The sequence below is a fragment of the Dasypus novemcinctus genome, chromosome 6 (assembly GCF_030445035.2).
Source record: "Dasypus novemcinctus isolate mDasNov1 chromosome 6, mDasNov1.1.hap2, whole genome shotgun sequence".
Classification (NCBI taxonomy): domain Eukaryota; kingdom Metazoa; phylum Chordata; class Mammalia; order Cingulata; family Dasypodidae; genus Dasypus; species Dasypus novemcinctus.
In genome coordinates this window covers 39169241-39241329 of record NC_080678.1, presented here as the reverse complement: position 1 = coordinate 39241329, position 72089 = coordinate 39169241, and the positions used below count along the sequence as shown (strand labels likewise).

General features: G+C 41.0%; 1 long non-coding RNA gene across 2 annotated transcripts; it reads left to right on the top strand.

Annotated features, from left to right (window-relative positions):
* The first annotated feature begins 12591 nt into the window (after positions 1–12591).
* LOC105747666 (uncharacterized) lies at positions 12592–55988 on the top strand. 2 transcript variants are annotated; one of them, XR_011649015.1, is made up of 4 exons: positions 12592–12711; positions 13351–13545; positions 14532–16639; positions 49923–55988. It is a non-coding gene; the product is annotated as an uncharacterized lncRNA (long non-coding RNA). The 2 variants fall into 2 exon arrangements; XR_011649014.1 differs by lacking the exon at positions 49923–55988 and having other exon boundaries at positions 12632–12711; positions 14532–23548.
* The last annotated feature ends 16101 nt before the right edge of the window (positions 55989–72089 follow it).

Sequence of the window (72089 nt, the reverse complement as noted above, 5' to 3'; positions counted from 1 at the left end):
GTTGTCTGCTCTCTATCCATTCTCTGTGTGTTCTTCTGTATCTGCTTGTATTCTCATTAGTTGGCTCAGGGAACCAATCCTGGGACCTTCCAGAGTGGGAGAGAGGTGATTAATCTCTTGCACCACCTCAATTACCTGTTCTGCTTTGTCTTTTTATTTTCTCTCCTCTGTGTCTCTTCTTCCATCAGCTGGCACTCCTGCATGGGGCAGCTTTCCCATGCTGGGCAGCATTCCCACACACAGGGGTATTCCAGCACGGGGTGACCTTCAGCATGGGCTGGCACTCCACATGGGCCAGCTGACCACATGGGCCAGCTTACCCTCACCAGGAGGTCCTGGGCATCAAACCCTGGAACTCTTATATTGTAGACAGAAGCCCAATTGGTTGAGTCACATCCACTTCCCTCCACTATTTCTTTAGTCATATTTTCTAATTCTTTGGAGTGATTTAGGAAAGTTGTATAATTATCACTAATTAATTGTTTTAAATCCTGTATTTTTTCAGGGTATTTAGTTTGTTCTTTTGGCTGACCCATCTCTTCCTCTTTCCTAGTATGGCTTGTCATTTTTTGCTTACATCTAAGCATCTGAATCTATTGGTGAATTTACTCTGAGTGCCAATATTCTCTTGCCATTTTTTTCTTTTCTTTTCCCCACAACTCTTCTTTGATATTTGGATCAAGTTATTCTCAGTTTTTAAAACTGTCCAGTTAACTTATAAAAATCAGACCAGGCATTTTCAGGATTTGGAATTGTCCTGGGTGGTGCTTCAGGGACAGATGCTGAACATTGTGTGTCCTTCCATGGCCCACTGGGTGGACTAGGGGAGAGTGTAGACTACAATGTAGACCACTGTCCATGTGGTGCAGCAATGTTCCAAAATATATTCACCAGGTGCAGTGAATATGCCATGATGATGGAAGAGGTTGTTGATGTGGGATGAGTGGGGTGAGGGGGGTGGGGTATATGGGGACCTCATATTTGTGAATGTAACATTTAAAAGAAAATAAAGAAGAAGAAAATTCAGGCCAGGGACTCACTGCTGTGGTGCAGATTTTTTCCTGGGGTTCGATACAGAGAATGCAAATGGTTTTTGTCCATGCAAATTCCAGGCTTGCCAGCGGGTGGCACTTGTCAGCATACCTTTCCATAGAGGTGTTCCAGTCTATGCTTTTCTGTGTTCCTTGTTAAATCTCCAGAACAGAGGTTCATATTGGGTTCTGCGGTTGAATTCTCTGAAGAAAAACACCCCAACCTCCTCTCACTTTCTCCTTGAACCAGCGCACAGGGAGGAAGATATCTCTTCCTCTTTCAGTCAGCTGCAGTGAGCCAGGTGTTTTACCCAGTTTAGTATCTTGGGGGTGGGGGAGGGGGCTTCTCGCAGCCACCACAGGAAATGGTTACTCATATTTGTCATTTTGGCTTCTTTGTCTCTCTGTCCCTCACCCTCCTGGGAGTTGTGTAGCACTGTCCTGGTCTGCTGACCCCCAAAGCCAGTTCCTCAGACAGCTTTTGGCTCTTTTCTCCATTGTTTTTGTGAGAGCGTTCAGAATGGCCTGTTAGTCCATTGGCAACTTCCCATAATCCTCCCTGTAAGTTTTTTTACCACTCCTTTCCATTTTTCTTTTTTTAAATAAGTAACTGCATTCCATTGAACACAACTTTGAATGTTTTTGCATTTTTATAGACAGGAATGATTTTTTTTTTAAGATTTATTATTTATTTATTTCTCTCCCCTTCCCCACCCCAGTTGTCTGCTCTCTGTGTCCATTCACTGTGTGTTCTTCTGTGTCTGCTTGTATTCTTGTCAGTGGCACCTGGAATCTGTGTCTCCTTTTGCTGCGTCATCTTACTGCACCAGCTATCTGTGTGTGCGGTGCCATTTCTGGGCAGGCTGCACTTTTTTCGTGCTGGGTGGCTCCTTACGGGGTGTACTCCTTGCGCGTGGGTCTCCCCTATGCCGGGGACACCCTTGTGTGGCACGGCACTCCTTGTGCACATCAGCACTGCACATGGGCCAGCTCATCACATGGGTCAGGAGGCCCTGGGTTTGAACCTTGGATCTCCCATGTGGTAGGTGGATGCTCTATCCATTGGGCCAAATCTGCTTCCCCCCATTCCTTTCTTGATGGGCATTTTGATTATTTACAACTTTTTGCTCTTAACATAATGTTGTTATGGCTATATTGAACAACTATCTTAGTGAGTTATATAAATATTTCTGTAAGATTGACTCTTAAAAGAGGTACTGCTGGAAAAAAGGATATGTACATGTCATGGTTTTGTCAACAAAGACTGTTTGGCCTCCCAAAAGGCTACACCAGGTGACACTCCCACCAGGAATATATGTGTTGTTTGTGCTGTGTTTATAGAGTTAAAAGCTCACCTCTCACTCATCTCTAGGACATTGGAGGAACCAAGCTAAAATGGGCTTCCTTGGAGTCACTGATGTTGATAGCATAGACACCTTAGTTTTGCATGATTCTCATGAATAAAGATAAAAAATCTAAGGTGTCTGCAGTTACTGAAGTTACTGCATTGCCTGAGAGGAAGCCTTCTTTAACAGGATTTTTCCCTGAAGCTGATTTGCTTTAGTGTTTAGTGATAGTAAGAATACTTCTTTATTTATAAGTTGTTTTGTTTTTTTAAATCTATTTAGATAACCAGAGAAGATAAAGAGTTGCATAGAAGGATCCACTGTATCATTCAAAAAGACTGCCAGAAATCCCAATCATAAGTTATGTTATCCCAATCATAAGTTATGTTATCCCAATAACTAGTGATAATATATATGTGACACCTGGTGCACTGGATGGAGATGTCTCCTCTCAGTAGAGCACTCAATGGAGACTCAGGAGACCTGGGATTACCCCAGGGGTAAATTGGTAGGTGATTGCCCTCCTTGAGCCTCATATTCCTCCTCTCTAACATGAGTGTTAGGCATGCACAATTATTTTGACCTTGGCTGCATGTAAGCTTCAACCTTGGAGAGTTTAAAAAAGACCCTACCCCAGGGAATTCTGATTCAGCAGAGGATGTAGTAGGGGATAGACAGGGAGCTCCCCAGGTGGTTCTGGTACACTCATTTAGGACTTTTTTGGTCCTTCCAGTCACCTCTCTGGTTTCTGTTTCTTGTTCCACTCTTGCTCCTTGTCTTAGAACCTGAAGGTGACATTTATTATTATTTATTTTTATTAGTCCCTCCTGATGGTTCTGTTGTCTGTGTGTTCATTGTTTGCTTGCCTTCTCCAGGAGGCACTGGGAACCAAACTGGGACCTCCTACATGGGAGGTTATTACCCAGCAGCCTGAGCCACATCTGCTCCCCATGGGCTGTGGCATTTGCTGGCTTGTGGTATCTGCTCGTTTAGGCAACTAGCTGGTTAGCAGTGGGTGTGGCTTCTAGCTTGTTTGCAGCAGGTGTGGTGTTTAGGTCATCACAGAGGATATGGCATCTGCTCGTTTTCTTGAGTTGCACTGGGACCCAAACCTGGAATGTCCCTGTGGTATGCAGGCGCTGAACTGGTTGAGTCACCTCCACTTCCCTCCATTTGTTTTTGTATTCTCTATTTCATATCTCTGTATGCTCACCTTTATTATTTCTTTCATTCTACTAATTTCTGGTTTAGTTTGCTCATCTTTTTCTAGTTCTTCAAGATGTAAAATTATGTCATTAATTTGAAATCTTTCTGATTTTTTAACTTATAGTTATAAATATCTCTCTGAGACTGCCTTTGCTACCTCCCTTAAGTTCTGACATGTAGTGTTTTCTTTTTCATTCTTTGGTAAGAATTTTTTATTTCCCTTATGATTTCTTCTTTGATCCATTGGTTGTTTAACCATGTCTTGTTTAATGGCCACATATTTGTGAATTTTCCATTTCTTCTTGTTATGATTTCTAACTTCATTCATTGTGTCGAAGAAGATATTTTCTATGATTTTGATCTTTTTAAATTTATTGAGACTTGCTTTGTGACTAAACATTGTTTTATTCTGGAGAAAGATCCATGTGTACTTGAGAAGATTATGTATTCTGTTGTTGTTTGGTGAAGTGCTCTCTGAGTCTGTTAGATCCAGTTGGCTTATTCTGTTTTTCAAGTCCTCTATTTCCTGATTGTCTCTCTAGATATACTATCCATTTTTGAAAGTGATGCATTCAAGTGTTCTACTATTAATGTGGAGCTTCTATTTCTCCCTCCATTGCTGTCAATGTTTGTTTCACATATTCTGGGCTGCCTTTGGTTGCTGCATCTTTGTATATAATTATTTTATTTTCTTGAAGATGTAACTCTCTTATCAATGTATAATGTTCTTCACTGTCCCTTGTAACAGTTTTTGACTTAAACTGAGCTACATTTGCTCTCCCTTCATAGAGATTTAATGTGTGAACATGTGGGAGAGTATATTTTTAATGTTTAATGACAAATCTCTCTCCACATTTGTTTCCTTCTGACTGAATTCATCATTTTCCTGTTACAACAAGCCTACTGCTTTACTCAGATTTTCGTTCCCCTTTACCCTGTCAAACCAAGCAAGAGCATGAGTGTCCGGGTACATACCTTTCTGTGCACATACCAGGTCTTTGTCTGGAGGGTATCAGCACATCCTGAACACTCAAGGGCAAATGTAATAGTTGGCAAAAGGGGTGCTGATGCAAAATACCAGAAATTGGTTGGTTTTTATAAAGGGTATTTATTTGGGATAAAAACTTACAGTTACCAGGCCATAAAACCTCAAGCATTTGCTTGGGATGACAGGGTAAAGTTGGGAAAAAATCTGAGATATGTAGTAGGCTTGTTCTAAAAGCAAAATGAAGAATTCAGCCAGAAGAACAAAAATGTGGAGAAAGATTTGGCATTTTTTTTTGTTTTCACTTTTTAAAATTAAAGTTAATAGATCACAATGAGCGTTACACTAAAAAATATAAGAGGTTCCCAAATAACCCATTCCCTACCCCACCCCCCACCCCCATCATTTTTGTAAACTGTATTTTTTTGCGTTAAAAAACATAAGAGGTTCCTGTATACTCCCCACCCCTCCACCCCACTCCTCCCACACCAACAACCTCCCCCATCATTGTGGCACAATCATCACACTTGGAGAACATATTTTGGAGCACTGCTGCACCACATGGATAATAATTTACCCTGTAGTTCACACTCTCCCCAGATTTAGCATTAATTATAGTTATTTCACAAAGACCCATTTGCCATTTTCTGCTCTCTATCCATGGGTGGTATTTGCTCTTGACATGTTAAGCTCTAAGTGGCTCTCCTGGAGATCCCACTTGCCTGGAAGACTTGCTCTGCTCCATGTGGAAGTGGAACAGTTTTCATGCTCAACAGTTGGATGGAGCCTGAGATGTGAGGCTGAGAGCTAGTCCTGGCCAAGTGCTGCCTGTCATGACTTTTCTGACTTGACCCAAACCTCTGCCTGATTTCTCACGGGTATTTCAGCCAGAAGGCTGCCCTGGGCCTTTCTTGTCAGAAGGGTCTCTGTCAAATAGGATCTACTTGGAATGTGGAATGGCCTTCCAGCAGTTCTTGCTTGGTTTATATTTTCCACCCTATGGTTTTATAAGTTTGACCCAGTGTATACTGGCTGTATCCATCATTGCAAATCATACAGAACAATTCCAGTACCCTAAAAGTGCCCTGTGTTCCACCTCTTCTACCCTCCCTCTCCCCTCAGAACCTGTGATAACCACTAAGATTCCGTTTTTGAAGAAGGTTCATAGTTAGATGCATTAATATTGAGGGCTTGACATACTAGTCTGTTTTATTTTATTATGTGCTGCTTATAGACTTGAGAGATTCTTGCCCTGTATTTGAGAATGGAGCAGGACTGCCTAGTATAGGTGTTTAATATTCCCTTGTTTATTGTGTGGGTCTCCACCCACTGAGAAAACACCCTATGGCAAGATGAACGCATTCATATTCCATAGAAGCATACCCAAGGGTACCCTTTCCCACATATCCCCCCACCACCAACACCCTGCACCAGTGACCCTCCCCTGCCATATTTACCAAAAGAACATTCCCACAATTGTATTTTCGCCCACAGACCTACAAATCCCCAGAGTTCACCTGTTCCTTCCTCCACCCCCCCTTCAGTTCCATCGATAGTCTAACCCACCCCCCACCATTCTCACCCTCACATTCCAGCACCATCGACCCTAGTCACATCCATGTACCACCATCACCCCTATCCAGTGACAAACCACCCACTTCCACCTTATCATGGGTTTTGCCCATATTGAACAATGGCTCACCACACTACTCCCTTTTGGTCTCCTGATAACCTCTCTTTCAGACCCTAGCTCTGTGAGTCTGTTCAGCATGCTTAGGTTCTATCAATGAGGTCATGCAATGTTTGTCCTAGTGACTTGCCCTTCCTTCAACATAAGCTCTTCAAGATTCATCCATATTGTTGCATGTGTCGTAATTCATGTCTTCTAACAGCTGAATAATATTTCATTGTATGTTTTATTAGTCAGCCAAAGGGCTGCTGATGCAAAATGCCAGAAATCTGTTGGCTTTTATAAAGGGTATTTATTTGAAGTAGAAGCTTAGTTACCAGGCCATAAAACCTATGTTACTTTCCTCAACAAAGTCTGTTGACACGTGTTAGAGCAAGAGGGCTTTTGATGTTCAGCCTTCCTCTTCCTCTTAAGGCTCTGTGGTCCCAGCTTCTTCTGATATCAGCTGCAGGCAGGGATAAGTCTTGTCTCTCTCCCAGGGTTCGAGTGTCTCCAGGCTCAGCTGCTCTGCTCTCTCCCATGTGGTTACCTCCCGGGCTCCAACTCAAAACTTCAAATAAATCTTCTGCCAAGTAGTTTTCTCCCTGAGTCCCTGCCCACCAAAGGGGTAGAGACTCAATGTCCTACTGATGTGGCCCAATCAAGGTCCTAATCATAATTTAATCATGCCCAGAAGAACAGATCAGTTTACAAACATAATCCAATATCTTTATTTGAAATTCTTAAACAGTATCAAACTGCTGCATATGTATAAACCTCAATTTGCTTATCCATTCATCTGATGGTGTACGCTTGATTTGCTTCTACCTTTTGGCAAATAGTGAATAATGCCACTGTGAACTCTGTTGTGCACTTATCTGTTCATCTCCTGCTTTCAGTTCTTCTGGGTTATACCCAGTAGTGGGATTGCTGGATCATATGGCAATTCTATAGTTAGCTTCCTGAATAAGTGCCAAATCATCCTTCACAATGGCTGCAACATTCTACATTCCCATTAGAGTGGATGAGGGTCCCCTTTCCTCCACATCCTCTCCAACAGTTGTAGTTCTGTTTTTTAATAGCCCCACTCTAGTAGTTATGGTATCCTCATGTCAGACTTCACGCAGACCAGGTACCATTCAGCTCTGGTTCAGTGACACTGATCCCAGTAGACAAAGGGAAATACTAGGGAGGTTTTAAAGCTTTTTCTAAGTGAAGACAGTTTTACTAATAGAAATGGTCTTAATGCTTCTTGCACCCTAATCAAAGTAGCCTAAGTACCATAACACGCCGATGCTTACAGTTTACATTGAATGTACTTCATACAGTCAGCTGAAGTATTAGGCAATACCACATTTTGATAATCCTGGCTAGAAATTGTTTTCTCAAGGAAGAGTTTCATTTTCATTCTAAAGACAAGACTTTGAATTCCCTCTTCTACTGTATAGCTGGGTAAATCAGGCATCTCAACCTCCGAATGCTAGGCCATGTTTTGATCCATGTTTGAATCAGCCAACCAAACACTGTTAGAGCACTTTCTAACCCCTAGAGCTTCAGCCTTGAGTCCAGAATTTCTGCTTAGTGAGCCCATATTAAGAAATTCAGCCTGATCCAACTTTATATTCCTTCCACCATGATCGCATACCTTAGTTTCCATTCCCACACATATTCCCCTGATTTCTATATATATATATAAGTTGGAAAACTCATGAAGTTCTTTTAAAGTATTGCATACTTGCTCATGTGTAATGCTTTGTATTTTGCCATTGGGGGCTTATTGTGACTTTAGTAAGAGGTCTGGAAGAGAAGACTGATGGTGGGGGTGGATAAGGAGAAGGAATAGAAATGCCTTGCAAGCTATTGACCTGAGGGCATTCCTTTGCTTTTTCATCTGGTGAGACAGGATTAATATCTTCAGACAGTGGTTGGAAGGCAGATTCCTCAGGGCAGGGGATAGGTTGGGCAGTGCATGCTGGAGTTTGGCTGATACCCACCTCAGGGCTAGGAGGAGGTCCAGACTCCCCGGAGCAGGCCAGAGGCTGGGCAGTGAGGCTTTGGTTTGGCTGGTAGCCACCACAGTGCTGGAAGGCGCTCTGGACTCCCTGGGGCAGGCTGGAGGTTGGGTGATACCAGGTTGCCATTGTGTGGTCTCTACTGGGCTGGCCATCGCAGGTTTATCTGGCAAAGTCTCAGCAGAATTTAGGGTTCCAATATTATCCCTTATGTCTCCATCCCAATCCTTAGGATTCCACTCCTTTCCAAACAGTGCCTTCTTTTTAACAGCAGATAATATATGAGGTTGAGATTTCAGTTTCTTTTGTAACTCTGCTACTCAGGAGTCTGAGTCTGGTTTTCAGAGATCTCAAACCTGTGGCTACAGGAAACAAGATTTTCTTTCAGAGCACACAGCTCCTTGCGTCTTATAAGCATCAAAATAGGGGAATCAAATGATGATATTTTGTTTATCTCCATTGCCAGTTCACTCCATGGACTGTTAGTGGCCTCTTGATTATTGGAAAGGGAGTCATTAGTACCCTTGAGTTCAATTAGAGTAGAAAACTTATTGCAAAATCCCCAGAACCGCTTCAGAAATCCCATGTTTAAGATTCTGTTCCTCAAGAACCACTCCCGGTACCAAGTTGTATTAGTCAGGATTCTCCATGGAAACAGAATCAACAGGAGATATCTGTAAATAGTATAAGATTTTATAAAATTCTCTCACGTGATTGTAGGGATGCACAAGTCCAAATTCCACAGGCAGGCTGCAAAGCAGGGACTCTGGTGAAAGTCCTTCATGAGTTCCCAGGAGATGTTAGCTGTCAGAAGCCAAGCTGGAAAATTCTCTCTGAATACTGAAAACACTTCCCCCTTTTTTTTAATTGTATTTTTTTGAAGATACATAGATCACAAAAAATGTTACATTCAAAAATATAAGAAGTTCCCATATACCCCCACCCCCTCCACCCCATTCTTCCCACATCAACAACCTCTTTCATCATTGTGGCACATTAATTACATTTGGTGAATACATTTTGGAGCACTGCTGCACCTCATGGATAATAGTTTATATTGTAGTTTACACTCTACATATATTCAGTGGGTTATGGCAGGATATATATTGTCCAGCATCTGTCCCCGCAGTAGCATTTGATTTAGACACTTTCACAGCCTCAGCACTGTAAGCTTTTCACCTAAAAAATTCCCATTATAAAAGCCAACTCATTTCTGGAATATTGCTCCCCACAGCTTTTAGTAAGCTAAAAGAAAGCACTTCTGAATGAAGCCTAAATCTTGGACTCTAGCTTCATCTCCTGCTGTTTCCAGCACAGCTGGCCTCTCCAGCCAGGATTCTATGTTCACTTGCCCATAAATATGCCTTGCTAGTCCTGCACCTCTGTCCAACTTCTACCCCTTTCCTTATAGGGGGTTTGTGAGTAAAATCCTAACCTGTCATGATCTACAGGCCATGATGTGATCTGCCTTCTGCCTGTGTCTTCAGTTGCAACCCAACCACTATCCCCCACTCTCTTTCTTTCCTTGATCAGGGGAAGTGCTTTCTCCCTCTGGACATTTGCTCTTACTGTGACTGCTGACTGGAATTCTCTTTTCTTTGCCCTTTGCTTGGTTGGCTCCTTGTCTCACCGTTCAAGTCTCAGCCTGAATGTCACTTTATGTCCTCAGATAAAAGTAGATCCTCCACCCCATAAATAATGATCATAATATCTTCTTTATTTCCTTCAAAGCACTGAGAACAAAATACACTTATTCATTTGTTTTTTATTGTCCTCCCCCAAGAGAATGGAGGCTCCATGTAACTTGGGCCTGATCTGTTTTGATTCTCTTTACTTCCAGAGTCTAGTGCAGTGTTTAACAAGTACTTTTAAAATATGTTCCAAATACTTTTAGAATGATGTAGTTTTCAGAGGGCTTTGCTAAAATCTTAACTTTCCAGAAAAGATTGGCTACTTTATTAACATTGCCTGCATAACCAAGTTATTTCACTCTGACCAGCCACAAGAAAGGGTACCTAGCACTAGGTGTTGACTGCTGGGCTTTGTGGTGCTGCTGAACTCCAGTTGAATGGTCCTCTGGTGTTCATGGAGACTTCCAAAACCTCTTGGCAGAGGCTTGGGATACCTGGAGTCTATCTGATTGAGACGGCAGGGGAGAGGGTCCTCCCAAACGCCTTTAAATGGCTCTGCAGTTTGGAAATTCTGCTCCTATACCTCCGCCTGGGTTGCAATTGCAGCAACCCTGGTCGTTTTGAGCTCAGATCAAAAAGGAGCCCCCGCAGACTCCAAGGAATTTTCCCTTGGTCGTAAAAGATGCCTGCTGAGGTAATGAGCTTTGGTTTAGGCCACATGAGTTTGGCCTCATCAAGGCTGGCAGTAAGCTTGGAGTCACCGGTGTGCTTACCTCCAGCACTTTATTCCTGACAGTGGAAAGTCATTACTTAAATCATCCAGGCTCTGAGTACACCCAAGCGCTGATTTTCTTGGGCTCCACCTTGGAGCAGATGCATGAAGTTGGGAAAACGTTGCTTCAGCCAGAAGCATCTGTCCTGTTGAATATGTTGTTTATCTTTTTTTTTTTTCTTTTTTTTTTTTGAGGTACCAGAGCTTGAACCCGGGACCTCATACATGGGAAGCCAATGCTCAGCCACTCCACTGACCCACATCTGCTCCACTAAGTAGGTTTCATTTCATTTGTTTGCCTGTTGTTGTTGGGTTTTTTTCTTTTCTATTCTTTTCTTTTTTTTTGGAGGCACCGGGAACTAAACCCGGAGTTCGTATATGAGAAGCTGGCACCCAACTGCTTGAGCCACATCTGCTCCAGGACTGATGTGTTTTCTTGCAGAGAGCTCCCTTCTATCAGAAAGGGTATCTTCTCTTAATCAAATCCTAAACTCCACTGCAGGTAGAATCTGGGTGATGCCATTCTTTTCCACATATTTTTTTTTCTTGTTTCTTTCAAAGTTAAACAAATTTGTTTGCTGGAGAACTTTTTTTTAAAAACAAATCAATTTTATTGATACATCTAAATAAATATTCAATTCGTCCAACATATGTTATTTGGTATAATCACATAGTTGTGTGTTTTCATTGCTTCAATCATTAGAGCATTTTCATTATTTCAATAATAATTATAAACAAAAAACAGATGAACAAACAAGAAAATTCCTCCCTTCTCAATCTCTCTATTCTTCCCCTACTCTATATAGCTGTATATCTGGCTAGTCTATCCAAAGTCTATAAATAATGACTTTTAGTATAATAACAATGTTGTACATTTATCACCTCAAAAATTTTAGAACAATTTCATTGCTTTATTTTTGGAGTGATGAAATTGTTCATTTAAAAAAATGAGATTTTTTTTTTTTTTTTTTTTTTTTGCTTCTTCATTGTCAGGGAATGTAATTAAATGCCCTTGTTCTAATTACACACATTTTCCATTCCAGCTGCTTGGAGTTCCTTCTCTGTTAAATGGCTTGGCAATGGTCTGTCTGGCTACAACCTTCCTCCCTCAGGAATGGTTAGCCTGGATGCCAGGTAGTTCTCCTAACAGTTTACAGAGTCCTGGTTAATAGGGAACATTTCTTGCCATCGTGAGTAATGGCAGAAACTTATTTATTTATGGGAGTGGTAAGTGGATATCTTTTCTTGCTTTAATTTAGGACTGCTGGGGACAAAGTACCATCAAGTTGACCACAATTTACCAGAATGCCAGATTTTCAATGTTCTTAGTATACAGTATTCCATGTTGTAGACCGAGAAAGAGGAAAGGGTACAAAATTTGTCATCTTGCAGGGCTAGTCTTTGGGAAAGACAAGTCCTCACATTCAGGCAATTGCTCAAATTTAGATACCATCTCCAAGTCAGACTACAGAAGCATAATATATATATATGTGTGTATCTATATTACTAGATATACATATATTACTATATATACATATATGTTTACATATATATTACTAGATCATTCATAAAGAGTAAATAAACATTTTAAATACGCCACAATGTAATCCTAGTTTTGGAATTACTGCTTTATTTGTTGAATATGTCAGGAACAACAAAACAAAAAGTACTGGGGACTTTTCCCAACCTCTGGCTGGGGTCCCATAACTGACAGGACGGGGTGGGGGTGGAGGCGGGGGAGTGCCATAGGGGTGGATGGGGCAGCGGGTACTTCAGGGCAGCTCCCAGACCTCAGCGACTAGGGCGCAGGCGCGCTGGCTCCACGCCCGTGGCGCCCGAGCCCAGGCAAACGGCAGCCATCCGGGCACCCCGGCGGCCAGAGAGTCGGTCGCCGCCTGGCGGGTAGGCGGGGCGGGGCGCCGGGTGGAGGAGGCGGAGCGACGGGAGGGCATGAGGAGCCTCGGCGGGGCCCAGGCCTCAGGAAGGCGGGGACAGCCGGATGAGCCCCGCCTGGGACCTGGTGTCAGATCAGGCCCGACTCGGAAGTCGAACGACAGCGGTGGCCAAGGCCCCTGCGCCGGGCGGCCTCTCCGCGGCTCCGGGCTGCCCGCCCGCGGCTCCCGCCCCGCGAAGGGCCTTGTCTCTGCGCTCTTGGGAGCTGCCGGCCGAGGCGCGGCGCTGCGCGACGGACAGCCTGCGAGTCCTTGTTTTGTTTCCTTTTTACTGGTTTTCTCGGTCTCATCCTGAAAACTAAAGTTTCAGGGGCAGGGCGACAACCGATCACCCCATTCTGTCCCCACACGTGTAAGGCCGGGAGGGCGCAGTCCTCGCTGGATTTCCCCTCTGCCCTCCTGCCCCCAGCCGCTCCCCGCCTTCACAGTGGTTGCAGGGTAGCCTGGGTGGACTTCCTGCAAAGACAGTGTTTAGCGCTTTGAAAGGTGGTACTTTTGGAGAAGGAAAATACTCCCACGGAGCAGGGGGAATTACACTGGGAGACTCACAAGGAAGTGACGGCTCCTCACGAGAAGAACGCCCCTTTCCTTTCTTCAGTCCCTTTGGTGGAGAATTTGACAGGGCAGTTGACTCCTGGGATCTGTCATTCTTCGACTCTGGGTGCAGGCCGGGGAAAGCCTCATGGCCCAGGTCAGTTTCGCCTAAGTTAAACGCCCTGCATCCTGTTTTCTGTGTCCGCATCCAGATCCTTGACCCAGTGATGCAGAGTTTTTCAGGGTTAGCTGGAAGCCACAGTCCAGCCTCCGGATGCAGCCTGGGACCAGCAAGTGTGAAGAGGAGACCCCTTCCCTTTTGTGGGGTTTGGATCCTTTGTTCCTAGTCTATGCAAAACTCTACATCAGGGATCTCCTAGACTGGAAGGAGTCCCGGGAGGTGCCAGGTATGTGGCTGGTTGCAGGATGGATGCTTGTGTTGCTTATGCACCCACTCCCCCCAAACTGCGGAAATCTGGGGTTTAAGGGCCTTTCAGGAGAGGCTTCCCTGCTGGAGGCTTTGAAAATGACTGAGCTTGGACCCTCCAGTACGTTAATATCTCTGTAAGCTAAAAACATTCAAAATCACTGTTTTTGTTTTGTTAATAGATGCTCCGGGGAGTAATATTTGTACTAAAGAAACTTTTACGTGCCTTTGGATTCTATCATTTAAAAATGCTTAATTATGTTTTTTGGACGGAGGGGCAGGGGCTCTACCATTGATGGGAAGATCACTGGGCCAGGCATCCCTGGGTCTGACTGGGTTTCCTAACTGCCACTTTACCTGGCCTAGGCATTGACATATCTATAAAGCTTAGGTTTCTTCTTTGTAAAAGTGGAGATTAACAATGTTCGATATTCTCCTGTGCTTTCTTGTGTTTTGAATTAATCAGATTCAATATAAGCTCCCTGAGAGGAAGCAGGTCATTTGCTTTGTTCACGGATGTAATCCCACTGCTTGGAATAGTTCCTGGCATGTGGTGGGCCCTCACGAAATACCAGTTAAAAGAACAAGGCATTATAAATGTAAACTTAAAAGAATTTTTTTATTAGACTAGTGCCTACTAAAGATAGGTTCTTCATACCTAAAAATATAACAAATAGAATTTGGAAATAGATTTAGATAATTCACATAGCTATGTGTGGATCTTCACATGGATACTGTGCTTTATGGGAAGTTTGATTAAACTCTCTTGCTATGAGTGAAGATTTCCATCAAGGACTTTTCTGAATTGCGAAATATAAGGCAGAAGCGTAAGTAATCTGCATTATCCAGGTTTTGTTTGTTTGTTTTAAATATTTATTTACTTTGTAAAAATTTTTAAAAATTTATCTCCCCCCCCTTCCCCACCATGGATCTCTTCTCTGCTCACTGTTTGCTCTCCTTCTCCAGGAGGCACCAGGAACCGAACACAGGACCTCCCACATGGGAGGCGAATGCCCAATGGCCTGAGCTACATCTCCCTGTGGGCTGCAGTGTCTGCTTGGCTTGTGGCATCTTCTCATTTAGGCCTCTGCTCCTTGTGATGGTGAAGTGCCTCGCTAATTGCGGCGGGTGTGGTGTGGTGTCTAGTTCATTGCAGCGAGTATGGCATCTGCTCACCTTCTTCAGGAGGCACTTGAACCCTAACCCAGGACCCCTCATGTGGAAGGCAAGCACCCAACTGGTTGAGCCATATTTGCTTCCCTGTATTATCCAGTTTTTATGAGGCAAGGTTTTATGTGTCTCCAGTTTCATATATAAATATATCACTATGACATTATTATGAAACCTTTTGTATAGATTATCACACATTTATTTCCTGATTATTCTTGGAAAAGGTCTGTATTTTCCTTGGTGGCCAACTTCCCCACGATTGTGTTTTCAAGCACAATCTATTACACTTTATAACTCATCTCCTCAGAAGGAAATTTTTTTTTAAAGATTTATTTATTTCTCTCCCCCCCCTGCCCTGCCCCAGTTTTCTGTTCTCTATGTCTATTTGCTGGATGTTCTTCTTTTGTCCACTTCTGGTGTTGTCAGTGACATGGGAATCTGTGTTTCTTTTTGTTGCGTCATCTTGTTGTGTCAGCTCTCCGTGTCTGTGGCACATATCTGGGCAGGCTGCACTTTCTTTCGCGCTGGGTGGCTCTCCTTATGGGGCGCATTCCTTGCACGTGGGGCTCCCCTACACAGGGTCACCCCTGCGTGGCAGGGCACTCCTTGAGCGCATTAGCGCTGCACATGGATCAGCTCCACACAGGTCAAGGAGGCCTGGGGTTTGAACCGCGGACCTCCCATGTGGTAGACGGACGCCCTAACCACTGGGCCAAGTCTGCTTCCCCAGAAGGAAATTAATTCACACTAAATGTCAGCCTAGTTTAAAGAGCTTCTGTGGGTGCTCAAGGAAGTATCAGGGCATGATAGCAGCCTGTTGTGAAAGCTTAACCCTTTCTGTGGTAAAATGTGGTAAAGGACCTTCTTTTCTTTTTTAAGGTTTATTTATATATTTCTCTCCCCTTCTTCCCCCACCCTGGTTGTCTGTTCTCTGTGTCTATTTGCTGCATCTTCTTTGTCCACTTCTGTTGCTGTCAGCTTCATGGGAATCTATGTTTCTTTTTGTTGCGTCATCTTGTTGTGTCAGCTCTCTGTGTGTGTGGCACCATATCTGGGCAGGCTGCACTTTCTTTTGCACTAGGCAGCTCTCCTTACGGGGCGCACTCCTTGTGCATGGGGCTCCCCTACGCGGGGGACACCCCTGCATGGCAGGGCACTCCTTGCGCGCATCAGCACTGCGCATGGGCCAGCTTCACATGGGTCAGGGAGGCCCAGGGTTTGAACCGTGGACCTCCCATGTGGTAGACAGATGCCCTAACCACTGGGCCAAGTCCACTGCCAGGACCTTCTTACCTATTCAAAACAAACCAAGAGAAATTGATACTTGTGATCTTTGCCATATCACTGGTGATAATGTTTCAGGTGTTTTTCTAAGTCAAATCTCATATTTAAAGAAGACATCAACCAGATATTCAGAGAATGCTTATTTTTTTAAAAGATTTATTTTATTTATTTTACCCCCTCTGTCACTGTGTGCACTTGTGTCTTTAGGAGGCACTGAGAACTGGACTGGGGACCTCTGACATGGGAGGGAGGTGCCTAATCGCTTGAACTACCTCTGTTCCCTGCTTTGTTGTGTTTTTTCTCCTTGTGTCTCTTGTTGTGTCATCTTGTGGTACCATCTTGCTTCGCCTACCTGCTGTCTTGCTTGTTTTCTTTAAGAGGCATCAGGAACCTCTGCCCCATGCTTTGTTGTGTCTATCATTATATTTTCCTTCTTCAGTCTCTTGTTGCATCATCTTGTTGTGTCAGCTTGCTGCATCTGCCCATCATGCAAGCTCACTGTCTTCTTTTGAAGGCACCTGGAACTGAACAATGGACCTCCCATGTAGTACGGAACTCAGTAGCCTGAGCCACATCTGCTTCCAGAGAATGCTTTTTAGACTATACTGTACAGATCTGAGGTGAGCAAAATGCCACTATTCTTGTTGTTCATTGTTGTTTTTTGTTTTGCTTTTTTCCTGACTTGTGTGTTCAATATAAAATCTATTAACATTTAAACATGAAGAACTATCTTAAACAAAAGTAATATTAGATATTATTTTTAATCAAAATATATTAGTTATGTATTTAAGGGTTCAAAAAAGTTGAAAGAGTTCATAATTATAATTAAAGGAATCTATATTTGAAAAATACTATCTTAGAAATTATATTGCTACCACACTTCAATGAGAGCATCGATTGTAGTGGGATGAAATGACAGCAGTTAAACTGAGAATAATCAAACTTAATTTTTTGTAAATATTTATTTATATATTTCCCGTGCTTCCCCTCCATCTGCCCTGCTGTTTTTGCTGCAGTGTTGTCTTCTCTTCTCATTTTCTCTCCACTAGGATTCCCAGGAGACCTCTGATGGGGAGAGATTCCCTGTCAATTGTGCCACCTCAGTCCGCGGTGTCCTGGCTTGCCATGCGTGCAGGCTTTCTCTTCTTCTTTTTTACCAGGAGGCCCAGGGATCGAACCCAGGTCCTCCCATATGATAGGCGGAAGCTCTATTACTTGAGTCACATCTCCTTCCCTAAAATTACTTTTAAAGAGAGAAATCCAGGCATATCTCTTATAGCTGTGGATTTTCAGAGGGCACAGGCTGTGGAAGTAAATTAAACCTTTGGACCTCTGCAGCTTGAATGTTGAACAGCAAGGGCAAAAGGGCCACCTGGGAAAAGCTGGGGCTTCAACTCTACTTTTACCAGTATTTCCCTGTTCTGACCATGTTCCTTTCTTCACTTGCTGAGCTTCCTCTCAGTCAATAGAGCCGCCAGCCCCCTTTCTTGAGCATTTTCCTCATGGACGATGATCATGTATGAGAGAAAGATGCGGTTCTTTTGAATTCTTTGCCGTAGTCTTTAACCATCTTACTGCAGAGGATATGCTTCTGATATGTGAAGTTTACTTTTCTATACATTTTACCAAGTTTCTTCTGCATTTCTGAGCAGTTAGTGTCCTCAGTTGAATTTGTCTAAGGTGCATTACATGTTTTTGATGGATCTCAGGCAGTGTTCTGAAATTTCATCTGAAGTGTCTCTATGTCATACTCATTGAGAATTTTCAGACAGCAAAGATTCTAGCTCATTTTGGAGACTTTATTTGCCCTGTAAGTTCTTCATTCATTTGATTTTCTTCACATACATTCTTGAGAATTTCTTGTTTTTATGTGTCAAGGCTTTTGGGAAAAACAGGGAGGCTCACCACAGCAGTGACTTTTGTCCTGTCAACAGCTGAATGATGGTCCAGGTTACTGCCATTTTCTTATTACGTCTTTTTGTCTAATTCCAAGTTGCCACCATGTGTGTACTTTTCTTGAAAGTGTTCAGTCAGGAAAATTTATTATGTTCATTACAGTTTCAGTCAGAGATTTTATCTGGCTCTCTTTACTATTCAAGACTCGTTTCATTCTTGCATTGGAGTGCTCACACATATTTATTTGTTCCTTTGGTTTCCGCACATTTTGCAGTTTCTTGGGCAAACACTTGCAGACTTTCCTGAAGATGAGTGTGTTCATTCATAGTGTCCTTTATTTTCTTCTGAAGATGTTCTCCATTTTTTTCTGAGATGCTTTTCAAAAAAATTTTTTTTTAATTGTGTCAGTCTCATGGGATTGGATGGCTTCTGCTGCCTCTTGGAATGACCATGTCTGTTCTTGAAGGTGAGCCATCACCATCCCATGAGGTAAATTTGCGGGCTCTCTATTCTGTCCTTTCTCCAGAAGGCCTAGTGTATCTTTGAGTGAAGGGCTGTTCAGACTTTTGCTGAATGCTGCCAAGCACAGAGTCTGTCATGTCAGAGGACCGGCTCTCACCACAGGGAGCTCGTAGGCTTTGTAGCCTGGTGTCCTCAGACCAGTCTCCTCACGGGCTGTGGTGTTCTTCAACGTGGGCAGAAATACTTTCGAAGCCTCCACCTTTTCCTTCCTTAAACTGTGTTCACTCTACTATAAAAACAATCACAGCAGTACATACCAGCATCTCCCAGGGACAGCCAAGGAGATCTGGGAGTTGTTGCAAGCATTCAGAAAACAGCAGCAGAGCACTGCGCAGTGCTCCAGGACTGGCTGGAAGATAAGTTGGTGGCCATCAGTAAGCTCTCCGTGGCTCTGCAGGTCTGCCTCCTGATGCCAGTTTCCTGTGAGCCACGACTGACTGCACAAAACCCTATGGAGGGTTTCTAATTCAAATACATTTTATGCAAACAGGATCAAGTGTCATTTGTCCTGGTGTCTAGTCCCCTGTGATTTGGCTGCAGTGATCCAGGGGTTTTATCCCAACGTAATATCTTGCTGTGGCTAGGGGAGGTCTTCCTGGCTGCCACATGGAGTTGGTTTCATATTTGTCATTTTGGGTCTTCATCTCTCTGTCTCTCACCCTTCTGGGAGTTGTGTAGCACTGTCATGGTCTGCTGCTCCCCCAAAGCAGGTCCCTCAGATAGCTTTTGGCTCCTTCTTCATTGATTTTGTGTGGGCATTCAGTTCTGCCTGTTAGTTCATCGCCCTCTTCCCACAAACCTCCCATAATTTTTTTTGAAAAGATTTACTTATTTTTCTCAATCCCCTTGTTGTTTGTACTTTTGTATTTGTCTTCTTTGTTTAGGAGTCACCAGGAACCGAACCTGTTACCTCTGATGTGGGAGGAAGGTGTCTAATCACTTAACCCATCTCTGTTCCCTGCTTTGCTGTGTCTCATTATGTTCTTCCTCCTGTGTCTCTTGTAGCATCATCTTGTTGCATTGGATTGCCACACATGCCCCTTGCTTGAACTCATTATCTTGCTTGTCTTTTCTAGGAGGCACCAGGAACCTCAGATCCCTGCTTTTTTGTCTCTCACCATGTTTTTCTTCTTGTTTCTCTGTGTCATCTTATTGTATCAGCTTCCATGCCTCCCCGTCATGCCAGCTCACTGTCTTCTTTTTTTTTTTTTTTAATTTATTTAATGCTCTCCCTCTCATTGTTTTGAGCTCACTATCTGCCTTCTGTGTGTTCTTCTGTGTCTGGTTGACATCTCTTTAGGCAGCAACAGGAACCAAACCTGGGAGCTTCCTGTGTGGGAGAGAGGTGCTCACACTCTTATGCCACACCAGCTCCCTGGTCTGCTGCATCTCTTATTGTCTCTCCTCTGTGTCTCTTTTTGTTGCATCATCTTGCTGCATCAGCTCTCCCCGTGGGCCAGCGTCCCTGTGCAAACCAGCACTCCTGCATGGGCCAGCACTCTGGCCCCAGGAATCAAATCACTTCAGCTGCATCCAGTTCCCTCACTGTCTTCTTTAGGAGGCAATGGGAACCAAACCACAGACCTCCCATGTGGTAAGCAGCAGCTCACTCACTTGAGCCACATGCACTTCTCCTTCCCATCATTTTAAATTACTTTTTAAATTGCATGTATGTCTGTTCACAATTTATTTAAACAAGGTCATAAGCTTTTCTAGAGGTTCTGTATAAAAAGGAAAGTTCTCAGTACTTTCTGAGAATTTTTAAAAAATCATTTAATCCTGACCATTTTATTATTTTTATTATTTATCCACTTTCTCAAAACTTAATCCTTAAACAGCTCCATGGGCATTATAAGCTTTACTGCATCTATAATAAGAAGAAATATTTAAAAACAAGACACAGGTATTTCATTTTCCAGCTTGTGTACTAACATTGCTGGTGACCACTAGGTAAGTAGTTGTGGTTGTCATCCCTCCCCCTGTAAGGATATCTGTTATCTGTCAGAACAATAGTCCTGGACTCTCTCAGAAAAGTGGGTGTGCATTCCAGATGAGAAATGAAGAAATTAGATTTGATTGCTTCCCTTCACCCTGTTATGAGCATGATTCCAATTAAAAACCATCCATCCATTTCATAAATGTCAGTAAGCACCATGACCTCCACCCTTAGCAAGACACCATGTGAATTTTGGTTTAAACAACAAGCTTATGCACAGTTGACTGAGACAAAAATTTGTTTACCATTAACTCCACAATCTTTGCCCTGAACAGATTCTCAGCATTTCTTTAAAGTTTTGAAATACAAAATGCAAAATTCATTCTATTACACTCAATCCAGCCCCTTGAGCTATAATTTTTCCTAATGATGCAGTCATTCTCTGTCCTCCAGGATGACCTCCAGCTTATTTATATCCTGCTCTCTTCATCTTTGCAAAGCTCATCATCCCAATCTCTGAATCCCCCTTAACCAATTTAAGCCATTTGGACAGGAAAGAGTAGTTACTCAGTTTAGATGGAAAGTCCTAAGCAATTTTTTGCCTTCAGCCCTCTCTCCCTGTCATTTCTGGTTCTTGTTATTTCAAGAAGTACTCCAAATAAATTGCATCCTGATTCACCTCTTGCCTTTGGCTGATTTAGGAATCTACTTCAAACTGCATAGCATAAGCAGCCAAAATAAGCTAACAAGGTAGGATGAGCTGCAGGAAACTTTTTCCCAACCAATTTCTGATCCTGTTCTATGGGTCAATCCTTACCCCTATTCCTTGAGCCACTTCATCCCATTTACTGAAGTGGACTTACTCATTGTCAGCTAAAATCCCTACTTTCAGGGACTTCAGCAAATCCTTTTTCTAAAGTGTAACTATAAATGGACAAAATTGATCATAGCAACCATTTTTTTTATCACTTTGAGAATAGATCAAAGGCATACAGCCATCTAAGCAGTCATTATGCTTCTTAGAATGGTTGGATTCTTGGCATCTGACCTTGGATTGCTCCCATTCTCTTCCCCACCTCAAAGTTGGTCAATGTGGAGGTTCTGATAGGGCAGAACAGCCCATATTTACCAGCATCAGCTCTGTCATAGTAAAGGTAACTCATTCCATTTGGTGCCATGTGTGCACCCACATATAGCATAATTGTTAGTGACAATCTAAGGGCCAAGGACTCTAATACTCTGAGGTCATATGGTAGAAGCAAATATATGGCCTGCTGAGGCTATATGCATAAGCAGTGAGCTGGAGAGGGCTCAAGTCAGCCACAAGCTTGGCTGATCCTGAGACTGTACATGTGTGCATAGGAGGTCTAAAAGAGGTAAGCAGAAAGGAAAAGATGGGGCAGACTTTGAAATAGCCTCAACTCTGAATGATCCGCTACAACACAGACCTACTGGTAGAGGACAGAAATTTTACAGGCTTTGGGTGATGAGCTCAACCTCTTGGCAATTACTGTGCTACTCCAGCCTGGGTAGACAAGTACAGTGCCTGGGAAGCCAGGCTTAAAAATATAAAGAAGAACTCGGAAGCTGTGGGAAGGTAAGTCCCTTCACCTAGGGCAAGGGCTGCAGCTTTTCCTGAGGACTACTGGCTCCACATCAGAGTTCCCAAGTGCTGTGTTCCCCTTAATGTATGATCCCTAAGCCTGTATTCCCTGAGCCACTGCAACCCACATCTCACAGACCCACATACCCCAAGTCCATGTTCTCCTGGGCCTCTGTTTCCCAAACCCAGTACTCCTGGAAATCCAGATTGCCCTAGCCTGCCAGGCTAACTCTGGGAGTGGGAGGGTTTAGGTGGGAAGTGCAGAGGGTCCCAAGGAGTGCAGGTTCAATTTTCTGGTCCCCCCCCCCCTTTTACTGAGTTTGGAGGAGCATGCCAGCTGACTTGGGGAGAGCCTAGGAAGAGAAGAGAGGCAAACCTGCTGAGAGAGCCTAATTTGCCTAAATGCCTTGGGATAGGAAACTTGGCCTGGGAAAAGGTGGAGTCAGAAAATTAGCCCCTCTGTAGCACACCTAAGGGAGAGGAACAGTAGGTTGTACTTTGCAGGCTTACAAAAGCATATTTAGGATTCCTGGCAAGGGGTGGGTACTCAAGAAATTAAGAGACATTATTTTCTGAGATGAGTTGGTTCACCAGGGACCCATTTGAATCTCCTGTGGGAGCCCCCACACAGCCTTCCTACTGCCCAGAGAGAGGGAAGTGAAGAAAGGAGAAAGGGGAAGGTCAGACTCCTAAGCAGTTTATTCTATTGCAACGAGGATTCCTTCCTTGAGGACTTGTCTGGTCTTTCTTGTTGGCTTGTTTTCTTGTTTTTCCTTCCTTTTTATCCCCCCACTGCCCTATTTTTCTTTTTTTCCTTTCTCTTTTTCTTGCTTCCCCCCCCCCCCCTTTCCTTTTTCCCTTTTCTTTTTCTCCTTTTTTTTTTTATATTAGGTGCTGCAGGCAAAAATTTTTATTTGCTGTGCTTGCTCATCCTCAATTTCCTCTTTCCTGTGTGTACTGATTTTGGCTACCAACTCTAGCCCCTTTACACCTTTCTATCCATCATTTGTTGTTTCTCTTACATTCCACCTCTTTTCATTTAGCCCCCAATATTTCTGACTTTTTATCTCTAATACCTGTATTCTATCTTTTATTCACTCTTTATATTATTGTCCTTTCTTTTCTCGTTACTTCTCTCTGGACCATACTGACCTTTTTTAAAATTTTTTTAAACATACTGACCTTTTAATTCCTACTACATTCCTCCCTATATTCAGTTTACTATCTCATTATAGGTACTCCACTTTTCTACTGTTAAAACCCCACACAGCTTACATGAGTTAAGTATCCATTCTCCTAGATCTCACATGGATCTTCTAACATGCACTGTCAATACTATTATCTGTTTCTTTTCTTACCCCTTTTGCTTTCTCTGGTCCTAATATTTTCCTTCAGGGGAACTTAGTCAACAACAAGGAAATAGAATAAGAAGAACAAAGTGACAAAAGGGAAGAAAACATGCTCACAAAAACAACTAATTGAACCCTGACATGAAAAAACTAATCAACTGAATAAACCCATTAAGATACAATGATGACTAGACAGCAACAAAACTACAAACCATACCAAAAATCAAGAAAACATGACCCAATCCAATTAACAAACTAAAAACCAAGAAGTGGAGTGGAACACTGAACAACTAAAGCTCTCAAAACATGTATCACAGACCAATTTAATGAAATGAAGGAGGAGATTAAGGATATTAAGAAAACACTTGGGAAATGGACTTGGCCCAGTGGTTAGGGCATCTGACTACCACATGGGAGGTCTGCGGTTCAAACCCTGGACCTCCCTGACCCATGTGGAGCTGGCCCATGCGCAGTGCTGATGCACGCAAGGAGTGCTGTGCCACACAGGGGTGTCCCTGCGTAGGGGAGCCCCACGCATAAGGAGTACACCCTGTAAGGAGAGCCACCCAGTGCGAAAGTTCAGCCTGCCCAAGAATGGCGCCGCACACATGGAGAGCTGCCACAACAAGATGACACAACAAAAAAAAGAAACACAGATTCTCATGCCACTGACAACAACAGAAGCAGCAAAGAACATGCAGCAAATAGACTCAGAGAACAGACAGCTGGGGCAGGGGGTGGAAATAAAAAATAAAATAAAAACACTTGGGGAACATACAGAAGAAGTTGTAATCATGCACAAAAAGATAACAGATATGATGAGGGTGAAAAGCACAATCCAAGAAATAAAAAATACACTCAGCAAATAACAGCAGATTTGAAGAGGCAGGGGAAAGAATTAGTGATTTGGAAAACAGTATATCTGAAATCAAACATATAGTAGAATTGATAGATAAAAAGATAGAAAAAATCCAGCAGGGACTTAGGGACCTGAATGACAATGCAAAACATGCAAACGTACACATTATAGGCATTCCAGAGGGAGAAGAGAAGGGAAAGGGGACAGAAAGGTTGTTCCAGGAAATAATGGCTGAAAACTCCCCAAACCTACTGAGGGAGAAGCATGTACGTGTCCATGAAGCACAATGCACCCCAAACAGCATAAACTCCAGAGGCCTACCCCAAGACACATACTTGTCAACTTATACAATGCACAAGACAGAGAAAATACTGAAAGCAGCATGAGAAAAGAGAAATGTCACAAAGGAGGCTCCATAAGATTAAGTGCTGATTTCTCATCTGAAGCCATGGAGGCAATAAGGCAGTGGTATGACATAGTCAAGGTACTAAAGCAAAAGAATTTCCAACCAATAATACTCTTTACAGCAAAGCTAGCATTCAAAAGTGATGGAGAGTTCAAAATATTCACAGGTAAACAAGAGAATATGCCAACAAGAAACCTGCCCTCCAAGAAATACTAAAGGGAGTTCTGCAGGAGGAAAGAAAAAAACAGGGGAGACAGTTGGAGGAGAGTGTAAGAACAAATAAAACAACCAAAAGAAAAAAAATCAACATATGACACAAATCCAAAGAAAATATGTCTGATATAAGTAATTCCTTGAAAGTCATAACACTGAATGTCAATGGATTAAACTCACCTGTTAAGAGACACAGATAGGAAGATTGGATAAGGAAATATGACCCATCTTTATGCTGTCTACAACAAACACATTCAAGAAGATTGAAATTGAAAGGCTGGAAAGCAATCTTACAGGCAAACAATAACCATGAAAAGGGCAGAAGTAGCTATATTAATATTGGACAAAATAGACTTTAAATGCAAAGCCCCATGTGCAAGGAGTGCACCCTGTAAGGAGAGCCGCTGACACAGCAAAAATAAACACATTCCCGTGCCGCTGACAACAACAGAAGCAGACAAAGAAGACACAGCAAACAGACACAGAGAACAGACAACCGGGGTGGGGGGTCGAGGAGAGAAATAAATAAATCTTTAAAAAAAAAAAAAGAAAGTTAATGGACCTCATTGTTATGTGCTATTTCCAGATGATCTTCTATATCCTCAAGTGAAGAATTGTTCAAGCTTTTATTCAGGGCTGCCAAACACAAAGTCTGTAAGGTCAGAGGACTGGCCTCGACCCCAGGGCACTTGAGGACTTTGTAGACGGGTATCTTCAGGCCAATCTTCTCTTGCTCTTTTTGAATGCAATCAGAAACACTTTTGGACAGCTCTTTTTTGCTCCTTAAAGTATGCCAGCTTTTTACAATAAAAACGACCCTACTAGTACATATCAGGATCTCCCCGGAAAACACAAAGAGACCTGGGAGTTGTCTCAGACATTCAGAAAACAGCAGCAAAGCCCTGCATAGCTGTTCTAGGACCCACTGGGAAGATTCTTTGGTGGCTGTCAACAGCCCCTCCATGGCTCCAGTGGGAACAGCAGTTCTGCCTCCTGACGCCAGTGTCCTGTGAGCCACAACTGACCTGTGGAGGGTTATATCTCTAAAGGAAACAAGGGAGGTGGGGTGAGATAACATCAGAGTAAGTGCAACCACATCATCTCTCCTACCAAAAAAATGAGTGGGGACAAAATCCTGCCTGAGTGAGCTCTTTTTGGGAACCCACAAAGAAGGAGGCTTCTGGACATCAATCCAGAGAGTGCAACAAAAAGAGTGATTGCTCAAAGTAAAACTGCAGATTTCTGGTGCTTGTGGCTGAAGCTCTGGGAAGGCTAAGCCCCTCCCCTTAGGGCAAGAAGCCATGGCATTCCCTGAACCCTGCATTCCCCAAACCCATGAACCCCGAACCCACATCCCCTGAATGCTGCATTCCCCAAACCCATGTACCCCAAACCTGTGTCCCCAAACCCCAAACCCCAGTATTCCCAGAAGCCTGCCTGTCTTGGACAAACTCTGAGAGTGGGAGGGTTCTTGTGAAGGGTGCAGAGGGGTCCAACAAGTACAGGTTCAATTGTCTGGACCTTCCTTTTTGAGCTTTAAGGAGCATACCAGCTGGCTTGAGGAGAAACTAAGAAGAGGAGAGAGGCAAATCTAAGACAGCCTGAGTTACCCAAATTCTCTGAGATAAGGGAAAATTGGTCTGGGACAAGGAGGAGTCAGGCAATTAACTAGTCCTGTTATGCACATAAGTGAGGGGGGCAGTAGGAAGTGCTTGGCAGGCTTCCAGGGCCTATTTAGGGTTCCTGGTAAGGTGTGGGTGCTTGCTCTAAGACTGAGATTTATTACTTTATGTGGTGAGTTGGTTCACCAGAGTCCTATTTGAATCTTGGAGGGAAGATTCCTGCTGCCCTGAGAGTGAGGGAAGTGGAGAAGGGAGAAAGGGGGAAGGACAGATTCCTAATTAGCTTATTCAGTTGCAAAGAGTTGATCCTGCCCTGGGAAGAGGATGCTTTTTGAGAAGGTTGGCCTGGAAGGAGTGTTTGGCTCAATGGGGGAGTTTCAGCATTGAATGTGAAAGGTCTCTCTTCATTTCCCAGCTCCTCTTAGAGTAGTGACCCACTAGGGTATTAAACATCTAGCTGACACTTTGAGACAGGGAAAACAAAGTCATTATCCTTGTATTAGCTTCCCTTGGGTACCTTATTTTTCCTTAAAAAAAAAAAAAAAGATTACTTTTGTTATACAATTTAACTTAGTTACTCACTAAAACCCACTTCAAAATCTGCACTGAGAAAGCTGTAGGGTAATTGACTAATAAACACCAGCAGCCTGACAAGCTCCACACTTTTTTTTTTTTTTTAAGCTTTGGTTGACTCCTTGCTTGAGGGCATTTCTGGTATTGTTTTGTTTCATTTTGCTTTCTTGTCTTTCCTTCCTCTTTATCCCCCTACCCTTTTCTTTTCTTTCTTTTTTTCTATTAGGTGGTACTAGCTTGTTTCTTGTTTGCTGTGTATCCTCTTCCTCAATTTCCCCTCTTCTGTGTATACTAATTTTGGCTACCAATGCTTACTCTTTTCCTTCCTACCTCTTTCTTTCTTCCACCTTCTGTTGTAGCTCTTACATTCTACATGTCTTTGTTTAGCTCCCAATTTTTCTGGCTTTTTATTTCTAACACTTCTATTTTGTTTTCTATCTTTTATTAACTCTTTATGTCATTGTCTTTTCTTTTTCCCTCCCTGTTGATCATGCTGGCATTTTAATTCATACTAGATTCTTCTTCATATTCAGTTTCCCATTTCATTATAGGTACTCCAATTTTTTATTCCTATAACTCTACACTGCTTACATGAGTTTAATATTCATTCTCCTAGGTCTTATATGGTTCCTCTGCTAACACTATCAATACTACCATTATACTTTTTCTTTTCTTACCTATTTTGCTTCCCCTGGCCCTAATCCTTTTCCTTCAAGGGAACTTAGACAACAACAAAGAAATAGAATAAGAAGAACAGAGTGTCAAAGAGAAAACTTAACACACACACACAAACAGCAACTAAATAAAACCTGAGACTAGACAGAGGCACTAATCAACTAAGCATGCCCATCAAGGTAAAATGATGACCAGACAGCAACAAAAAATTGCAAATCATACCAACAGTCAAGAATACATGGCCCAATCCAATGAACAAACTAAAAACCAGTACAAGGAGCAGAACATTGAAGAAGTAATCAAATCTCTCCAAACAAATATCATGGACCAACTTAATGAGGTGAAGGAAGAGATTAAGGATATTAAGAAAACACTTGGAGCGCATACTGAAGAAATTGTAAACATACACAAAAAGATAATGTATATGGTGGTAATGAATGGAGCAATCCAAGAAATAAAAAATACATGCTCAGCAAATAACAGTGGATTTGAAGAGGCAGAGGAAATAATGAGTGATTTGGAAGACAATACATCTGAAATCAAACAGATAGTAGAATTGATAGAAAAAAAGATAGAAAAAATCCAGCAGGGACTTAGGAATTTCAATGACAACTTAAAGTGCACAAACATGCATTATAGGCATCCCCAAATGAGAAGAGAAGGGAAAGGGGACAGAAGGGGTATGGGAGGAAATAATGGCTGAAAACTTCCCAAACCTATTGAGGGAGATGGGTGTACATGTCCAGAAAGCACAACAAACACCCAAACAGCATAAATCCCAACAGGCCTACCCCAAGACATACACTTGTCAAATTATCCAATGCTCAAGACAAAGAGAAAATACTGAAGGCAGCTAAGGAAAAGAGAACCATCAAATACAAGGGAAGTTCAATAAGATCAAATGCTGTTTTCTCATCTGAAACTATGGAGGCAAGAAGGAAGTGGTGTGACATAGTCAAGGTACTAAAAGAAAAAATTTTCCTGCCAAGAATACTCTGTCCAGCAAAGCATCATTAAAAAATGATGAAGAATTCAAAATATTCACAGATAAACAGAAACTAAGAGAGTATGCCAATAAGAAACCTGTCCTTCAAGAAATACTAAAGTGAGTTCTACAGGAGGAAAGAAAAAAACAAGAGAGATAGAGTTGGAGGAGAGCATAAGAACAACTAAAAAGACAAAAAGAAATACAAACAACATATGACATACACAAATCCAAAGAAAATATGGTTAATTTAAGTAATTCCTTGAGAGTAATAACACTGAATGTTAATGGATTAAACCCAACTGTCAAGAGACACAGATTGGCAGAATGGATAAGGAAATATCACCCATCTATACGCTGTCTACAAGAAACCCAACCTAGACCTAGGGATTCAAGGTGGTTGAAAATGAATGGCTGGAAAACAATCTTACAGGCAAGCAATAACCAAGAGGCAGGAGTACCTATACTAATATCAGATAACATAGACTTTTATGCAAAACTATTGTGAGAGACAAGGATGGACATGACATATTAGTAAAAGGTGTAATCTTTCAAGAAGAAAGAACAATCATAAACATTTGTGCACCCAACCAAGGCACCTCAAAGTACATGAGGCAAGCACTGGAAAAATTAAGTGGAGGAATATACCTCTACATTTATAGTGGGGGACTTTAACACACCATTATCACCATTAGACAGAACATCTCAACAGAGAATCAATAAAGAAACAATAAAGAAATCAATAAAGAAAAGATCTACCAAATAATATATTGGTAGATCTGGCCATAATAGACATATACAGAACACTACACCCAAATACAGAAGGATATACATTCTTCTCAAGCTCACATTGATCATTCCCCAAGATAGACCACATTGTAGGATACAGAGAAAGTCTCAATGAATTCAGAAACTGAAATCATGTAAAATAATTTCTCTGACCACAGTGGAATGAAGCTGGAAATCTGCAAGGGCCAGAGAACCATATTAGACAGAAAGATGGAAGTTAAGCAACTCACTCTTAGAACAAAAATGGGTCAAAGAGGAAATCTCAAATCTGTAACTCCTAGAAACTAATGAAAATGACAACACAACATATCAAAACTTATGGGACGCAGCAAAAGCTTTACTGAAAGGGAGATTCATAGCCATAAATTCATAAACAAAAAAGAAGAAAGAGCTAAAATGGAAGACTTAACTGCACACTTGGTGTGAATTAGTAAAAAACAAAATAAAACAAAACAATCTAACCCCAAAGGAAGAAGAAAGAAAGAAATAACAAGGATCAGAACAGAATTAAATGAAATAGAAAATAAGAAATCACTAGAAAAAATACACAAAACAAAGAGCTGGTTCTTATAGAAGATCAAGAAAATTGACAAGCTCTTAGCTAGATTAACAAAGAAAAAAAAGAGAGATGATGCAAATACACAAAATAAGAAATGAGAAAGGGGATATCACCACTGGTTCCACAGAAATAAAGACCATCATAAGAGGATACTCTGAAAAACTGTATGACAACAAGAAGGTCAATTTAGAGGAAATGGACAAATTCCTAGAAACACATAAGCAGCCTACATTGACAAAAGAAGAAATTGATGAACTCAACAAACCAATCTCAAGTAAGAGGTAGAATCAGTCATTAAAAACCTCCCAACTAAGAAGAGTCTTTGGTCAGATGGAACATTCCATAAAGAAGTAATACCAATCTTGCTTCAATTCTTCCAAAAAGCCAAACTAGAAGGAACATTGCCTAACTCATTCTATGATGCCAACATTACCCTAATACAAAGCTAAACAAAGACTCCACAAGAAAGGAAAATTACAGACTAATCTCTCTAATGAACCTACATCCTAAAATCCTCAACAAAATACTTGCTAATCATATTCAACAACACATCACATGAATTATACACCATGACCAAGTGGGTTTCATCCCTGGTATGCAAGGACAGTTCAACATAAGAAAATCAATCAATACACCACACAGCGGCAGACTTGGCCCAGTGGTTAGGGCATCCACCTACCACATGGGAGGTCCACGATTCAGACCCTGGGCCTCCTTGACCCGTGTGGAGCTGGCCCATGTGCAGTGCTGATGCACGCAAGGAGTGCCGTGCCACACAGGGGTGTCCCCCGCATGGGGGAACCCCACACACAAGGAGTGCGCCCCATGAGAAGAGCTGTCCAGCATGAAAGAAAGTGCAGCCTGCCCAGGAATGGCACCACATGCACGGAGAAATGACACAACAAAATGACACAACAAAGAGAAACACAGATTCCTGTGCCGCTGATAACAGAAGCAAACAAGGAAGATGCAGCAAATAGACACAGAAAACAGACAACCGGGGTTGGGGGGCAAAAGGGAGAGAAATAAATAAATAAATAAATAAATATAAATATATATATATATATATAAAATACACCACACAAACAGATTGAAGGATGAAAAAAATCACATGATCTTATCTACAGATGTAAAAAAATTTTTGACAAAATGCAGCACCTGTTCTTGATAAAAACACTGCAAAAGATAGGAGTAGAAGGAAGCTTTCACAAGGTAAAGGATATATATGAAAAACCCACAGCTAACATCATTTACAATGGTGAAATCCTAAAATATTTTCTTTTAAGATCAGGAATAAGACAAGGATGCCCATGGTCACCTATCCTATTTAACATTGTGTCAGAAGTACTTGCTCAAACACTGAGGCAAGAAACAGATATAAAAGGCATCCAAATTGGAAAGGAAGAAGTCAAAATTCCACTATTTGCAGACAACATGACCCTATACATAGAAAGCCCTGAGAAACCTACAACAAAGCTTCTAGAACTTATAAATGAGCTCAGTAAAGTCACAGGTTATAAGATCAATGTGGAGATGGGGCAAGTTGGCATCTGAGTGAGTGCACCTTATAGTCTCTCCTGCAAAGAAGCAGCTGAGTAGGGTTGGAGTCCTGCTGGACCAGACTGTTTCAGGTGGTTGCAGGGCAGGAGGTGTCTGGATGTTGATTTAGTGGGATGGTGACAGAGGAGATTCTTGTAAGAGGTAGAATTTTGGGTCTCTTTCATGGAGATCAAGGCTGTGCGTGGGACCCTTCCCCCTGGGGCCGGTGGCCCGGCAGCAGGGATTGCTGGAGCTTTGCTGCACTGGGGGGTTCCCAAACCCTGAGCAGGCTGCTTCGGGGGCTAGCAGGGCAGGAGGTGTCTGGAAGTTGATTTGGTGAGATGGTGACGGAGGAGATTCTTGCAAGAGGTGGAATTTTTGGTTTCTGACATGGAGGTCAGAGCTTCTGGCTGGAGCCCCTCCCCCTAGGACTAACGGCCCATCTGCAGTGGTCCCTGAACTGTATGTAGTGCAGTGGCACCCCCAGCAGGCTGCTTTGGGGGCTTGCAGGGTGGGAGGTGTCTGGAAGTCAATTTGGTGAGACAGTGATGGAGGAGATTCTTGCAAGAGGTGGAATTTTGGGTTTCTGACATGGAGGTCAGAGCTTCTGGCTGGAACCCCTTCTCTTAGGGCTGGCGGCCCTTCTGCAGCAGTCCCTGAACTGTTTGTAGTGCAGTGGCGCCCCCAGCAGGCTGTTTCGGGGGTTTGCAGGGTGGGAGGTGTATGAAAGTCGATTTGGTGAGATAGTGACAGAAGAGATTCCTGTGAGAGGTGGAATTTTGGATTTCTGACATGGAGGCCAGAGTTTGCAGCTGTTACCCCTCCCCCTAGGGCTGGCACCTAGCTGCGGGGAACCCTGAAGGCTGTGTTGCGCTGCAGTGCTCCCAGGCTCCCTGTTAACTGGATGCATGGTTCCCAGGTCTGTGTCCCCTAAATCCTGGTGGCCCACACTCCAGAGACTCACATACCTTAAGTCTGCAATATCACAGACTTCCCATCCCTGAATCCACCATGCCCTGAGGTCCATCTGAAGTCCTTGATTATCCTAGCCCTCAGCGTTTGTGGGTTTTTTTTCTTCTTCTTCTTGTTTTTCTCTCTTTTTTCTTTTTTTTTATTGTTGGGTGCTAATATTGCATTATCTCCTGGTCTTTTCTCCCATTTTATCCCCCAAGGACCTTTTTCATTTATTTAGGTTTTTGCTCTTCTTTCTTTTTTTCTTGCTTGTTTCCCTCCCTTTTCTTTGCCTACCCCCTTTTTTATTCTCTTTTTTTTTTCTTTTCTCTCTTTTTCTTCTGATTTTATTTTATTTATATAATAGTTGCTGCAGGGAGCACTTCACATTTGCTGTGTTTCCTCATCCTCCATTTCCTCGTTTCTGTGTGAACAGATTTTGGCCACCTATACTATCCCCTTTCCCCCACATCTTGCTATCCTCCATCATCTACTGTCTCTCTTACATCCACCTCCTTTCTTTGGCCTCCAAATTGTCTAACTTTTAATTTCTAATACCTTTGTTCTGTTTTCTCTCTTTTATCCAGTCTTGATATTATTGACTTCCTTTTCTCTTTCCCTCTCTCATGAAAACACTGGCTTTTTAATTCATACTATATTCCTCCCCATATTCAGTTGACTATCTCATTATAGGTACTCTACTTACTCCTATAACTCTACACAACTTACATGAGCCTAATATCCATTCTCCCAGATCTCACATTGTTGCTCTGTTAACATTTATTACCAATACTACTTTACACATTTTCTTTTCTTACACATTTTCCTTTCCCTGGCCCTAATATTTTCCTTCAAAGTGAACTTAGCCAGCAACAAGAAATTAGAGTAAGAAGAACAAACTGACAAAGAGAAGACATAACATATGCAAAAACAACAATTAATTAATCCCCAAGACTAGACAAAGAAGCTAAGGAACTGATTAAACCCATAAAGATAAAATGATGACCAGACAGCAACAAAAAACTACAAACCAAACCAATAATCAGGAAAACATGGCTGAATCCAATGAACAAACTAAAAACCAGGAAGGGGAGCAGAACATCAGACAAGTAATTAAAGCTCTCAAAACATATATTAGACACCAACTTAATGAAGTAAAGGAAGAGATTAACAATATGAAGAAACCACTTGGAGAGGAAATTGCAGACATATGCAAAAAGATAACAGATATGATGGGAATGAACATCACAGTACAAGAAATCAAAAATACACTCGCAGCAAATAGCAGCAGATTAGAAGAGGCAGAGGAGAGAATTAGTGACATGGAAGACAGTACATCTGAAATCAAACAGATAGTAGAATTGATCGATAAAAAAAATAGAAAAAATCCAGCTAGGACTTAGGGACCTGAATGATAATGCAAAATGCACAAACATACATATTATAGGCATCCCAGAAGGAGAAGAGAAGGGAAAGGGGGCAGAAGAGGTGTTGCAGGAAATAATGGCTGAAAATTTCCCAAATTTCCTGAGAGAGATGGATGTACATGTCCAGGAAGCACAATGCACCCCAAACATCATAAATCCCAACAGGCCCACCCCAAGACATATACTTGTCAAATTATCCAATGCTCAAGACAAAGAGAAAATTCTAAAAGCAGCAAGAGAAAAGAAAACCATCACCTACAAGGGAGGCTCCATAAGATTAAGTGCTGATTTCTCACCTGAAACCATGGAGGCAAGAAGGCAGTGGTATGATATAGTTCAAGGTACTAAAAGAAAAAAATTTCCAAGCAAGAATACTCTACCCAGCTAAACCAGCATTCAAAAATGATGGAGAGTTCAAAATATTCACAGATAAACAGAAATTAAAAGAGTATGCCAACAAGAACTCTGCCCTTCAAGAAATACTAAAGGGAGTTCTGCAGAAAGAAAGGAAAAAGCAGAAGAGGCAGAGTTGGAGGAGAGTGTAAGAGCAACAAAAAAGACAAAAAGAAGGAAAAAAACAACAAAATATGACAAACACAAGTCCAATCAAAATATGGCTAACATAAATAATTCCTTGAAAGTAATAACACTGAATGTCAATGGATTAAACTCACCTATCAAAAGATTCAGACTGGGACATTGGATAAGGAAATATGACCCATCTATATGCTGTCTACAAGAAACACATCTTAGTCCCAGGGATTCATGGAGGTTGAAAGTGAATGGTTGGAAAACAATCTTACAAGCAAATGATAACCAAAAAAAGGGAGGAGTAGCTATATTAATATCAGACAAAATAGACTTTAAATGCAAAACAATTGTGAGAGACAAAGAAGGATACTACATATTAGTGAAAAGGACAATCTCTCAAGAAGAATGAACAATCATAAATATTTATGCTCCTAACAAGGGCACCTCCAAATACATGAGGCAAACACTGGAAAAACTAAGTGAAAGAATAGATGCCTCTACAATTTTAGTGGGAGATTTTAATACACCGCTATCAAATTTGGACAGAACATCTCAAAAGAGAATCACTAAAGAAACAAAATATTTGAACAGTATATTAGAGGAGCTGGATCTAATAGACATATACAGATAATTACACCCAAATACAGCAGGATATACATTTTTCTCAAGTGCACATGGAACATTCTCCAAGATAGACCATATGCTAGGCCATGAAGAAAGGCTTAATGAATTCAGAAAGATTGAAATCATACAAAATAATATTTCTGACCACAGTGGAGTGAAGTTGGAAATCTGCAAGGGCCAGAGGCCCAGATTTCACACCAAGATATGGAAATTAAACAGCACACTCTTAGAAAAACAGTGGGTCAAAGAGGAAATCGCAAAAGAAATCAATAACTACCTTGAAACTAATGATAATGATAACACAACATACCAAAACTTATGGGATGCAGCAAAAGCAGTACTGAGAGGGAAATTTATAGCCATAAATCCATACATCAAAAAAGAAGAAAGAGCAAAAATTGAAGAACTGTACATTTGGAGGAATTAATAAAAAAAACAACAAAGTAACCCCACAGGAAGAAGAAAGAAAGAACAAAGATAAGAGCAGAACTAAATGAAATAGAAAATAAGAAAGCACTTGAAAAGATAAACAAGACCAAGAGCTGGTTCTTTGAGAAGATCAATAAAATTGACAAACCCTTAATGAGACAAACAAAGAAAAAAAGAGAGAAGATGCAAATACACGAAATAAGAAATGAGAAAGGAGATATCACCACTGACCCCACAGAAATAAAGACTATCATAAGAGGATACTTTGAAAAACTATATTCCAACAAAAATGACAATTCAGAGGAAATGGACAAATTCCTAGAAACACATAAGCAGTCTATATGGATGAAAGAAGAAATTGATGATCTCAACAAACCAATCACAAGTAAAGAGATAGAATCAGTCACTAAAAACCTCCCAACTAAGAAGAGCCCAGGGCCAGACGGCTTCACAGGTGAATTCTACAAAACATTCTGGAAAGAACTAACACCAATCCTGCTGAAACTCTTCCAAAAAATCAAAACAGAAGGAACATTACCGAACTCATTCTATGATGCCAACATTACCCTAGTACCAAAGCCAAACAAAGACACCACAAGAAAGGAAAATTACAGAACAATTTCTCTAATGAACCTAGATGCAAAAATCCTCAACAAAATACTTGCTAACCGTATTCAACAACACATTAAGTGAATTATACACCATGACCAAGTGGGATTCATTCCAGGTATGCAAGGGTGGTTCAACATAAGAAAATCAATCAATGTAATACACCGTATAAACAGATTGAAGGAAAAAAATCACATGATTATATCTATAGATGCAGAAAAAGCATTTGACAAAATATAGCACTCTTTCTTGATAAAAACACTGCAAAAGATTGGAGTACAAGGAAATTTTTTGAACATGATAAAGAGTATATATGAAAAGCCAACATCGTTTACAATGGTGAAATCCTAAAATCCTTCCCTCTGAGATCAGGAACAAGACAAGGATGCCCACTCTCTCCCCTTCTGTTTAACATTGTCTTAGAAGTACTTTCTCGAGCACTGAGGCAAGAACCAGATATAAAAGGCATTCAGATTGGAAAGGAAGAAGTCAAAATTTCCTATTTGCAGATGACATGATCTTATACATAGGAAACCCTGAGAGGTCTACAACAAAGCTTCTAGAACTAATAAATGAGTTTAGTGAAGTCACAGGTTATAAGATCAATGCACAAAAGTCAGTAGTATTTCTGTACACCAATAATGAGCAAGCTCAGGAGGAAATCAAGAAACAAATACCATTTACAATAGTCAATACTAAAATCAAATACCTAGGAATAAATTTAACTAAAGGTTTAAAAAACTTTTACACAGAAAACTACACAAGACAGTTCAAGGAAATCAAAGAAGACCTAAATAAACGGAAGAATATTCCCTGTTCATGGACAGGAAGGCTAAATACTATTAAGATGTCTATCCTACCAAAACTGATCTACACATTTAATGCAATCCCAATAAAAATCAACACAGCATTCTTTAAGGAAGTGGAAAAATTAGCTATGAAATTTATTTGGAAAGGAAAGAGGCCCTGAATAGCCAAAGACATATTGAAAAAGAAAAATGATATTGGAGGAAACACACTACCTGACTTCAAAACATAATACAAATCTACAGGGGTGAAAACAGCAAGGTATTGGCACAAGGAGAAACACACAGACCAATGGAACCGAATTGAGAGTTCTGATATAGATCCTCATATATATAGCCATATAATATTCAATAAAGCCACCAAACCCTCTCAACTGGGAGAGAATGGCCTATTCAACAAATAGTGCCTGGAGAACTGGATATCCATATGTAAAAGAATGAAAGAGGATTACCATCTCACACCTTATACAAAAATCAACTCAAGATGGATCAAAGACCTAAATATAAGAGCCAAGACCATAAAGACTTTGGAAAGCAGTGTAGGGAAGCATATACAAGACCGTGTAATAGGAAATGGCTTCATGAACTTCACACCAAAAGCACAAGCACCAAAAAAGAACAAATATGTAAATGGGATCTCCTCAAAATTAAAGCCTTCTGCACCTCAAAGGAGTTTGTCAAGAAAGTGAAAAGAGAGCCCACACAATGGGAGAAAATATTTGGTAACCATATTTCTGATAGGAGACTTATAACTTGCATATATAAAGAACTCCTATATCTTGAAAATGGAAAGATAAACAACCAATTTTAAAAATGGGAAAGAGATTTAAACAGACACTTCTCCAAAGAAGAAATACAAATGGCTAAAAAGCACATGAAAAAATGCTCCAAATCTCTAGCTATCAGGGAAATGCAAATCAAAACTACAATGAGATACCATCTTACTCCCATAAGATTCGCAGCTATGAAAAAAACAGAAGACTACAAATGTTGGAGAGGATGTGGAGGAATGGGAACACTCATCCACTGCTGGTGGGAATGCAGAAGGATCCAACCATTCTGGAGGACAGTCTGGCAGTTTCTCAAAAAACTAACCATAGATTTGTCATATGACCCAGCAATTCCACTGCTGGGCATATACCCAGTAGAACTGAGAACAAGGACACAAACCGATATATGCACACCAATGTTCATAGCAGCACTGTTCACTATCGCCAAAAGTTGGAATCAACCCAAATGCCCATCAACAGATGAATGGATAAATAAAATGTGGTATATACATACAATAAATACTACTCGGCTTTAAGAACAAATACACTACAAACACACGTGATAACATGGATGAATCTTGAGAATCTTATGTTGAGTGATGCAACCCAGGCATTGAAGGACAAATACTACATGACCTCAATGATATGAAATAAGTAAACCAAGCTGCCTCAGAGAGCTAGAGACTGCAGGATAGGCTTACAGAAAATCGGGGGGTAGAGGAAGGATGTAAGCTGACACCTACATGGGTGAAATTTATGATAAGGTGGAGGTAAGTATGTGTACAAGGAAGGGATAAAATGGGGGCATAGGGTTACCTTTGGGTGGGGCTTTGTGGGCTTGAGGGAGGCTAGGGATAGGAGAATGGGTAATATTGCCCAAGAAATTGGGGGGAGGGTGGGACAACATACAAACATAGGAGATTGTCAGGTATTTGGTTGAGAGTATAGTGCTGAGAAAACCCTTTCAAAAATATAATAAGGAAGTTTCCTGTTAAAGATGCTTAAAGGGGGTAATCTGATGCAGGACAGGCTCCTAGGGAATATGTGAATGCTCATTTTGCCATAGTGGGTTATATCATTGGATAGAGACCCATATAATTAGAGTGAAGGTATACTCACATCCTGGGGAGGACTGATGCCATCAAATAGAGGGAACTGTATCTCTCAAGAGAAATGGTGGCTCCCAGGGCATTAGGGCACTTGAGCATGTCAAGCCCTCAACACTGTTGCAAGTGTCTCTGAACATGACCCTTCAAGCAATGAAGATTGACTGTCACTGTGGGCCCTAAGGGGAGGGGGAAAGAGGTATTGAATAGATGGAGCCAATGTAACTGTGTGAGCTATTTTTTTTTTAAGATTTTATTTATTTATTTATTTATTTCTCTCCCCTTCCCCCCTGCCCCCCCCAACCCGGTTGTCTGTTCTCTGTGTCTATTTGCTGCGTGTTCTTCTTTGTCTGCTTCTGTTGTTGTCAGCGGCACGGGAATCTGTGTTTCTTTTTGCTGTGTCATCTTGTTGTGTCAGCTCTCCGTGTGTGCAGCACCATTCCTGGGCAGGTTGCACTTTCTTTCGCACTGGGTGGCTCTCCTTATGGGGTGCACTCCTTGCGTGTGGGGTTCCCCTACACGGGGACACCCCTGCGTGGCAGGGCACTCCTTGTGCGCATCAGCACTGCACATGGGCCAGCTCCACACAGGTCAAGGAGGCCTGGAGTTTGAACTGCGGACCCCCCATGTGGTAAGCAGACGCCCTAACCACTGGGCCAAGTCCGCCTCCCTGTGTGGGCTATTGAAGTGTTTCACAAGAGTACGCAAGGATGGATATAAGACATGTAAAATTACACCAAAAATATATAGGGGCTGATAGGTTAAAATGTAAATCATAATGTAAAACATAAGATAACTAAAATTTTAGAAAATTATATAGTCTAAAATATAAACCACAATGTAAACACAAATGTTATCTTGTTTGAAAGCTATTGTCTCAATATCTGTACATCGGTTTCAGTAAATATAGTATGAATATGTTAAAAGATTATTGCTGTGGAAGGGAAAAGGTTTTATGTTAGATATGTGGGAGTACTGTATATTGTATATATGAATTACTGTGATCTAAAACTCTTGTGAAGATAAACTTAGTAATTAGAAAAAGAAAAGAAAAAGATAGGATGTAGACACTGAGGAAAAGACAGACGTAGTTGCCTTGCCAATTTACATACAGGGCAACACTTATTGCAGTGATGGAAGGCAAAACATCAAAAACAAAGCTTTTGCATTTTAAAATTTTTCATACCCCAATTTCTTTTTACCTTCATTTTTCCAAGTTAATATGTATTCTACATCTAACCTTTAAACTCATCGCTATATTCCATTTTACTAATAAGGGAACGTGGCAATATATTGGGCTTCACTTTTCAGAAAGTTTTGGATCACAGGGAGGTTCAACAATGGCAGCAGAGGAATACTGGTGTGGGATGTTATTGACAGAGGACATATGGTTGGCAGGGAGTTCTATAGGGCATATATCCAGGGTACATAAAAATGCTTGGATATTTTCATAGTGGTCACAATTAAAAACAACAACTGAGGGAGTGCTGAGTTCCTAGCCAGGGGAGCTCTATCACAGTCCCTAAAGGAACAGCAACAAACAAGTGCAACGGCAAAGACCAAAAAAGAATGAAAGTCCAACAATTAGCCCTTGATACTAATGAATATGCTTGTGAGCCTGTGCACCTGACATAAGAACAAGGCCTAGAGTTGCAGGGTGCCTAAGAGTTACCTCCTGAGAACCTCCATGTTGCTCAAATGTGGCCAGTCTTGAAGCCAAACTCAGTATGTAAATGCATTGCCTTCCCCTCAATGTTGGACATGACTCCCGGGGATGAGCCTCCTTGGCACTGAGGGATTACTACCAGGTACCAGCTGATGATGTAACTAGAAAATGACCTTGAATACAAGGGTCAACTTGGACCAGCAGAATATCTCAGTCTACATATAATAGCAGAAGTTAAAAATGCTTTTTGACCTGAATCAAGGGGGAAATGGAAAGAACAAATGAGTTTATATGGCTATGAATCACCAAAAAAGAGCTGTGAGTTTATCAGAGGGGTCGCCCTTATGCACACCTCAGCAGAGTCCCAGATACAGATAAAGTAGATACAACCCCAGGTATTGGTTCTTTTGAGGGCTATAGAGACCCACAGGTTCTATGGTCATGGCAGATGGAGTTCAGTGCCATGTCAGATGGGCCTTCTTTGGAGTTGGTGTTTCTGTATGATGGAGCTGGACTCAGATGTGATCTTTTTTCACAAGCCTCTCCTGTTACATTTACCAGAACTGTAGTTGGTGCTGGGGTTTAATATATACCCAGAGAATCTGAATCTCCGGACTGACCATATGATAGCCAGGCCCTGAGCCTCAACAGACTTCAGCTCCTACACTCTGGCTTATTGGACTTACCCCACTCAGCCAACATGGAGTTGAAGAAAGTCAACTACCACACCATGGAGCCAAGAGTGGCTACAACTGAAAGCAAGAGGATTGCATCCAGCATCCATGTGGAATCTAAGCCCCCTCTTGACATAGATGTGGAGTGGACACAATCAATCCAAGGTCCACAGGATGGAGGAATAGAATATGGATTAGAGTGGACTTACTGATATTGTGTTCATGAAATATTGTGATTAGTAATCAAAGAAAATGTGGCATTGTTGTGGAGAATGTGGCCATGGAGCACTGGGTGTGGGGAATGGGAGGAAGAGATGAGATGTGGAGGCATTTTCAGGACTTGGAGTTGTCCTGGGTGGTGCTGTAGGGACAATTATCGGACATCGTGTGTCCTCCCATGGCCCACTGGATGGAACGGGCTATGATGTGGACCATTGACCATGAGGTGCAGTGGTGCTCAGAGATGTATTCACCAAATGCAATGAATGTCTCAAGATGACGGAGATTGTTGCTATGGGGGGAGAAGTGGGGTAAGGGGGGTGGAGGGTATATGGGGACCTCATATTTTCTGAATGTAATATAAAAATTAATTAATTAATTAATTAAAAAATAAGATCAATGTGCAAAAATCAGTAGCATTTCTGTACACCAATAATGAGCTATCTGAGGAGGTAATCAAGAAAAAAATATCATTTAAAATAATAAATTAAAAAATCAAATACCTAGGAATAAATTTAACTAAAAATGTAAAAGACTTATATACAGAAAACTACACAACACAGTTAAAGGAAATCAAAGAAGACCTAAACAAATGGAAGAATATTCCCTGCTCATGGATAAGAAGACTAAATATCATTAAGATGTCTGTCCTACCCAAACTGATCTGCAGATTTAATGTAATCCCAATAAAAATCAACACAGCATTTTTTAATAAACTGGAAAAACTAATTATGAATTTTATTTGGAAGGGAAAGAGGCCCTGAATAGCCAAAGACATATTGAAAAAGAAAAACGAAATTGGAAGAATCACACTACCTGACTTTAAAATATTCTACAAGGCTACAGTGGTGAAAACAGCATGGTATTGGAAAAAGGATGAACATACTGACCAATGGAACTGAATTGAGAGTTCTGATATAGATCCTCACATATACAGATCTCTGATATTCAACAAAACCACCAAGCCCACTCAACTGGGAGAGAAAAGCCTCTTAACAAATGGTGCTTGGAGAATTGGATAGCCATATGCAAGGAATGAAAGAGTATTACCATCAAAACCTTATACAGAAATCAAGTCAAAATGGATCAAAAACCTAAATATAAGCACCAAGACCATAAAGACCTTGGAAAACAATGTAGGGAAGCATTTTCAGGGCCTTGTAATAGGAAAAAAAAACTTCATTGATTTCACACCCAAAGCACAAGCAGGGAAAGAAAAGGTAGATAAAAGAGACCTCCTCAAAATTAAAGCCTTTTGCACCTCTATGGAGTTTGTCAAAAAAGTGAAAAGACAGCCTATCCAATGGGAGAAAATATTTGGTAACCATATATCTGATAGGAGACAATATCCTGCATATATAAAGAAATCCTGTATCTCAAAAAGACAACCATTTTAAAAATGGGCAAGAGATTTGAACAAACGCTTCTCCAAAGAAGAAATACAAATGACTAAAAAGCACATGAAAGGATGTTCAACATCATTATCTATTAGGGAAATGCAAATCAAAACTGCAATGAGATACCATCTTACACCCATTAGAGTAGTGTCTCTTAAAAAAATATAAGGGAAGTGGACTTGGCCCAGTGGTTAGGACGTCCGTCTACCACATGGGAGATCCACAGTTCAAACCCTGGGCCTCCTTGACCCATGTGGAGCTGGCCCACGCGCAGTGCTGATGCACACAAGGAATGCCCTACCACGCAGGGGCGTCCCTGCGTAGGGGAGCCCTATGTGCAAGGAGTGCACCCCGTAAGGAGAGCCGCCCAGCATGAAAGAAAGTGCAGCCTGCCCAGGAATGGTGCCACACACACGGAGAGCTGACACAACAAGATGACACAACAAAAAGAAACAGATCCCCGTGCTGGTGACAACAGCAGTGGACAAAGAAGAGCACGCAGCAAATAGACACAGAGAACAGACAACTGGGGTGGGAGGGAGAGAAGGGAGAGAAATAAAATAAATAAATCTTTAAAAATATATATATATATATATTTCTGTGTGTGTGTGTGTGGGTGTGTGTTTGTGTTGTAGAGGATGTGGAGGAATGGAAATCCTCATCCACTGCTGGTGGGAATGTAGAAGGATCCAGCCATTCTGGAGGAGAGTTTGGCAGTTCCTCAAAAACAAGCTATATAGAATTGCCATATGACCCAGCAATTCCACTTCTGGGTATATACCCAGAAGAACTGAAAAGAAGGACACGAACCAATATATGCACACCAAAGTTCATAGAAGCATTATTCACTATTGCCAAAAGTTGGAATCAACCCAAATGACCATCAACAGATGAATGGATAAGTAAAATGTAGTATATAAATACAATGGATTACTACTCAGATGTAAGAAAGAATACAATTCTAACACATGGGACAACATGGATGAATCTTGAGGACCTTATGTTGAGTGTAGCAAGCCAGGCATTGAAGGACAAATACTACCTGACCTCTCTGATATGCATTAAGCTGTCTCAGAGAGCTAGAGACTGGAAGATAGGCTTACAGGAAATAAGCAGGGAGAGGAAATTTGAGAGCCAACCCCCACATGGGTAAAATCTATGATAAAGTGGAGGTAAGTAGTTGTGCAGTGAAGGGAAAAGATGGGGGCATAGGGATACTACTGGGTTGGGTTTTGCAGGCTTGCAAGGGGGATAAGGTCGGGAGGATGGGTGAGGTGGTCCAAGGAATTGGGGGAGATCATCAGGTATGTGATTGAAACTATAATATTGAGAAAACTCTTTGTAAAATATAATAAGGAAGAGTTACTGGTGTATGGTGTTTGACAGGGGGATCTAGCACAGGGTGCATCTGGGGCAGTCTTCTAGGGAGTGAGAGAAAGCTCATCATATCATAGTGTGTTATTTCAGAGGGTGGAGACCCATACAACGAGTGGGAAGGTGTAATGCCCCCATCCTGGAGAGGCCTGATGTTCTCAAACAGAGGGGAGGGTCTCTCAAGAAAGCATGGGTGGCTCCCAAAGGGTAAGGACAAAGTAGTGTGTCAAGCCCTCAGCAATTTTGCAAGTATCTATTAACCTTGTCGTTCAAGCAGTGAAGCTTGGTTGTCACTGTGGGCCCTGAGGGGAGGGGGAGAGAGGAATAAAATAGTTGGAAGGGTGGGTAACTAGGGGGCAATGGAAGGGTTCTGCATGATGGATATATGCTATGTTAAATATCACCCAAAATTTATAAAGGCATATAATCTAAAATGTAAACCAAAAGGTAAACCATAGTGTAACCAAAAATTTATAAAAGTGTACAGTCTAAAATTTAAGCCATAATGTAAACCATAATGGAGCCATGGTTAATAGTTATGTTTCAATATCTGTACATCAGTTGCAGCAAATGTAACATTCACATGAAAAAGGATCATTGCTGGGGAAAGAAGAAAAGATTTTGACATTGAGTATATGGGAGTTCCCTATATTCTATATGTGACTTTACTGTGCCCTAAAACTTTTTTGAAGACATAAAAAAAAAAAAGGCTGTAGACCCTAAGGAAGAAATGGAAGACATTGCCTTGCCACTGTACATACAGGGCAACACCTATTACCATAATGAAAGGTAAAATTTCAAAAAAAATTTTATATTTTTCATTTTTCAATACCCCAATTTATTTTTTACTTCATTTAGTTTTCCTAAATTATCATATTTTCTATTTCTAATCTTTAAGCCTATCATTACCATTTCATTTTCTTATTAATTGAGTTTGGCAATATATTAGTCTTCATTTGTGAAGATGTTTTGGATCACAGAGGGGTTCAACTATGGCAGGGGAAGAGTACTGATGTGTGGTGTCAGTTATGGGTGATATATGGGGGGAAGGAAGTTTTCCAGGGCATGCCTATAGGGTATATAGGTATGTTCAGATGTTCTTTTGGTATTGACATAGAGGATAGCATTTCACATGACTACTGAGGGAGTGCTGAGTTCCCATTCCAGGAAACTCTGTTGTACTCCCCAATGGAGCAGCAACAATCCCCCAAGTACAAGGGCAAAGACCAGTGAAGAAGGAAGGTCCAATGATGGGCCCTTGATACTGATGACTGTGCTTACAACCCTGTGTGCTTGAAATGCCAACTAGACCTAGAGCTGCAGGGTGCCTAGGAATTACCTCTTGGGAGCCTCCATTTTCCTCAGATGTGGCCACTTTCTAAGCCAAACTCAGCATGTAAAGACATTACCTTCCTCCCAGCATGGGACATGACTCCTGAGGATGAGCCTCCCTGGCTCCGAGGGAATACTGCCAAGCACCAACTGGTGATGCAACTAGAAAAAGACCTTGAATACAAGGGGGAAATGGTAAAGACAAATGAGTTTATATGGCTAAGAGACTTGAAAATTAGTCGGGATGTCATCAGAGGGGTTGTGCTTATGCATATCCCAGGAGGTCTCAGAGAGAGTCAAACTAGATACAACCCCAGGTAGTGGTGCTCCTGAGGGCTACAGAGGCACCCAGGCCCTACAGTCATGACAGATAGCTCTGTCATGTGCCTTGCCAGTGGACACTGCTTTGGAATTTGTCCTCCTGAGTGTGATGGTGTGGGACTCAGATGTGGCCTCTCTATATGCATGCCTCTTCTGTCACTTTTACTGAACCTATGGTTGGTGCTGGCATTGGTGTATGCTCAGGAGACTTGAATCTTTGGACTGTCTATGTGCCAGCTGGACCCTGAGTCTCAGCAGAGTTGCAACACCTACTCTTTGGTTCATTGGACCTATCCGGGTCAGCTAACAGGGAGATGAAAATGGTCAACCACTACCTAGGGAACTGAGAGGCTGCAACTTCAAGCAGAATTCCATCCATCAGCCATGTGGGATCTAATCCCCCTCTCAATTTAGAGGTGGAGTGGAGATCACCATTCCAGTGTCTTCAGGATGGAGGAATAAAATATGGATTAGAGTGGATTTACTGGTATTCTACTATAGAAATATTGTGATTCTAGCAATGGAAGAAATTATATCATTGCTGATGTGCAGACAGTGGCCACAGGAGTTGCTGATGGCAGAGAGAGGGAAAAAGAGGTGTGTGATATGGGGACATTTTTGGGACTTGGAGTTGTCCTCAATTATATTGCAGGGACAGATGCAGGACACTATACATCCTGCCATAACCCACTGAATGGACTGGGAGAGAGTGTAAACTACTACATAAACCATAATCCATGCTGTGTAGCAATGCTCCAAAATGTACTCATCAAATGCAATAAATGTACCACACTAATGAAAGAAGTTGTCGATGTGTGAGGAGTAGGGTTTTGGGGAGTGGGGTATACGGGAACCTCTTATATTTTTTAATGTAACATTTTGTGTGATCCATATATATATATTTTTAAAAGATAATAACAAAATTTTTTAAAAAATAAACAATTGCCTGGCAACCAGGACAGAGCGTCAGTTGGGAGGGGAAGGGGACACTTGCCAGGTTCTATAAGACAGGGCTCTCGGAAATGGACTTTGGCCCAGTGGTTAGGGCGTCCGTCTACCACATGGGAGGTCCGCGGTTCAAACCCCGGGCCTCCTTGACCCGTGTGGAACTGGCCATGTGCAGTGCTGATGCGCGCAAGGGGTGCCTTGCCACGCAAGGGTGTCCCCCGCGTGGGGGAGCCCCATGCGCAAGGAGTGCGCCCGTGAGGAAACCCGCCCAGCGTGAAAAGAAAGAGCAGCCTGCCCAGAAATGGCGCCGCCCACACTTCCCGTGCCGCTGACAACAACGGAAGCGGACAAAGAAACAAGACGCAGCAAATAGACACCAAGAACAGACAACCAGGGGAGGGGGGGAAATTAAATAAATAAATAAATCTTTAAAAAAAAAAAAAAGACAGGGCTCTCTAACTTTGCTCTGCTCACTGCACAAATAGGAAGAGACATAACTTATACATTTTATTTGGGACAGGGGAAATTGCTGCTTCCCATCAGAGGGGATCGGCTGATGAGCTCTTGTCACTCTAGGCCCCACATGATCCTACAGTCAACCTAGAGGATGAAAACAGTGGCATGCCAAAACCTTTCCTCTGCACGCAACATGTTAGGGCACAATGGTGGGGCACACTGCAGTAGAGGGCACACTCAGCAATGTGTCCAGGTCCCAGGGTGGGCTCATTCTCCTGACTTAAAACTTCCTTTTGTCTTTGGAAGCCTGATCCTGCCTGCCAAAGTCACAGGACTCTCCCTTCCCTGAAGGCTTCTTCTCTTCTTGATGTGTTTTGTCCAAGCTGGCAGGCAGGAGCAGTGGACTGGAGGGTCTCCCAAAGGTATCAGTTAACAGTCTTGGATTTCAATCAACAGAACTCTGGAAAAATCTCTTGCAACTGGAAAAGTCTTAATATTTTATGGATTTTCTGTGGAGCCACCTTGTCCTCATCCAATTCAAGTCTTCCAGGATGGGGGAGACTATCTTTCATTGGTGACTTGGGGACCCAGGCTCCTCAGCTCATGTGGCCCTGCCACCTTCAGCCCAAACTTCCCAAGGCTGTCCTGGGGAGAGTCACCATTCACTGCCATCTTCAGAAATGTCCCTCTGCAGAGGCAGCATATCCTTCTTTTCCATGGAATTTGCCAAATTTTGTTTTTAAACAACATCTCATTATCCCTCTCCTCTTAACCTTTTTATATTAACTTGTAAGAGCTTTATATATTAAATGATCAATTCTATTACTTGGAAAATTGCTGTAGCATTTTATTTTTTAGTGGTCAAATACATCAGACTTTTTTTAAAAAATCTGACTTTCAGGTCCTGCTTAAAGTAGTTTTGTCCTCCTAACGACAAACCCAAGATTAAATAGTATTCACCCATATTTTTTCTTGCCTTTTTTAAAATGGTTTTTAAAATTTCATTCTATATACAAACTAAAATTCCCTATTCATATATACATTCATATATACGAACTAAAATTCCCTATTCAACCACTTAAAATAAAATATATAATTTAGTGGTGTTAATAACATTCACAATGTTGTCATACCATCACCACAATCCTTTGCCAAAATGTTTCCATCAACACAAATAGAAACTCTATACCAATTAAGCATTAACTCATTATTCCCTAACCTCATCCCAGTCCCAGTTAACTATATTCTAATTTCTGACTCTATGCATTTGCTTAGTCCAGTTGCTCCTTAAGTTTATTTTTATCTTTAAAAAATTAAGATCCATCTACAATCTGTTTAGAATAAAAAGTATTCTTCTTGACTTCTGCTTTCAACAAATATTTAAACCAGCAATAAAAAATTTTGCCTTATGTTTCTTCTATTATTGTTTGTACACTTACAGCTGTATCACTGATGATTTTTTAAAAATAGGAAGTTGAGGCTTAAAATATACAGAGTTCCTATTTGGGGCAATAGAAAAGTGAATACATAGTGAAACATAGTGAATGTAATTAACAGCACTGAATTATATATTTGAGTGTATTACAAGGGTAAATTTTACATTGTGTATATGGTAGTTAAATCAATTTTTTTAAAAATCTGTAGAACTGCATGATACAAAACAGTGAACCCTAAGTTAAACCATGGACTGTAGTTAATAATATAATGATAAAAATGTGCTTTCATCAATAGTAACAAATGTATCACACCAATGCAAGGTGTTAATAATTGGTATGTAGGAATTCTGTATTTCATGCATGATTGTTCTGTAAACGTACAACTCCTCTAATAAAAAAAGAAAAAATTAATCACCAAAAATAGCTTTAAAAGAGGTTTACTAAAGTACTTAATCAAACACTCTGCCTTCCTGTTCAGTGAAGTAGCCGCCTCCTTACCTGTAACTAAATTACACTGTGCCTATAAAAATCAGACACACTCACTCCATGCTTAGCTCTAAAAGTCTGGAGTTTGACAGAAATTAGGCAAAGTGAAAACACTTACCATCCCATAACAAACAGCTCCACGTTCCCCATACTCAAAAAACCAAATACAATGAGAATTGTTTGATTTTTTTCCCCACTAGAGATAAAATAAGCCAGTGCAGCATTGTTTTAATCACCAGGATATCATTATTTTCCATTACAAAAATAAACCTTTACCCTTCTCTGGTGTGCTTTGCTCTTTTTACATTCCCTGCAATGGTAAGGAGTGGGCAGAGAAGCCCAGGCCAAACACCTTGGACTGCTTTGCCTTGGTAAGTCAGCAAGCTAGTGAAGGAGCACGTGGTGACAGCAGGCTGTGCTCTAAGAGCCTGTGCCTCCTTCCCCAGACCAGGTGATGCTGTGTTGTTTCCAGTTAGGAGGGAAAGGCTGGTTTTGTATGGTAGCAGTCATGAGATTTTTGCACTTTACTTCCTGAAGATTCCATTTTTAGAAAAGAGGGGTAGACAGGAATCATTAGTACCCCTGAGGTAGGGTAAGTGACAGGTTGAATACAGCACACTGACGTGGTGTACATTGACATGTGCAGACAAGCAGTTTGTGCATTATGGAGAGTTGGAAGGAGAGTTTGAAAAGGGATTTACCTTTCCAGGGTATTGAAAAATGTCATTGTTCAGGATGGCTGAATGCATTGATGACATGCTAATTTCACAAGCAATGCCAAATCACTCTTCTACTCTCTGATCTTTCTCTTACAGTGGGTGATAGCACTGGAGTTATAAACTGCATCTGCTGGGAAAAGTTGAGCAATGCTGAGTCTTCATCAGGTAATTTTATTTGTCATGCTTCTTCACTTCTCAGGTTTCCAGTGGATTTCACTTAAGGTAGCCTATCCGAGCAGCTGTAGGGATAAATTTCTCTTTTATTCCCTGGTGAATTACATTGATCATCTGGAAGCAGTGGACCCAGGGCTCTGGCTGCCCTGATAATGAACACCATGGAGGAGGCAACTGTTTTTCTTTTAGATGCTCACTTCCTCCTAATTGTACAGGAAAGTAAATAAGGTACTGGGAGGCATCAGGAGTTCATTTTTACCATGTCAGTTATTACATAAGTTAAGATGCTGTAGCCCAATTGCTAGCCAAGTCAGAACACCCCTCCACGAATCCTGTCACTTGACCCAAGATGATTTTTAAGACTTCTCTTAATGTTGTCACTTATTTCTATACTGGCATGATTCTGAAATCTCTAATATGTTCAAACAAATGTACCAGGAATTCTAAGATTGAAGTGAATGTAAAATAAGATTCTTTGGGAAGTTAGTCATCAAATAATATAAACTGAGGAAAACTTATAAATTGTATAGCAAATAAGACACATTAATGATAAGTGAAACAGCACTGGAATTACTTGAAAGCATTTTATTAGTTCTTAGGTTCTTTTGCAATTGCTTAAGTTCATAGTGTTAAAAATAATCATGCATTGTTGGTGAGAATTTTTGGCTCAAAAAAAAGCTACAGAAACAAGAACGTTTGTTTTTTGCTGCTCTGTTACACATGTAGCATGCCAACATATACAGTGGGCTTATTCAATAAATGTTATCTTCTCTAATATCCAATATCTACTATCTATTTTCTTGTGTTATCATGAGAATGTCTAACACCTGGAGTGATTTCTTCTTTTCTTTTTCTCATTGCTTGTCATATCTCACCTTCCTGCTTTTACTATACTAACTCATATAATGCTCATTTGCTTAATCTTCTATTATACTTACATTTAGGATTTGGCCATCTGTTTCACACAATTTTGGTATTCCTGTTTCCTAGTTAGGGTACATTTAAATCAGCAGCAGTGATTTTCCTAGGAAACTTTGGAGTTAAAAACAAAATTAACAGGGACAATAGATTTTTGTGCAGCAAGAAATAAACCCATAAGATAAGCGGACTTGGGGATTTTCATATTTGTCTAGGATATTAAAATAATTTACAGATTTCCGTTTTATTAAAGTCTTCAATCAGAAGGTGGATTTGGAATATACATTCTTATTTTAGATTGGGGTTGGCAAATATTTTCAGTTTTTCAGGGCCATATATAAGCATACCTCATTTTATTGTGCTTCACAGATACTACACATTTACAAATTGAAGGTTTGTGGCAACCCTGTGTCCAGCAAATCTATTGGCACCCTTTTTCCAATAGCATGTGCTCACTTAGTGTCTGTGTAATTTTGGTAGTTCTCTCAATATTTCAAACTTTTTCATTTATTATTATATCTGCTATGGTGAGCTGTAATCAGTGATCTTTGATGTTACTATTGTGATTGTTTTAGGGGATCACAAACTATGCCCATATTAGATGATGGGCTTAATCAATAAATGTGTGTATTTCAACTGCTCCACTAATGAGCCATTCCCTGTCTCTTTCCATTTTCCTGGAGCTCCCTATTCCCTGACACACATTAGTTTTGAAATTAGACCAATCAATAACCTTACTATGGCCTCTAAGTGTTCATGTAAAAGAGTCATATGTCTCTCAATTCCAAAGAAGGAAGTCATGTTGAAACCTAAAATAAGCTGGAAGCTAGGCCCGTTGTCCCAAACAGTCAAAATGTAACATAAAGGAAAAGTTCTTGAAGGAAATTAAAAGTGTTATCACAGTGAATACATGGATGCTAAGAAAGTGAAAATAGTCTTATTGCTGATATGGAATATTTTAGTGGCGTAGATAGAAGATCCAACCAGCCACAACATTCCCTTAAGCCAAAGCCTGATCCAGAGCAAGGCCCTAATTCTCTTAATGTCTGTGAAGGCTAATAGAAGTAAGGAAGCTGCAGAAGAAAAATTTAAAGATAGCAGAGGTTGGTTCATGGGTTTAAGGAAAGAAGCCATCTTCATAACGTAAAAGTACAAGGTGAAGCAGCAAGTGCTGATGTAGAAGCTGCAAGTTATCCAGAAGATTTGGTAAGATAATTGATGAAGGGGGCTGCACCAAACAATAGATTTTCAATGTAGACAAAACTGCCTTCTATGGAAGACAATGCCATCTAGGACTTCCATAGCTAGAGAGGAGGAGTGAATGCCTGGCTTCAAAGCTTCAAAGGACAGGCTGACTCTCTTGTTAGGGGCTAATGAAGCTGGGGACTATACACTGAAGCCAGTGCTCATTTATCATTCCAAAAATCCTAGAGACCTTAAGATTTCTGCTACATCTGCTCTGCCTGTGCTCTGTAAATGGTACAATACCTGGATGACAGCACATCTGTTCACAACCTGGTTTACTGAGTATTTTAAGCCCACTGTTGGAACCTATTGCTTAGGGAAAAAAATGTTCCTTTCAAAATGTTACTGCTCTTTGGCAATGCACCTGATCATCCAAGAGTTCTGATGGAGATGTACAATGAGATTAATGTTGTTTTCATGCCTGCTAACATAACATCCATTTTGCAGCCCATCAACCAAGGTGTCATTTGAGTTTCAAGTCTTATTATTTAAGAAATGTATTTTGTAAGGCTATAAGGTGCCACAGAGTGTGATTCCTCTGATGGATCAGGGTAAAGTACATTGAAAACCTTCTGGAAGAAGTAGATTGTCTGAGTAGTCCTATATCTATTAAATAAATTAATAGATAAAAAATTGCCACATAAATCAAGCAAAATGAACAAGCAAATGAAGTACCAACTGAGCACTTCATTTTTCCTTTTTCTTAAAGCCTTTACTCTGAGACATGATGGAAAACTTGACAGGTATGTGTGAAAAAATAAGACAGATCACAATCAAGTGAAGATAACCTAATCAGAAAGCTTAAATGCCTTGTCAGCTAATGTAGAGGCTGAAGTACTAGGAGTGTGACATACTATAGGGCTGAGAGAAATGAGTACTAACATTCCTCTCCTTCTTTCTTACTCTCTCCTTCAACAGAATCCATACAAACCTCCCATAATCTTTCTCAAGGGTAGCCATGTCCTCACGGACCTCAGAAAACTCCCCTTCCTCCATCCCCACACCCCATGTACCAGTGAACAAAGGCAACTTTGGCATACATCAGCTCAAACGTTTGGTCCAGATGAGTCAGGTCTCAGCAGTGGCTGTGGTGTTGCTCAGCATGCATACAGCTTGGTGAAACTTGGCCAAGTCTTCACCAGGTACCACAGTGGTAGGCTGATAATTAATGCCAACCTCAAAGCCAGTAGACACCAATCCACAAACTGTATGCTACACTTGGTCTTGATGGTGGCAATGGCAGCATTGACATCTTTGGGAACCACGTCACCACAGTACAACAGGCAGTAAGCCATGTATTTCCCATGGTGAAGGTCGCATTGGTAATCTCTGCTACAGAAAGCTGTTCATGATAGGCTTTCTCAGCAGAGATAACAGAGATATATGTGGCCAGAGGAAAGTGGATGTGGGGATAGGGCACCAGATTGGTCTGGAATTCTGTTAGATCAACATTTGGGGCCTCATCAAACCTGAGGAAAGCAGTGATGGAGGACACAATCTGGCTAATAAGGTGGTTAAGGTTGGTATAGGTGGGGTGCTCAATATGGAGATTTCTACAACAGATGTCATACATGGCTTCATTGTCTACCATGAAGGCACAATGTGAGTGCTCCAGGGTGCTGTGGGTGTGATGAGGATGGAGTTGTAGGGCTTGACTACAGCTGTGGAGACCTGAGGAAATGGGTAAATGGAGACCTCCAGCTTAGAGTTCTTGCCATAATCAACAGAAAGCCATTCCATCAGCAGAGAGGTGAACGCAGAACCGGTTCCTCCAGCAAAGCTGTGGAAAACCAAGAAGCCCTGAAGACCAGTGCACTTGTCAGTCAGCTTAGGAATTCTGTCCAGAACCATGTCGATGATCTCCTTACCAATGGTGTAGTGCCCACTGGCAGCATCTTCCTTGCCGTGATGAGCTGCTTACGGTGGAAGAGCTGGTAGTAGGTGCCAGTGTGAACTTCATCAATGGCTATGGGTTCCAGGTCCACAAACACTGCCCTGGGCACATGCTTGCCAACACCAGGCTCACTGAGGTGTTGAAGGAGTCATCTTCTCCCCCAATGGTCTTGTCACTTGGAATCTTGCCATCAGGCTGGATGCCATGTTCCAGGCAGTACGACTCCCAGCAGGCACTGACAATCTGGACACCAGCCTGGCCAACATGGATGGAGATGCACTCACACATGGTAGCTACAGGATGGAAGGAAAAGTCAACAGGAGCAGACACTGGGTTCTAGTTACTGTTCCCAGTAAGGTAAGAGTCGAGGTAAGTAACACATTCCTTTCATTTTTTTTATGGCTGAATAATATTCCTTTGAAAATATGTACCACATTTTGTTTATCCATTCAGCTGTTGTTGACACTTGGGTTGCTTCCACTTTTTGGCTATTGTGACAATGCTGCAATGAACAGTGATGTATAAAAATTTTTTAAAAAGAAAACCTTCTGGAAATATTCACCATTCTAGATGCCATTTAAGAGCATTTGTGATTCATGGATGAAGGTAACACTATCAGCATTAACAGGAGTTTAAAAGAAATTGATTCCAGCCCTTTTAGATGACTTTGAGGGGTTCAAGACTTCAGTTGAGGAAGTAACTGCAGATGTGGTAGAAATAATAAAAGAACTAGGATTTTAAGTGCAGCCTGAAGATGTGACTGCAATCTCATGATAGAAGTTAAGCAGATAAGGAGTTGCTTCTTATGGATGAGGAAAGAAAATTGTTTCTTGAGATGGAATCTACTCCTGGTAATGATGCTCTGAACATTACTGAAATGACAACAAAGAATTTAGAATATTACATAAACTTAGCTGATAAAACAGCAGCAGGATTTGAAAGGATTAACTCCAATTTTGAAAGTTCTAGTGATGGATGTAGCATGACTGAATACGTGAAAGTAACTTGTTTTTCTCCCTGTTGCTAGGATACAAAGAAAAGAATTATGTAAATCAGAAGGTAATGAAATGCAACCCTCTCTTTGGGCCAAATTCCACTTTTGGTGGTCAAGAATATCCTGTTGAAGTATATAAACCAGCTTCAACCAGTTGGCCGGACCTGCGCAGAAGCAGCCCCTTGCTATCCTTACTTCAACTTGCTTAATTAACATAGTAAAATTCCCACCCAGGGGTGGAGTTATCCACCCCTTTATTTGATCATGCAATGTATGTGCAAGTGTGAGTTCCTGAACATACTAATCATACAATTATGTAACCAACTATGTGTGTTCATCCGTATGCATAAAAAGTAATGCATAATCAAAGCCAATGCTAAGTAGTAACTTAGGTATTTAAACAAGAGTAAAACTGCAGCACAGGGAGTCAGGTCTAAATCACTTTATTTTATTTATTTATTTATTTATTTTTCTCTCCCCTTGCCCCCCCCCCCAGTTGCCTGCTCTCTGTGTCCATTTGCTGTGTGTTCTTTGTGACCACTTCTATCCTTAGTGGTCATACTAAGCGGGCCTGGGAATCTGTGTTTTCTTTTTGTTGCATCATCTTGTTGTGTCAGCTCTCTGTGTGTGCGGCGCCATTCTTGGGCAGGCTGCACTTTCTTTCGCGCTGGGTGCTCTCCTTATGGGGTGCACTCCTTGCATGTGGGGCTCCCCTATGCAGGGGACACCCCTGCATGGCACGGCACTTCTTGCACACATCAGCACTGCACATGGGCCAGCTCCACACAGGTCAAGGAGGTCTGGGGTTTGAACTGCGGACCTCCCATGTGGTAGGCAGTTGCCCTATCCATTGGGCCAAGTCCATTTCCCTCTAAGTCACTTTAAACTGGCCTTGGCTCCTTACCTCTGCAGATGTAATAAATGTGAGTTTGCTTAACTCTCGTGTTGAAGTTTTCTTCATGCCATCTCTGGTTATCCATAAAAGCCCTGCTTTGAGGCCTAACACTAGTGTGGATAAAATGCTATCAAACAGCATTGGATGCTAAGAGAAATCTTTCATGAAAGAAAGATTTAATTGATGTGGTAAACTTCATTGTCTTATTCTCAGAAATTGCCACAGCCACCCCAATCTTTGGGGTGATGACCCTGACCAGTCATCACCCATCAAAATCAAGTCAAGAAAGCAGCTGTGGCTCAACTGATTGGGCTCCCATCTACCATATAGGAGGCCCTGGGTTCGTGTCCCACAGCCCTGGGTTTGTGACCCAGGACCTCCTTGGAAGGCAAGCTGGCCCGTGCCCACAGAAAGCTGATAGCCTGCACCAGTGAAGAGCTGACAGCCCGTGCCTGCAGAGAGCTGACAGCCCGCGCCCATGGAGAGTTGGCATAGCAAGATGACATGACAGAAAGGGAGACAAGCAGACACAGAAGAGCACTCAGTGAACGGACACAGAGAGCAGACAGCAAGCAAGCCGCGGGACGGGGAGGGGAATAAATAATAAATAAACAAATAAATCTTTTTAAAAAATAACCTTTTTCTTCAAAAAAACTCAAGGCAAGACCCACCACCAACAAAAAGGTTACAACTTGCTGATTCTGTGAGAGTCAAACCTTTCATTATATTCATTAAATTACACGTTTTTAGCTCTACTTTTAGTAATTTGGCTCACCCTTTAAATGAAACAGCCTCTTTTTCTCAGAACAGAAATCATTCTGCTAATTTCAGTGGTGCAATATGAACAATTTATCATCTATACTTTCTGAATAATTACAATGAAATTGAAAATTTTAATACCTTTAAAATGTGGCATAAGTAGAAGAGGATTTGGGGATAAGAACAAATGGAATAGCCTTCTAAAAAGTAAGCATTTTTTAAAAAGTCTTGGAGAACTTTTGGAGTTCTCCAAAACTTGGAGAACTGGATATCCATATCTACCTTATATAAAAATTAACTCAAGATGTTATCAAAGATCTAAATATGAGAGCCAAGACCATAAATTGTCCAACAATGAGAATGGCAATTAGGTTTTCCACTTCATATTGTAATATTAAACAAAACAAAATAAAAAATTCATACCTAATTGTGGGACAATTATCCTGCATGATTCTTCCAAAGCTAATTTCCCAGTCCCCTTAAATACCATTCTTCCTAGGTTGATGCCTAAGATGTTTTTGACTCAGGAGATAAAAAGCGTGTCAGGCTAATTCCTAAAGCTGTTGCTCTCAAGTGCTACCAAGTGGGCCTGTTAGCCTTATTTCTTTTCTTCTAGTTTTTCATTCTCCTCTTCCTACAGGTGGACTTTAAGAATTTTACCACTTCCAAATCAATCCATAGTATATCTAAGATTGCTAGAGAGCTGCTACCAACAAAGGGAATTGTTTTCCAATAAAGGTAGTTTTGATAAATATATAAAAGAGCTGCAATGTATTTTGTTTTCCTTCATATCAAAAAGTATATTAGTTATTTAAAAACACTCAATTATTGTTTTTTAAAAAAATCAATTATGAAAGATGATGGCATGATTAAGGCTATAAAGCAAGAAGTGAAAAATCTGTCCTTGTATTTCCTTAAGGTACCTGTTAACAATATATCCTTGATATTTGTCAATACATTTACAAATGCACATATTTGAGATGTTTTCCTCTGGCTTTTTTGTTTTCCAAACTACAATTATTCTTTAAACCAAGAGTTTTCAGGGAAGCAGATGTGGCTCAAGCAGTTGGGTACCCACCTTCTACATAGGAGGTCTTGGGTTTGGTTTCCAGTGCCTCCTAAAGATTAGCAAGACAGCAAGCTGATGCAATGAGCTGTCATGGCAAGCTGAGGTAACAAGATGAAGCAACAAAGAGACACAACAAGGAAACAAATTGAGAGAAAATCAAGTAGGGAGTGGAGGCAGCTCAAGCAATTAGGCACCTCCCTGAGGGTAGGGGGCCAGGGAGAAAGAAATAAAATAAATCTTTTTAAAAATGTTTTCAATGTCAGCACTATTGACATTTGGGGCCAGATGATTCTTTGTTGTTGGGTGGCTCTCCTGCATGCTGTAGAGTGTTTAGCAGCATTCCTGGCCTTCACCTATTTAGAGGCCCATAGCAGACCCCAGCTGTGACATTCCAAAATGTCTCCTGTATAACCAAATGCCCCCTGGCACACTGTTAGTGCAAATTGGCATTATAGATTGCGATTATAAGGAGGAGATTAAAGTTATGGTGCAAGCTGTGAGCCAGGTACAAATTACTCTAGGGCAACGTATAGCTCAATTACTTTTATTACTTATCATAAACCATTGACACTTCATTTTAATAGAGAAGGAGGATTTGGATCCACAGGAAATGAAATTTATTGGCAAACTTTCGTAGGCAGTGATCGGCCTGAAGTTACTATTACTGTTAATGGAAAGGTGTTTTTAGTGTTAATAGACACACTGGGTAAGTCCAATGAACGAGAGAGTAGGAATCGCAACTCTGCTGAGGCTCAGGGCCCAGCTGGCACAAGGACAGTCCAGAGATTCAAGTCTCCTGAGCACACACCAACCCCAGCACCAACTACAGGTTTGGTAAAAGGGACAGAAAAGGCATGTGTAGAAAGGTCGCATCTGAGTCCAACTCCATCACACTCAGGAGCACAAATTCCAAAGTAGGGCCCCCTGGCAAGGCTCTGAACACCAGAGCCATCTGTCATGACTGTATAACCTGTGAGTTTCCATAGCCTTGAGGAGCACCAGTACCAGTACCACTTCCTTGGTCTGCCAGTAGATGGTGGTCTTAGCCAACCTATCAGTTCAAACCCCCGGTTTGAATGTGTTAGCTACAAAAGCAACCTCAACAGGGTGACAGAGGTTCCTTCCTCCAGGCTATTCAGAACCTCACAAATCAAACTTTCTCAGAAGTTCTTCTCCAACCTTTGCTGGCAGCACCCTCCCTTTTCCCTGGTAGGAAGTAATTCTACTCCCCTCTGCATCCTCAACAACCAGTCCCAGTCAGTAAGGATGGTGTTTGTGAGAGTTAGATATCTTTCATCCCATATGCAAACAATAGTGCAGACCCACACAGCCTGGAAGTGCTCCTGGAAGACAGAGCAAATTCATTGGCCAAAAGCTGAATTAGCCTTAGACTGCATCCCTCTCTCTCCCATTTCCTGGGGTGGTGGACACCTGTAGCCTAACTTGCAGGCTTAAGTTACCAAAAAGATCTTGGAAACTGTCTTCAAGTTGACATCCTACAAATCACAATTTTACTTAATATAAAGCTTGTCGGAATAATAAGTCAATTTGGTTAAAAGCAGATTTACATTTTTCAGCATTGTAAATAACTACTAGTTATAATGCTAGCTTATTTTATCAGTAAAACTGTATAAATTTAGGGACATCATACCTAAGCAGAGTTAAATTTTACCTGTGTTGTACTTGTCATTGATAACTCAGAAAGCATAGATCTTTTTATTTAAGTAACAATATTAAACTAATCCCATTTAACAAAGGTTTATCTAAATTATGTGAATCTGAGGTTTTTTAAAACATTTAGATGTAGTTCTAATGAATGCTCTTTTTTCCCACTGGAAATATTCAAAGTTTGGTTTCCTTAATTTCTAATATTTCAGTATTAATTTATACATAAATGCTTATTCATCTTTAAGGCAATTGGGGTAGAGCTCTTTTAAGGAGATTTTATGTTAATTTGGTAATACCATCAGAAGGTATTATACATCAATCAAACATACAGACAGACACAAAGAGAGAACTTATAGCTTCAATTATACATTTTTCAGCTATTAGATGTAAGAACACAGAAACAAAGAGATATAAAACTCACTAGTTTATATGGTATTTTAAAGTCTTGCAATTTCTCAGTAGACTCAGTACCAATTGAAATTGGCATCCCATTTGGCCTAATACAGGAGCCCTGTTTCTCAAGTGCAGTCCCTGAGTTGAGTAAATTTGCTTATTTGGAACATTCCCATATTTGCTATTGCAACTTTAAATCGTCCTTAGTGAGATATTTGCTATTTGGTTAGATAGGCACAGCTTATAGCTCCATAATTTTTGAACATGTAATTGCCATAGTGCTGGAGTTTTAGAACTTTGAGGGTCTCATCTTTTATCATTTCACTTACTGACCTGTGCACTCAACAAAGAAGCCAACAGTAGCAAAATTGAAAGTGCAGAATGAACTGAACACAAGGGACTCAGACTCAAAATATGAGCCTATTTGTCAGTAAGATTGATCCATTAACCTGGACAAGCCCTTTTTAAAAAATTAATAGACTTTATTTTTAGAACAGTTGTAGATTTACAGAAAAATGAATAATTGTACAGAGAGTTCCCATATACCCCTACCTGCCATTCAGTTTCCCCTATTATCATCCACTTATATTAGTGTTGTACATTTGCTACAATTGTTGAACCAATATTGATGCAGGACTAGTAACTAAAGTTCTTAGTTTCATTAAGGTTCAAGTCTTATGTTGTACAATTTTATTGGTTTTGACAATTAATAATATCATGCAACAGTTACTCCTGCCATTACACTATAGAATAGTTTCATTGCCCCCCAAAATCAATTGTCCTTCACTTTTCATCCCTATCCTGCCCCTGAATCCCTGGAAATTATTGATATTTTTATAGACACTATAGTTTTGCTTTTTCAGATGTCAGATATTTAGAATCATACAGTTGGTAGTATTCATAGAGTGGCTTCTTTCACTTAGCAACATGTACTTTACTTTCTTCCATGTCTTTTTGTGGCTTGTTAGCTCATTTCTTTTTATTGCTGACTAATACTCTGTTGTGTGGATGTAACAGAATTTGTATAGCAATTAACCTATTGAAGAACAACTTGGCTGCTTCCAATTTTTGGAAATTACGAATAAAGCATTATAAGAATTTCTATGCAAGCTTTTGGGTGGACCTAAGTTTTCAAATTTTGGGGGTAAACACCAAGGATCACAATTACTGTGTCATACAGTAAGTCTATGTACTGCTTTGAAGAAACTGCAAAATTGCCTTCCAAAATGGCTGTACCATGCAATGAATGTGACTCAAGCAACTGAGCTTCCACCTACAACATGGGAGTTCCCTGGTGCGGCTCCCAGTGCCTCTTAAGGAAGACAGGGAGCTGACACAATGCGCAGGCACAGCAAGCTGATGCAACAAGATGATGCAACAAGAGACACAAGAAGAAATACACAACAAGAGATACAACACAAGCAGGCAGTAGAGGTTCCCGGTGCCCCCTAAAAAAAGAAGACAAGTAAGACAGCGAACTGATGTGCTGGGCAGGCACAGCAAGTTGATGTAACAAGGTGATGGAACAAGAACACACAGAAGGAAACAATGAGAGACACAACAAAGAGGGAGTGGAGGTGGCTCAAGTGATTAGGTGCCTCCCTCAACATCCAAGGTCCAAGTTCAATTCCCAGTGCCTCCAAAAGAAACAAGGAAGACAAACAGACATAGCAAGTACAAACAACAAGGGCGTAGGGAGAAATGAATAAAACACACACACATACACACACAAAACACGAAACAAAGTGGCTGTACCATTTTAAATTCTCATGAGCAATGAATGCAAACAACTGTTGCTCACATCACTCCAAGATTTACCAGCATTTTGTGTTGTCAGGGTTTTGTATTTTAGTCATTTTGATAGGTGTATAGTGGTATCTTTTTTTTAGCAAATCAATTTTATTGATACATATTAATAAAGCATGAGTCCATGTAAAGTATACAATCATGGTATTCAGTATAATCATATTTGTGCATTCATCACATCAATCATTCTTAGAGCAACTTCATTATTCCAATGATGATGATGATGATAAAATAATAATAAACCAAAAGCCAAACTCATCACCTCTTAATCTCTCTATGCTTCCCCTGCCGTACGCGGCCACTATTCATTTTCCTTCTCTCTAGTATATTTGTATTTATATTTTGTAAAAATAGTCTTACATATGCAATATCACCCATATTCAGGTTTTACATTTTACAGTTTTTTGGACAAAGCACTTTTTACTTTATGCACAGGACAAAGAAAGCAGCAGTAGCAAATGAAAAAGATACGAACTAAAAGGCTAGGAACTGTGGACTCAAAATTTGACCCTTCTCATCAACAACAGTGACCTGCTAACCTTGGACTAAAAGCTAGTGAGAACTGAAGCTCAAACACACAGAGAACAGAGCTGGAATCTGAGAGGTGTTCACCCTTGACACTTGGGGATGGCAAGGAGAACAAAGAAGTCAAAGGGTTCATGGCGCATTTGCCTGTCTCTCTGTCTCCAGAGCCATCACTAGACACCTTCAGATCCTGTCATCACCAAAACTGATAAAAGAAAAACTTCTCATGCAGTTTAGGATCTTACAGCTTTATTGAGTGATTCATGAATGGGACAGCATCCCATTCAGAAAGCAGAAGGGAGCTCCGCCAAGGAGGTGGAAGGGGGAAGCTCATATAGAGCAAATATGAAAGCAAGTGAAGAAATGTACTGATTGGCTAACAGTAAGTTTCCATTCTACATGGGAGAGGGTGTCTTAGAAAGTAGGTAGCAGATATACATTCTTTTTTTTAATAGCTGCAAGTTTAATAGGTGTCAGATGATATCACATTGTAGTTTTTTTAAGATTTATTTTTTATTTAATTTTTCCCCTCCCCCCACCCCCATTGTCTGCTCTCTGTGTCCATTTGCTGTGTGTTTTTCTGTGTCCGCTTGCATTCTTGTCAGCAGCACCAGTGTAGGAAAGAAATCTTCTGGAAGAAAATAAGGCTCACCCAATTGAGGAGAAGAAAAGAATTTATTCTCAATCTTTCAGGAAGGGGCGCACAACCAGAAAACGTGACTGGTGCCCCAAACAAAGAAAATTGACACAATTTATACCCCTAAGCCTAGCACGCAAGCCCTTCCCCTTTTCTTCATAGATTGGATACTTCAGAAATTACAGCCTCTCCGAGAAGTTCTAACTTTCCCGTGCAAAAGTTTGCGATTAACCGCTTCCCCCATCACATTCCAACCATTTTAGTTTTTACCTGCTCCCCTTTGCCTAATAAGGAATGGAATTTAGTGCTGAATTGGTATTGACTTAGCTCTTTCTTGGGCATCTTTTTTACTGCCTATAGGACTGACTTAACCTGGTTTCCTTTGTTCCTGCTTAACCCAGGAGTGGGAGACTGAGGCAGTAGGCTGCCATGTTGCATTAATCAATATTTTCTTCCTTTACGTGAAAACTAAACTAATCTTTGCTTCTTACACCAGGAACCTGTGTCTCTTTTCGTTGCATCATCTTGCTGCATCAGCTCTGTGTGTGTGTGGGGCCACCCCTGGACAGGCTGCAACTTTTTTTTTTCCCTGCATGGGGCAGCTCTTCTTGCAGGGTGCACTCCTTGCACATGGGGCTCCCCTACATGGGGGACACCCCTGCGTGACAGGCACTCCTTGCACGTATCAGCTCACCACACGGGTTAGGAGGGCCTGGGTTTGAACCCTGGACCTCCCATATGGTAGGCAGATGCTCTATCAGTTGAGCCAAATCTGCTTCCAAGATATACATTCATTAGCATGGTGTGCTTGTCCGTTTTGATAAGCTCTTGCTACAAGACTGAAATGAGTTTTATCACCAGGTGACCCTGTAGGGTGTGTTCTGTTTTCTCCTCAAACTGTTGTAGGTCAATTGATTTTATCCTTTGGAAAAGGGTCTTCTCCCAGCAATACCCCCTGCAGGTTGCCATTTTATTTTACTTAACAGTGTTAAAACTGGAACTGTCTAAAACAAACCAAGATGACTGGTTGCCTTGGAAGCCCTCACCTTAACATACTACAAGGAGGTGCAAATTTGACAACTACAATTTTTTCTGTAATAATGAATATAAAATAGTAGAATATTCATCAGGGACTAAAATGCTGGACCACTGGAAACATTCAAGAGAAGCTGAACTACTAAAGGCTAGTAGAATATTTGTGACAGTATTTGTTTTTACTCTTCAGTTGGTAAATCATTGAGCAGGAATATTAATACCTCTGAAGTCAAATCCCTGATCTAAAAACAACAGTAGAATTTGTTCAGACAGTGCCTTTAGAAGTAAAAGTACAGATCAGAAAAACCAGAAGTATCGTAATCACCAGCACCAGAATCACCTGGGGCTCTAATTACAAAGGGAGGGACCCACGAGCAGAATTGCTGATTTGGCACATGTGGGGTGGGGTTGTGCACCCCTGGGAGGTACCCTTTTAACAGGCTCCATAGGGGATTCTGATACAATTGATACCAGAACCCTCTAAGAGTCACTGCCCTGGTTCTACCATCCAATTTTTTTTTCTTTCTACAATAATGTGTTTAACGTTCTAGCAATTCTGGTTGCTGGGTAAAATACAGGATGTCCAGTTTAATTTGAATTTCTGATAAATAATGAACAATTTTTTTATAGCTATGTTCCATGGGAACATAGGAGAAAATAATATCAGAAAATATATGCTTTATATAGAAACCATTATAATATGAATAAAAATTGCTATTTGTTATTAGATTATATTAATAAAAGATATATAATGCAATATTATAAAAATATTTTGCATATACTAGAAATTAATAAATTGTTCATTATTTTTCAGAAATTCAAATTTTTGGTTTTTTATTTCCTAAGCTGACAACCTTGATAGCAAGGGAATTTTTAATCACATGCTAAAGTAGAAAGAATAGTAGAAAAAAACCTATAAGGTACCATCATCTAATATGAATTTGTCATCGTTTTGCACCAATTATCTTCAATTTAAGTTTGGTGGCTAACATTATACTCCCCTATGACACCGAGGGAACGGGGATCCAGGGGGAAAACTCCCTTAATTAGCTTATCTCCATGTTTGGGAGTAAGGTACACGTTCATGAAATAACTAGTGAAGAATGAAGTGATGCAGTGTGTGATATAGACTGTAAGGTCCACAGCAGTTTGCAGAAGGGAGGGTCAGTGTTGCCTGGCATGATCTTGGATGAGGTGAGCTGGGAGTGGAGGTTGTGTTAGGTCTTGTCAAGTCTATAAAAGTAAAGAAGAGCTGAGAGACTTTCCAGGTAAGGTAACCAGCAGAACTAGGTTTACTCACTCTGGCTCTATAAAAGTCTCTCACCATTTGAAAGTACTCACCCCGCTGCTTCGGATTTTCATCATCAGGACCCAGAATAGCTGTGCCCCATCAGGCTGTTATAAATCAAGCAGTATTACAAAGTACTACTTCAAGACCCATTAGCTCTTGAACCAGTCAGCGTGATGGCTGTTCAACCTTCTCTGGGTGACTCATTGGTTAACCTTTGGAATATGCTGTCTTTAATGTCATTGGGATGTTAAATATTTCCTTGATTGAAAGTAGCTCTGGAGTGAATTATAATTAATAAGAGAAAGCGAAATTCTATCCGAACGGCCACCTTTATGCCAAAACTTTTGAAAAGACATGCTATATTCACATATGTCAAAGAATTAAGAAAAATAAAGGATCATGTTATATCTCAACTCTTGAATTTCACTGAAGAGTGAAAATGGTCTGTTTTTCAATGCAAGTGGCAATAACAGACTATATAGGGTCTTACACATTTAACAGGTTTTCATTTTTTCATTCTTCTGAATTATAAATGCATCCTCAAGTACTAAGGATGCAAATTTGAAAAATACTTAATTGAAATGCAGTATCAAATTATATTATATATACAGATCAAGAAACATTAAATGACCAGTACCCCCAGATACCAACTTTAAGCTTCCTTCCAGTCACTCAACCCCTATAGCTCCAAGGAAAGCCACTATTCTGATTTCTAACATCGTAGAATAATTTTGTCCAGTTTTTTATTTACCTTATTTAGAGTTATACAATATGCACTCTCTTTTGTGTCTTCCTTCTTTCATTTGACATTACATTTGTAAAATTCAAGGGTTGCTGATTTTTAAACAATCCTTGTTATTACATAAGTAGTATATACTCAACATTAAACATTTTTAAATATACCATAATTTTAAATTACTTTTTCAGTTGTATGTGTCCATACCCATTTTATTTACACAAGATTATAAGCTTATCTAGAGCTGCTGCCTAAAAAGAAAAGTAGCTGGTACTTTCTGAGATTTTTTAAAAATACTTTTTTCAAACTTTTATTTTTTAAACATACTTAGATTATATAAATGTTACATAAAAAATGTAGGAGATTCCCATATGCCCCACTCCCTGTCCCTTCCACACTTTCCAACATCAACAACTTCCTTCATCAGTGTGGTACATTTCTTAAAATCGATGAACACATATTGGAGCATTGCTACTAAGTGTGGAGTATACTGTACATTATAACTCTTTCCTGCACAACTTTGTATGTCATGATAAGGGTATATAATGGCCTGTATCCATCATTGCAATGTAATTCATGACAATTCCAATTTCCCAAAAATGCCCCCATGTTACATCTATTTTTTCCCTCTCCCTCCCCTCAGAACCTCTGGTTGCCACTTCCTCTACATGAATGTTAAATGTTCTTGCATTGCTAGAATAACAATAAATCTATAGTAGAATAACACTAAGTCTACCCTAGTACATCATTCTTTACCCAATATTGAAGATTCTGGAATGGTTATGCCCACTCCACCTCTAATTGAGAAGCCTTTAGATTCCATAGGCCAGATGGATGAGACTATCTTGCTTGCAGTTGTAGACTCTCTCTATTCCTTGGGATTGTCATTGTCCATTGTCATCTCCCTGATAGTTGTCCTGGGTGAGTTCAATGTACTGGAGAGTAGGTGTTGAAACTCTCTTGAGGTTCAGGGACTGACTGGAACGTGGAAACCCCACAGATCTAAGTCACTTGGACATAAACCTACCAATTCTAATACTAACTATAAGTTCAAATAGAAGGGGCAGAAGAGCCATGTGTATGGAAACCACAACTGAGTCCAACTCTGTCACACTGGGGAGCCTAAATTCCAAAGTAGGACCCCAAACTCCAGAGCAGTCAGCCTTGCCTAGAGTGTCTAGATGTCTCCTGAACCGCTTTCTGAGATTTTTTAAATCATTTTATCCTGGACATTTTATTATTTTCATTATATATTCTTTCTCAAAACTTAATCCTTAGTCAGCTGCAGGTGCATTATAATCTTTACTGCATGTATAAGAAGAAGAGAGATTTAAGAATAAGACATAGGTAGTTTTATTTTCCAGCTGATGTACTTGCTGGTAAGTATATCGGTTATGTGTCAGAGCAACACTCCTGGACCTTCTCAGAAGAGTGGGTGTGTGTCTGATGAGAGATGAAGAGTTAAGGTTTGATTGTGTCCATTCACTCTGTTATGAGCATGACTCCAATTCATAACCATCCATCTCATAAATGACCAGTTATCACCATAACCTCCAACCTTAGGAAGATACCATTTGAATTTGTGGCTTAAACACCAGGCTTATACACAGTTGACTATCAGAGAAGTGTATATACTGTAAACTCTGCAATCTTTGCCCTGAGCAGAATCTCAGCATTTCCTTTAAAGACTTTTGAAATAGAGCATGCAAAATACGTTCTATGACACTCAATCCAGTCTCTTGGGGTACAACTTTACCTCATGTTGCAGTCATTCTCTGCTTTCCAGGATAAACCACAGGCTATTTATATCCTTCTCTCTTCATTTTTGCAAAGATCATCATCCCAATCCCTGGATCCCCTTTAATTAAATTAGGCCATTTGGGCAGGAAGGAGTGGTTATTTGGTTTAAATGTAAGGTCCTAGACAATATCTTACCCTCAGCCCATTCTCCCTGTCATTTCTCATTCTTCTCATTTCAGGAAGTACTCCAATAAATTTTATCCTGATTCACACCTTGCCTTTGGCTCATTTAGGAATCTCCTTCAAACTCCATGGCCTAAGTACCCAAAATTAGCTGACAGTGTAGGATAACCTGTGGGTCACATTTCTCCAATCATGCAATTTCTGATCATGTTCTTCTGTTCAGTCCTTCACCCCTGTTTCTTGAGCCACCTCATCCCTTCTGCCCAAGTGAACTTACTCATGGTCAACTAAAAACCATACTTTCAGGGAGTTCATCATATGGATGAATAAGATGATTGGCAAATCCACTGTCCAAAATATAATTACAAAGTGGACAAAATTGACCAAAGTGGACAAAATTGACCATTTTATCATTCTGAGAACAGATCAAGGGCATACAACCATCTTAGCAGTAATATTTTATGCTTCTTAGAACAGTTGGATTCTTGGCATCTGACCTAGGATTGCTCCCATTCCCTTCCCCAGCCCAAAGTGGTCAACGTGGAGGTTCTGGTAGGGCAGGACAGCCCCTACGTACCAGCATCAGCTCTGCCACAGTCTAAGGGTGCTCATTCAATTTGGAGCCAGGGGTGTGCCCATACAGAGCATCATTATTAGTGGAAGTGACAATCTAAGAGGCAGGCAATTTAGAAGAGCCAAGGACTCAAATACCCTGAGGTCTGTGGTGTAGGGGATCATTCAGAGTTGAGGCCACAACCTATCAGCAGAGCATAAACACTTTACAGGCTTTGGGTAGAGAACTCAATCTCTCTGCAGTTATTAGTCTACTCTAGCCAACCCACAAGGTACAGTGACTAGGAAGCAAGGCTTAAAAATATAAACAAAAAGACCTATATACACATACATAGAATCATACATACATGTGCATATAAGCAAGAATTTTATATAATATATACCTGTTTATATAGGTATATATGTGTATACACATATATATTAAGTAGAGAAAGCAGCAGTTGTATACTGCAGGTGAGACAGATTTCACAGACTTAGCCCAAGCAAGTTGCTCAACAAAAAATGAATGAATAGAGAAGCAATACAAGAGAAACAGGAGCAGCATCAACAATGACCTTCAGAGGAAAATCAGAATTCAGAGTTCCTACAGTGCATTACCTCAGATGATCAATTTTCAGAATCAGGGAAGTGACCCACACATAGGTAGAAGGGTAGTCAATAGAAACTGGATTTAGCAGTCAAAATCTTCAATATTACAAGTATATTCAAAGAAATAAAGGAAATCATCTTTAGAAAATGAAAGAATGACTACAGTGGAGCAATGAAGAAGAATTCTCAAGAAGGAGATAGAAAGTATAGAAACAGGAAGAAAGCATTGAACATAATGTGAAAAATTCTCTTGAGCAGCTCAATGGCAGTTTCAAGATGGCAAAATAAAGAATCCATTTCTTGATGATAGATCAATAGACACTGTCTACTCTGAAGATCAGAGGGGATAAAGACAGCAGAAAAAAGAAAAAATCCTCAGAAACCTGTGAGATAACTCAAATACAAACAAAGTTTCAGAAATCTGTGATCTTATATGATCTCAAAGCATCATCTTCAGCGGGGTCATTTTCCCATTCACTCAAAGGTTCAAATTCAGAGACTGACATTATCTCCAAGTGAGACTGCAGAAACCTAAGCCTATGTTAAGAGATCATTTATAAAGTATACATATTTTTAAAAACACTAGAATGTAGTCCTGCTTTTGGCATTGCTTTATTGATTTGTTTATTGAATATGAGATGCCAAAAATTTATATAGGGATGCATATAGAGCATATATTTATTAAATTATATAGAGAAAGCTCTGGGAATCCCTCAGAGTAAAAAAACAAGCAAACAAACAAACAAAAAACAAACCCTGTTCCCTACTTCCTCTTTGAACTCACTCTTGAGTTTCCTCTTCTTGACTTTTGAAATCTGAAATCCCCAGCAAGGCAGCTGACCTGAGTAGACAATCAAGCTTGAACCTACCCCTATGAAAGTGACAAACACGTATCAATAGGAGTCAAGCTAATGTACTTTTTTATAAAAATCACTTGCCATTCCTAGAAGACAAAAGCTGCTTCCATTCTTACAAATCATGTGGCTTCCTTCGCTGGAGCAAAAATCCAGTGTCCTGAATAAAATACCGTAGTCTATAAATTACTCCAGTCTCTCTTTTGACAATATACATGTTATATATATTCCCAGCCTGCCCCAACCTCTTAGAGGCCCTGGCTCTGGATATTACCACCAGCAGAGAGCAGGACAGAAAAGGTGACTTGGAGGGAGGGGATTTCAGTACAGCTCCCTGTCACCTGTGATTTGCACCTAGCGCTCCAGGCCCACTCGAGTCCAGGCCCAGAGAGAGGCCAGACCAGGGAGCAGGCCCAGGGGTAACTGCATAGACCTCCCACCAATGGAAGCTCCATGGGACTGAGCTGTGGCAGGGGCAGCTGGGGGTACGGAATTGTTTGGCCAGAGAGAGACAAGGGATTGTTCTCTGCTCAGGTAGGTGTCAGACTTGGCTTGACTCTGAGCTAAAAGGCAACCACTGCAAAATTCTGGTGCACAGGGCAGGTCAGACTCCCCATCTTCAAGGCAGCCACGCTGTGGCCTTGGAGCACTGGGAAAGGCCATGAGAGACGGGCTGTGTGCACATCCATATTTCCATTCCTTTTTCTCCTTTACTTGATTTCATGGCAAAAGGCAGAAAGTGTAACAAAACAAAAGTAATTTTAAAAATAAATAGCAGAAAGTGCAGGGGCAGAGCCACCTACAGACCCATCCACTCTACCTCTAATTCCTAGGGTCATGAGGGTACCCAATCCACCCTGAACCCCTCCAATTGAAGCAATTGCAGGTTATGCCTGTGTGGACATATCCCCAAATGAATAGTTGTGCTTGCCATTTTGAAGTTGGACTTTTGGGGAAGAAGAAAACTCCCATGGGCAGAGGGAATTCCAACAGGAATGTCACAAAAAGCGCATGGACCCTCATGCTAAGATGCCCCTTTCCTCAGTCCCCACAATGTGGAATTTGACAGGGCAGCTAACTCCTGGGTTCAACCCTCCCTGAACTCTGGTACCCAGCAGGGAACAGCAACATGGCCAAGTCAGTTTCCCCCAAGTTAAACACCCTGCACCCTGATTTTTGTGTCCCTATGGAGATCCAGCGATGCTATGGACTAGTACAGAGACTCTTTCAGGGTTGGCTGGAAGCCACAGTCCCATCTCCTGATGCAGTCTGGATCCAGCCAGGGTGAAGCAGTGGAGACCTATTTTCCTCCTGGGCTTTGGAGCCTGGGTTCTCAGAGATTGCCAGATTCTACCTCAGGGATTTCCTGGACTCCAGTAATGCTGGCAGGTGCCAGGTATGTGGCTGTCCTCAGGCTGGATGTGCTGCCTCTGCACATCCTCCCTCCAAGGTGCAGAAAGAGGGACCCAGGGGCTTTCAGGGAAGGGTTCCCTGCTGCAGACCTTGAAATGACCTGACCTGGACTCTCTGAGTGAATTTCGATGCAAGTTAAAAACAGTCCATATTATTCAGTAATTTTTAAAAAATGGATCTTTGTGGAGGAAACCTTTGTAATGAAGGAATGTTTTTTATGTGAGTTTGAGCTCTTTCACATTAAAAAGTGATCAGTTTCTTTTATGCGGGGCAGCTCACTCTTGATGAAAGATCCCTGGAGCAGGCATCTCTAGGCCTGGCTGGTTCCTAACTGCCACTTACCTGACCTGGGCACGTGACTCGTCCTCTGTGAAGCCTAGGTTTCTACTCTGTAAAATTGGGGATTGACATGCTTGATTTTCTTGAGGGTGTTTGTTTGAATTAAATAGACTCAAAATAATAAATACTAAGTCGCTGAGAGGAAGGTCATCTTCCTTACTCACTGGTTCAATCCTATTGCTTGGGATGGTGCTTGGCATGTAGAGGACCCTCAAGATAGAGTAACTGAAAGAACAAAAAATTGCAAATATAAACTTAAAATAATTAATTTAGGATAATGGTTACTAAGGATAGATTATTTGTATCTAAAATAACAAACAGAGTTTAGGAGTAGATTTAAATAATTCAAGAACCTGTAGGTGGATCTTCACATGAATACTGTGCTATATGGAGTTTGTTATATATCATTTATATTGTGAGTGACACTTGCCCAGCAGAGGGCCTTCTGAATAGCAAAGTGTAAGGCACAACTAGTTAAGTCTACAAAATAGCAACAGTTTTTATGAGGTGAGATTTTAGGCCCTCCATGGCTCC